Source organism: Lissotriton helveticus, chromosome 3_1 (genome assembly GCF_964261635.1).
Source record: "Lissotriton helveticus chromosome 3_1, aLisHel1.1, whole genome shotgun sequence".
NCBI lineage: Eukaryota > Metazoa > Chordata > Amphibia > Caudata > Salamandridae > Lissotriton > Lissotriton helveticus.
In genome coordinates, this window is record NC_136061.1 from 181503307 (window position 1) to 181575395 (window position 72089).

General features: G+C 46.2%; 1 protein-coding gene across 1 annotated transcript; it reads left to right on the forward strand.

Annotated features, from left to right (window-relative positions):
* The first annotated feature begins 37997 nt into the window (after positions 1-37997).
* Positions 37998-43573, forward strand: LOC144824466 (uncharacterized). Its single transcript, XM_078683559.1, has 2 exons — positions 37998-39188; positions 42658-43573. The coding sequence occupies exons 1-2, from the start codon at positions 38045-38047 to the stop codon at positions 43266-43268; spliced, it is 1755 nt and encodes a 584-aa protein (XP_078539685.1). The 5' UTR covers positions 37998-38044; the 3' UTR covers positions 43269-43573.
* Positions 43574-72089: the final 28516 nt, after the last annotated feature.

Consider the following 72089-nt stretch of genomic DNA (forward strand, 5'->3'; position numbering starts at 1 on the left):
GCAATACATTTTTATTTTATTTTCCGGAGGAAGCTCTTTACTTTCAAAAGTTTCAAGATAATTGATTAAATAATCCCTCCATTCCTCCCACCTCTGGCTAATAACTTCACAATCTCTAACCATGAACGCTTGAGGAGCTGGTAAATTAAAAATTTGCTAACATTCGTGCCAAGAATTTTCAATTCTATTAAGGACAGGAGGCGAGGATTACGCTTTCTCAATTTCTTTACTGAAAAACACAGCAGCCAATCAGTACGCAGTAAAGAAATAACAAACTACATTACCCATAAACCCTGGTTAACCATAGAGTACGTGAGAGTATATATAGGGTCATAGAGGTGAACACTTCCTCTTTCTTTGTCCATAGTCAATTAGTAAAAGATCAACGGAAAACTCTAACAATCCATCAATGGCGTCCCCCGGAGAGGTCAGCATCCGGCTGAAGAGGGGAAGGACCCTCCCAGAGCCACAGGAACAACAACAGACCAACCAGGAGAAGAAAGTCGCGGCACACTTCATTTAAGGTCGGAGCCTGGAAGAAGTGAAACAGAAGCCGTAAAAACTGTTCCCCAAAAGAGTTGAACACAGAATTCAGGACAGGGTGGGAAACATTTCATAAACAGTAAACAGTATGGTACAGCATAAATGCTGTAAGCATAATATAAATACAATAAATGAAAAAGGGTGGGATAATCCTCGCCTCCTGTCCTTAATAGAATTTAAAATTCTTGGCACGAATATTAGCAAATTTTTAATTCTATGGCAGGACGGAGGCTCCGATTATGCTTGTTTAAAGCTTAGCCACCACAACAGATGCAACATCTACAATTGGTTTAAAATAAAATGTTTTGAAAACAGACTCAGATGACCAATCCGCAGCCCTCATGATATCATGAAGACTAGCACCCATGGAAAAAGCCTTGGAAGCCATAGCTCCTCTCGCAGAATGGGCCCCAAAGAGGGAGATATCAATGCCCGCTTCCTGCATGAGCCAACGTAACCAACGTGCCAACGTAGCTGGAGAAACAGGTTTGAAAGGCTTCTGTAAAGCGATAAGCAATTGACCTTGTGAATCAGAACGAAAAGGTGCAGTGCTTACCTCATAATCCTTTAGACATTGGACTACACACAACTGAGGGTTGTGAGGAAAGCAAGGATAAGAAACCGCAGCTGTATTACATTTTGTTCGCTTTGAAATGATAAAAGAGACACCCTCAGGCGAGAAGGTATGACCAGCGAGATCCAAAGCCCGCACATCAGACACTCTTTTACAAGAGATCAAACACAGGAGCATAGTCAGCTTAGCTGAGTGTTGTTTGCGGGATAAGAGATTATTGGAAGGCCAATCAGACAGAAAACGCAAAACAATAGAAACATCCCAAAGGGCAACATATTTGGGGCAAGGAGGTTTTACCATCCGGATTCCCCGCAACAATTTCGAGATTAAGGGATGTTCTCCCGCTGGTTTACCATCCACAGGAATATGACCTGCAGAAATCGCAGAACGAAAGTTATTAACAGTTCTGTAAGCTAGCCCAGAGGATGCCATAGAAGCCAAAAAGTTAATGATCAAAGTGAGATCCGCTGAAACGGGATCCACCGACCGCTGTGAGCACCAATCACACCAACGCTTCCAACTTGATTTATAGCGCTTATGTGTGTTGGGGGCCCAAGCCTCATTGATGAATCTTGTAGCGTCTCCCGATAAGCCTTGGATTTTCCAGCGTTCCCCGAAATTCTCCACGCTACTAGCAGGAGCTGGCCCGACATTACTAGAGGATGTGGATCCCGTAGAGGGTCCAGCAACAGGTTCCATACCTGTGGAAGGAGGAGCGGCGTCGAGCAACTCATCTCCAGAAGAACTGGACACCACGCTTGAGCCCTCCAAAGAGGGGTTATTAGAATGAGCTCCGAAGAGAATAGACGGGCCCGGGCTAGAACTCGGGGAATCATGAGGAACGGCGGAAATGCATAGCATAGCAGAGGAGGCCAGACCTGTAGAAATGCATCCGTGGCTAGAGCTTCCGGATCTGGCCTCCAACTGTAGAAGTGGGGAACCTGGGTGTTGAGACGGGAGGCAAAAAGGTCCAGATGACAAACCCCCCAAAATTGGGACAACCTGCGAAATATCCGAGGATGAAGCCTCCAATCGCTGTAATCTCGCAGATGGCGAGAGTTCCAGTCCGCAATTAGATTGCGAGAGCCCGGCAGGTATTCGGCAATAACAGTGATCTTGCGGTCCGAGCAAAGGTGCCAGAAATCCTTCGCAATTTCTGAGAGTAGTCTGGATCTGGTACCCCCCCAGTTTGTTCACATAACGAACTGCCGAGACATTGTTCATTCTGAGAAGAATGCAACAATTCGTTTGGATAGGAGAGAGACATCGAATCGCGAAAGAGCCCGCCAGAAGCTCCAGGCAATTGATGTGAGAGACAATTCCTCCGGAGACCAACGACCCCCTGTTGACACTGAACTGCAGCGGGCTCCCCAACCCCAGAGGCTGGCATCTGACTCTATCACAACATAGGGAGTCCTCCCGAAGAGCGCACGGCCGTTCCAGGATTCCATGTGGTCCAGCCACCACATCATCTCTGTCCGGGCTTCCTCTGAAAGAGGGACATGATCTGAGTACCGAAGACCCTTCTGGAGATGACGGATTTTGAGGCGCTGAAGCACGCGATAATGTAATGGGCCCGGAAATATCGCTTGGATGGAGGATGATAGAAGACCCACAATCCGAGCCACTGAGCGCAAAGAGACTGTCTCTTGAGCAAGAGTAACCTCAAGTCCCTCTTGATGGATCTGATCTTCTGACCTGGCAGAAGTAACTGACATGAGATTGAATCTATTTGAAAGCCCAGAAAATCCATAGTTTGAGATGGAGAAAAATTTGACTTTAGGGGATTCACTAGAAAACCCAAAGACTGTAGAAGATCCATGGACCATTGCAAGTGTGATTGAAGAAGAACAGGATACTGAGCCAAGAGGAGAATGTCGTCTAGGTAGACAATTAACCGAACTCCGCGTGATCTCAAAGACTCCATCACAGGACGAAGGAGCTTCGTGAAGCACCACGGAGCGGAAGAAAGGCCGAAAGGAAGGACCTTGTACTCGTACCAACTGCCCATCCATTGGAACTGAAGGTAGCGACGATGAGGAGCATAAACTGGAACTGAGAGATAGGCATCCTTTAGATCCAGTCGAACCATCCAATCTGCCTCCTGAAGAAGGTCTCTGAGAAGATGGATGCCCTCCATCTTGAAATGACGATAGACTACGCCACCGTTGAAGTCTTTTAAGTTGAGTACCAAACGAGACCCTCCCCCTTTTTTCTCCACGAGAAAAACGTTGCTTACGAAACCCTGGGGATGAGGAGACGTCGGAACGATGGCCCCTTTGGCCAACAGGGAAGAGATTTCTGTGGAGATAACCTCCTGATCTGGTCGGGAAAAAACAAGAGGGCGTGGCCGGAGATGTTGGTGAGGGCGAGAGTAAAATTCTATCTTGTACCCTTGCACCGTCTCCAGCACCCAGGCATTGTTTGAGATCAAACGCCAATTGTGCAGAAAAAACTGAATCCTTCCCCCCAAAATCACATTGGAAGCGAGAATCAAGCTCACCTGATGCGGAAGAATCTGGACGTCCTCCTTGGTTACCGTTGTAACCGCCTTTGCCATACTGCCCTCGGCCTTTTCTAGAAGGGTAGAATGAAGATTTGTTGGAGGAGTAGCCTTGTCCTCCTCTGTGGGACTTATTCCCCCGTTGAGCGGGCTGGTCTGAACCACGGCCGGACGAACGTCCCCTTTGTCCGGCCCTGCTGAAAACCGGGCGGAAGGCCCGTCTCAGGTTCGCTTGAGCTTTATCGAGCCCGCTGAAGGTCGAAACAAACTTAGTAAGTTCTTTGAGAAAAGGAGCTCCGAAGAGCAAACCTTGAGCCTGGGGGGCAGATTCCGAAGTTGCTAAATCAGTGAGGCGTGGATCGAGCTTCATCAAAATGGAGCGACGTCGCTCCGCCGACAAGGCACAATTAGCATTGCCCAGAAAACAGACAGCCCGCTGGGACCAACCAATTAACTCATCTGGGTCAATCAGAGCGCCAGACTCCTTTGCCCTGTAACCCAAGTCCAGCACCTTTGTGAGTGGGCCCAACAAATCAAGAAGTTTGTCCTGGCACGAACGCCACGACCTATCTAAACCCTTAGTAGGGTCCTTAGAATACTTGCACATGTATGTGACCATGGTAGGGTCTACATCAGGCGTAGAAGCTAGCTTGTCTGTAAGGTCAGGGCGAGGGCATTCCAAGCGTAAACGAGCTCGCACATCCTTTTCAAAAGGGGTACGGATGTGGGACTGGACATATTCTGCCACCTCGGGGGATGGCAACCAAGCAGAAGAATTGGGATGAATTATGTCTGCAGGATTAAATGTCAATACCTTAGGTGAAGATGGCGCATCTACATAGCGCTCCTTCCGAGATTTCTTGGATGGGGGAGGCTTAGCAGGCTCAGAGGACGTGGTTGAAGAAGATGACCCATCATCTGTGTGGGACGGTGGGTCCGAACAAGCAGGAACAGCACGTTTCCTCGATGAAGAAGCAGAGAGGGTTTTGGCCAATTTAGCAAATTTGGATTTGTGAGGGTTCTTTGGCGATTTTTTGCTACGTCCAGAGGAAGGAGGCACTCAACCTTGTTGGGCTGCATAATCAGAAAGGTGCCTTTTCAGTGGCGCAATTGCCTGAAACAATGCCTGGCCCATATAGTCATCAAGGGACGCAGAAGGCTCATCCTCCTCATAATAATCCTCACCTTCCTCATCATAATAATCCGACATGGTAACAAAGACCACCAAATAATGCCCACAGGAAGGTAAAGAGACAAGTTTTTAGAAACAAGGCAAAGCCAAATTGGGGGAGAGGTACCCCTAGTGCAAGTCAAAAACGCAGGAAAAACCTGACCAAACAAAATTCAATATATAGTGGAGGGAGGACTCGCACTGAACAACAGAAAGATTCAGCCACTCTAGGCAGAGCCTATGCAACAATTTATACAACCCTCAGATAAAATTGAAAGAGGGCGTCAGGGAGCTCAAGCGGCAGCACTAACAGGGCAGGCTTCGATAGAAAGCACCAGATGTTCCCTCCGTCTGAGGCAAAGCTGACGGCTGAGGAAAACACACGCCTTCGTCGGGCGTGTAAACAAAGCTTTCACGCATGCGCAAAAGCTGCTGCCGAATAGGGAGAGACGCGCGAGGAAGCGCGTCTCAGCCAGCTCCAACTCCCGCTCCACACCGGCACAAAGACAACGCGGAACACGCGTTGAACAAATACAGGAGGTGACCCACCCTCCAGTAAGCGGCACAATAGGCAAACGAGGTCAGCGACCTCGAACAAACACGCCGAGCGGCGAGAGTAGAGCGCACACAGCGTGAAAACAAGTACAAGTCAGAGACAAGTAAGCGTTGGAAATATCAAGTATCACAATGCATGAACAGTAATGTAAGAAGATAAAGGCACTTAACTGGCTGCGAAGCAGCAAAGAAAGAGGAAGTGTTCACCTCTATGACCCTATATATACTCTCACGTACTCTATGGTTACCCAGGGTTTATGGGTAATGTAGTTTGTTATTTCTTTACTGCGTACTGATTGGCTGCTGTGTTTTTCAGTAAAGAAATTGAGAAAGAATAATCGGAGCTCCCGTCCTGCCATAGAATTCATAGTTGCCATAGCCATAATAATACTAGAACAGGGGGAGAATGAACAACAAAATGGAGAAGAGAAACAATGCTTATAATATCTTCAATAATAGAGAGTGAAGTATGGCACCTACGGTGTATATAACACATACTAAATTAGGCAGTGTTGATACAGGAGCATAAGAATGTACTGTATAATTAGTATTAATTAAATACTACCACGCTTTGAAATGTTGCCCTAAACTATATAAATAGTACTAATTAAATACTAACACGCTTTGAAATTTTGCTATTGTATTCTGAGACGCTGTGTGCGTGTCACAGTTGTTATTGCTGGTTTGTTCAATAATTTTTATGTGCTGCTGTATATGATTGTGGCATGCTGTGTGCGTGTCACAGTTGTGATGCACACTTGCCTTATAATTGATGAGCGGTGTGCGCATCACCGAAGAAACGTGGGGTACTTTAATAAATCCTTGTAAATATCGATTTGCTTTCTGCACCGAAAAAAACGTGGTATTTAAAAGAATCGTGTTAAATTGGTTATGAACTGCTGTTTCTTTCCTCGTCAGTTCCCTTCCTTTTTTTTCAGTTGATTGAAAAGAGCAATAAAATGGAGGCACACTGCGTAACCCTGCGTGAGTTCTAGTGTGATGACGTTCCTCGATGACAAGGCAATGACGTTCCACGATGACAAGGCAAAGATCACCGGCTGAGGTCGTTGGTGGTAACTTGCTGCCGCTCGAAAAATGCGGCAGATTACGGCAGAATTACTCACTAAAATTGTCAATCAAGAAGGTATATTTATGTCATTTCAAGCTTCACACACCTCTTAAATACTAATTCAGTCATGCAAAGATGTGAATAATGTGCCATTTACGCTCCTATTTCCACTAGGTTAGGCACAACGACAAATTCAGCAGTTCAAAACAAAACACATAAGTAAAGATAATTGTGACTTACATCAATTTTACTCGCGTTCCGTCTTCCTTTTAGATTGCCGATTGAAGCATTTTGAATGCACAATTAAATACGTAATTTCTTTAGTAAAATCTTTTTGAAAGAAATTCCTTTACACTCGTTGAGTAATTAATGTGGGTTCAAGTATAGTTCATCATCGCCATTGTTGTGAAGTAATAATCCATAGAAACATTGAGCAGGTTAGTTTCTTTTAATAAAACATGCAGCAAGGAAGAGCAGGAACGGATGCAGCCATCAGTACAGCCTCAGTCTTCAGTGTGTTCTCAATGCACCAACGCACCAGAACACAAAGACATACTTGAACATAAATACAGACCTGTACAGTAATAATCTCGAGCGCAGCGCAAACCAGCACAAGACACAACATGGTCCAACAATGGATGCCAGTGCCCATGGTATTAGGCTTACCGCATGCCAGACAGACCAGCGCCTGTCCTTACTGAAAAATACAGTGAGGGTCCATGGTAGATCCTCAGCACAGATTTTGGGTCCCTGTCCACTGGTCCCCACATGCTTGTGGTGTCAGACACCTATTACAAGTTCTCAGTTGTTGAGATACTCACTAGTAAAAATTATGTACAAACTCACAACCAACTAGAGAAGGTCCTTGCCACCTTCGGCATGCCAAAAACACTGAAAACTGACAATCGCCAACCGGTTAAAGGAGACAACTTAAGAGCATGCTTAGAGTCGAAAGGTGTTGCCTCTCCATACAATACACCTTGTTGGTCGTAAGGCAAATGAAGAGGTGTTGGGCTTTGGCCTTTTTGGCTACAGTTCCCTAAACGTTTTTTTTTGCTTTCCCCCTAGATCATTTTCCTGACATAGAATTGCCAATTTAGATGCTTTGGGTGCTTTGCCACTGCTGATCAGTGTCAAAGTACAAGTATTCCCTATGTAAAATGTAATGGTAATTAGTTGGCCATGATTGGTATGTTTGCCTTACTAGTAAGGTCCCTAGTGATGTGCACTGTGTGTGCCAGGGCTAGTAATGCAAAGGCACGAAGAGAAGTGAACTCAGGCCTGCAGTGTAAGGCCTGCGCGCAGAGTGCCAAATTAGCATGTTGTCCTGACAAGTGCAACTACTTGTAAGGCCTAACTTTCCCTTTTGCATACACATTGGGCAAACCTGTGGTAGGTCCCAGGTAATCTCTGGGCAGGGTGAAGTGTAGGTAAAAGGCAGGATATATACCGAGGTGTATGTCCTGACAGTGAAAAACACTCCATTTAGTTTTTCACTGCTGAAAGGCCATTCTGCCCATAGGACAGAATGGGGGAGGCTGGGTGTTGGGTTTGTTAGCCTAGTTTCCTGTAAGTTTATAATGGAGTGGTGAAGTTTAGTATGTATCAACTCACAGTGTCATAACACATCTTTCTGTGAAGGTGGTTTTGTCACTGTGTGTTCAGAAACCACTCTTTTAGAAAGTGGCTGAGTTTTGTGCTTTAGGCATTTCTGTGTGTCTCTGCTGAAATGTGGATTGTCTGTCTGCATCTGAAAGGTTAGAGGAGCTGGGAGAGGACTTGACCCAGGGAGGGATTGAGATGGCATCAGGCTGCCCTGCATCTGGAGAGTAGGGGGAAGAGAAGCCCAGGAGGTGAAAAGGCCTGGGCTGGTGCTATAAACCAATTGACCCATCTCCTGCTGAGTGATTAAGGATCCAGACCCCTAGTATCAAAGGGAGAGAGGTGACACTGGGAGTGAGACACCCAGAACTGATTTAGGGAGGGGTCCCTGAGCACAAATGAACTTCAAAGACAGTAAGGGGTATAACTATGAGAGCTGAAACCCCTAAACGTTGGAATGAAACAGAAATGGATTGAGACTGAAAAGGCTTGGACCCATTCTGTGGTCAAGAGGAACCTCTGCGGAAGAAGGCGCAACTGAAGAGACTGCTGTGGAAAGACCAATCCGTGCTTCGTGATCTGGGGCTAGTCTGCAGTTTGCTGTTCTAACCAAGAGAGAGGGTGTTGGGAATGTGCTTGGAGGCGCTGGGTCCCCCTACTTGAAGAAGACTGTGCTTTGTGCTGTGTCTTGTAACCCCAAGGGCCCGATGTTGAGCTGGCTCCCTGTTTGGAAATACAGGATCATAAACGTTTCTGGAGAAGTCCCAAGCAATGCGGTGTGCACATGCTTTTGCAGCTTGAGACCCTCAAAAGTTGTGCCTTATGATCGTGGGCACGCAGGAGTAAGCTGAGTCTTGGACGCACAGGGTGCGTGTTGTGGTGCAGCCAGGGCGTTGGTGAAGAGTGCCTGGACATCGTGTGCACCGAAAGAAGAAGTGAGTCTCAGACGCACAGAGTGTGTGTTGTGTTGCAGCCAGGGCGTTGGTGAGCAGCACCTGGTCATCGAGTGCACCGGGAGAAGACGTGAGACTCGGACTCGCAGAGTGCGTGTTGTGGTGCAGCCAGGGCGTTGGTGAAGAGCGCCGGGTCATCATGAGCACCAGAGAAGAGGCGAGTCTTGGACATGCAGTGTGTGTGTCAAGGTGCATCCTGAGGCGCTGGTGAGGAGTGCCTGGGTAGGGTGTGAACAGAATTAGAAGTAAAATCTCCACAGTGCTGAAGGTGAGTCTCGGTGTTCACTGAGACCGCCGTAAGGAGGGCCCTGTTATTGGGCCTTCGGAGTAAAACAGCAGCGCCCGGACCGGCAGCCCCGGAGGAGCTGAGCCGCCGGCCAAGCTCGCCGCACCCCTTGACGGAGTTCTGGATCAAGGCCCAAGTCGCTGAAGTCGGAGAGGAGAGTGGGGCCGCGCCCTCCCAGTTAACGTGGATCACCACCTGGGGTGGGGTGCGGGCCTGGAGGGACACTCTCTCGGCCTCTCGCTTCTGTCAGCTGCGCGAGCCTGTTGCTTCGGCTCGGATCTCGGCCTGTTCTGACCCAAGGAGGGGCAGTACTGGGGCCGGAGTGAGAAACAGTACTTTTGTGTCATCATTGATCCATATTAGGGGCACTGTTAACGGAGCACCTAAACTGTTGTATTACACTTTGCATTATTACTGCTAATGAACTATCGAACTGTCGTATGACGTCTGACCTCATTTGTGCCTGACAAACTACATGCTTGGTGCGCTACGCCCTGCATTATTTTTCCCTTGCAGATTACCTGATTGTAACGTGACGCATTGCACTATTTCTTCCTTGTACAGTATCTGATTATTATGTGGCGCAGTGCATTATTTCTTCATTGCACAGTACAGGATTGTAGCGTGACGCATTGCTTTCTTTCTTCTTGGTACACGGCATGCTGGTAGTGATAAGCACTGCATTATTCCTTTTATTGCAAAGTACATGACTGTGGCACTACGTATGGCCTTGTTTCTCTGCTGACAAAGTACAAGAGAATATCGTTACGCACCTGGCCCGCTCTCCCTGCTAGCCCCGCCCCCTGCACACAGGTCTTTAAAGAAACCCTATCTGGCTGCTGACCGGCGGGACTCTCACCGCGTTTGTGCCCTGGAAGCTTGCTGCATACCTGGACTATCCTGCTGGGCTGGTTGCTGTGTTCTTGGGTAACTGCTCGCGGAACCCGCTTCGCGGGTCCCGCTTCGTAGAGGAGGAAACAACTGCTGTCACAGGGGAGATCAGGGGCAGGGCAGGGCTGCGAGCGTGTGTGCGGGGACTCCATCTCCCAGGAGTCCCTGCTTGGCCGATTGGAACCGCCTGGCCCGCTCTCCCTGCTAGCCCCGCCCCCTGCACACAGGTCTTTAAAGAAACCCTATCTGGCTGCTGACCGGCGGGACTCTCACCGCATTTGTGCCCTGGAAGCTTGCTGCATACCTGGACTATCCTGCTGGGCTGGTTGCTGTGTTCTTGGGTAACTGCTCGCGGAACCCGCTTCGCGGGTCCCGCTTCGTAGAGGAGGAAACAACTGCTGCCACAGGGGAGATCAGGGGCAGGGCAGGGCTGCGAGCGTGTGTGCGGGGACTCCATCTCCCAGGAGTCCCTGCTTGGCCGATTGGAACCACCTGGCCCGCTCTCCCTGCTAGCCCCGCCCCCTGCACACAGGTCTTTAAAGAAACCCTATCTGGCTGCTGACCGGCGGGACTCTCACCGCGTTTGTGCCCTGGAAGCTTGCTGCATACCTGGACTATCCTGCTGGGCTGGTTGCTGTGTTCTTGGGTAACTGCTCGCGGAACCCGCTTCGCGGGTCCCATTTCGTAGAGGAGGAAACAACTGCTGCCACAGGGGATATCAGGGGCAGGGCAGGGCTGCGAGCGTGTGTGCGGGGACTCCATCTCCCAGGAGTCCCTGCTTGGCCGATTGGAACCACCTGGCACGCTCTCCCTGCTAGCCCCGCCCCCTGCATGGTCCCCACCTTACAAGAACCAGACTACTACCCGCGACGCGGGAGCGCGCCGGGAGAAGCCCGGGACAAGGGCGGGCCGTCTGTGGCCGTCAGGGGCTGCAGGAGGCTGGGCTGGGCCCACTCTTTGTCATCGTTTCTTGTCACACGGACATCATTTTAATAGGCGTGTCATTTTATCTTCTTGTTTTGTATAATCTACGGTCCGTTGTTATAGTCTGCTCCTGTGCCTCGAGAGGTCCTGCCCTGGTGTATATTGTTTTCATTCCCCTTTTAAGTATCATTGACTGCTAAGTATGTCCTCCCCCCAAATAGCCCTGTACAGAGTCCCCTTCAGCCCAAGGTAGGGCCACCAATCTTGGGTCCCCTAGATAAGTATTTTAGCCGGGCAACTCGAGATATTGACAAAGAGATTGATTTAGCTGAGAAACGTGCAGAGCGTAGGCAATCTATTGAACTTCTTAAACTTCCTTTGGAGAAACGGCCACTTTTGCCGGCATTGGTTCCCTCTTTACCATCTATAACCCTGCCAGTGATAGTAGAAAAGCCCCATGCCTCTTCCCAGTCACCTAGTTTGACTGGGGCGGAAGGCAAGCTAGGGTTAGACCCCCAGACCACTAACATTCCCTCGGTTGCTGTCTTGTCCACCTTGCCTCCCACTTCGCCTACTATTTCAATTGATTCTTCTATTGGTGAGGAAAATACTGCCCAATTGGGTGTGTCACCCCAAGTGGTTTTTAATAAACTTCGCACTAAAAGAAAAAGACACATCACCCTGAAGAAGAACTGTTTACCTAAGCATCCTAAGAAAATTAGGAAACTTGCAATAGGTTTGGGAACTCCTTGTAAGCCTAATGGGGTTGGTGGGGTTCAGGTTGTTAAGGACGGAGTCACCCCGGTTAATTCTGTATCTAACCTTAGTGATCCTCCGGTGACAGGATCGGCTGAGATTTCATCCTTAGATTTACCCTTGCTTCTACAGTTGGAGAAGTTGATGAAGTCTTTACTGACCCCCATCGAAGAACGAGTCAAAAGGTTAGCTGAACGATTAGATTGCTTTGAGCAGGCTACCCTAGATAACTTCTTTTCAACTAAATCCCTAATTAAAAACCACCCTAGGACGGGGGACAGCAATAATCCTACCAAAATTAGTGGGCCGGCAAGCAGTGTACCTGCTACTGAGCCTCCTCCCCCTGTTGTTATCACTACAAAATCGGGGCCCCGTCTTTCAGGACAAATCCCGAAGATTATTTCCCACCCACCAGATCATTCACAGGATAATACTTCCCAACCCAAAAAGCGCTCAGATACTGTGATCACGGGCACTAACGATAGATCTAAAACTGGAAACCCTGGATCCAAAAATCCCCACGCCTCACTTCAAATCCCAATGACTTGCCCTGCTGCTCTCGCCCCTAGTCTGGCTGACATAATTCCTACTAGAGTGCCCCGTAGGATACCACCCATGAATCTGCCTCCAGACTCCTATCCCTTTGTCACTATCCTCACCAACGTACCACCATTGTTGGCTGGGCAGAGAGAATCCTTCCAGATGCTGAAAAACAAGGCAATGCACTTGTTAAGGACCAATAGACCACTGCCCAGGGAAGTGGATGGGCTGATTATTGGTGTAAGAAGGACAGGTTGGGTAGGTTGTACCCCCAAGTGCTTGGAGGGGGATTGTATAGTTGTTAACTTTAAAGATCCCTGGGTAGCACATCTAATAACGAGGCAGAACTCGGGCACAAGCAGTGCTGGAATTGGTGTAGTCGACCTAACCTTTTTTCACCCGAGACCACCAGGTATTTATTTTGGTATAACCTCAGAGGTAGGTCGTTATCATAACTCCCCCTCTCTGGGATTTGACCCTTTCACTGTACCATACCAGCAGGGAAACCATTATAATGTACCAACTTTTAATCGTTTTGAAGTGATGGCAGATCCGGGGTGGGCTAATTGACAACATGGCAATAATATCCAGGGATTGGGCTATGAAGAACCCAACTTAGATTATACTATGACTAATCGGGAAAGTATGAATTTCGAGGCAATGTGTGGGGAGTCTGTACCAACTCTTGGGGTACTAGAAAATGAGGATCCAAATGAAACTAGTACTAACTGGGAAAGTATGAATCTAGAGGCAATGTGTGGGGAGTCTGTAACAACTCCTGGGGTACTGGAAAATGAGGATTTAAATGAAACTAGCATTGCTGGCATCCAGAAGGCTGTGTACAATAATGAGGACAAAAACCTAGATGAGGAGGGGAATGTAGGAATCCTAACTGGTTATTCTGGGGCGCCCCCTGTAGGACCAGCTCCCATAGATGGTTCTAGTTCAGGCAAGATGGTCTCATGGAATATTGCGGGATTAAGAAGCAAGCTGGCATCCCAAAATTGGATAGACTTCATCAACGGTTTTGATGTATGCCTATTCCAAGAGACATGGGCTTGCGATCCTATATTCCTTCCTGGCTACTAAAACTTCTCAACTCTGGCTAGTAAAGGCGACAAGGGTCGACCTATGGGGGGTCTAACAATTTGGATACGTCAAGGCCTACCCGTAACAATCAAAGTGGTGGAATCGGGTTGCAATGATATCCAAATGATAAGAATGGTATCAGACCATTGGGAAGGACTAGACATTTATAATGTCTATGTTAGGGGCAGTAATAGAGGGAAGTCACCTATCCTAGAGGCTTTGTCCTCTCTTTTGGAAAAGCAGTCCTTGGGCAACAAAGTTATAGTTGCTGGTGATCTAAACAGGACTTTTGAACCCCTGGATATTTCTGACGATCCTTTGGGGCGAGAGGAAGACACGCAATGGGGCGTCCCAACTTTAGATCTGGCCCCGGTTAGGCGGTGGACAAACGACATAATACGATTGAATGCCATCTGCCTGGAACAGGGACCGAGAGCCCTAAATGGGAGAACAAAGAGTGACAGGGGAGGCATCTGTACATTTGACAATGGTCGTAGCCAAAGCCGGATAGACTATGTCCTTTGTAGCCTGAACTTGTGGCACCTAGTTTGCGACATGGAAATAAAGGGTAGATTGGAGAGTGATCACAACCCTCTCTGCGTGGCCCATAACTGGTGGCCGGGCACAATAGGGAAGGTCCGCTGCCTGTTATGACTAATGACATGCGTAGATTGAACTGGCCAAGTGTACTGGCTAATGTGGAATCCATGGCATTTATAATCTCTGAGGTGGATATTGCAATCACCGCTATGGAGGATGCAACCCCAGTAATCCCAGGGTCCAGGGAAATAACTGATATTCATGATAGACTCTTCTCCCTTCTAAAACCGCACTTCCTGAGGCCCCGTAAGATAAATAGCAAACAACCACTTAGACTAGCCAAGTGGTATAATCATCAGTGTAGGGAAGCTAGGATAAGTTTGGGTAGAGCAATTCAGAGTAGGGATAGGGTAGTGATTAGTGGCGCTAGAAAGCATTATAAGGCCAGCCTATCCCTAGCTAAAAAGTTATGGGCCAGACAAACCCGGTAACAATGTTCCAGAGGGTGCCTGGGTAGATCATTTGAACCCCCAATATGCTGAGACTGCACAGTACAAGGATGTGGAAGCAATCTCAGCGGTATATTCTACTGGGAATCTATTCACCCTCAAAGAAACTGAAGATGCTGTATGCACTGTCCCCGGGGGAAGGGCCCCGGGTTTAGATGGCGTACCAGCTGATGTTTTCATTAATGATAAGGCGAGGTGGGCCAGATATATATTCCTTCTGGGAAATGCCATTGCGAAGGGATCGGCCGTCCCGGAATTATGGAGGGGAGCGATCATTATACCCATATATAAAAAAGGGGACCGGTCTCTTCCAGTTAACTACAGGCCGATAAGCTTGATTGCCACTGTTCAAAAAGTGGTAGGTAGGATGGTGGTCAATAAATTGATGGATTGGGTTGACGAGAACAATGTAAATGTAAATGTAAATGTAGATTGTGCTTATATAGCGCACGGCTACCCGCAGTGGGTGTCCCGGCGCTTGCTTAGGGAACCCGTCCTGATATTCCCCTGTGAGATAGCAGGGTATCCACAAGGTGAAAGTCAGGCATCCCGCCGCGAGGGGCCGTTGTGGAGATTAAGCAAGCTATTGCCCAGAGTCGCAGAGTGTGAACCCGTGAGTCGAGGAGGCACCGGGGCGAGAATTATCGAGTCCGTGGAATTTTTAGTCCAAGACCCGCCGTGGCGGGGAATTGAACCCTGGTCCAGGACCGATCTCAGCTTCCGGGTCTGCCGCCTCTAACCCCTGAGCCACACTTCTCCACTCCACAATGCTTTGTCCCCTTACCAGGCTGGTTTTCGGCGGGCCACCAGTACAGTTGATCAGGTGTTTCGTTTTGCTCTGCTACAGTGGGGGACGGTGGTGCTTGGCGAAGGCAGCCTGTATGTTGCTTTTGTCGACCTGCGGGCTGCCTTCGACCTGGTCCCAAGGAGAAAGTTCTGGGCAGTTATGAGCGAAATGGGTCTTCCGGTAGAGCTACTCACCCTGATAATGAGGTTGCATGAGAGCAACTTCGCTAAAATCCAATGGGGTATGAATGGTGAATCCTCTGTTGACTTCCCGGTTGATCGCGGAGTGCGCCTGGGGTGCGCAATGGCTCCCCTGCTTTTCTCATTATTCATAAATGGGAAAGTAGCTCGTATGTTGGACGCCAGTGTAGATGCGCCTTCGTTGGCGGGCCTCAGGGTTCCGATCCTGATGTTCGCCGACGATACGCTAATTCTATCCAAAACTCCAGGCGGTCTGCAGCGAGCCTTGAATATTTTTGACTCTTTTTGCGGGGAGCACGGCCTGGAAGTCAATGTGGGTAAGACCAAGCTGATGGCCTTTGCACCAAAACGTAGACCCAGACCAAAAATATTCTTGAACAACTGCCTGTTAGAGGTGGTTACTGTATTTACCTATCTTGGGATACAGATAACAAACGACTTGAGATGGTCCCAGCACATAGAAATGGCAGTCTTGAGGCACCAACAGATTTCGGGGGCACTTCGGGTGGAACACAAAAAATCCAAGTCTAAACCAATAAAACCTGCTTTGGCAGTATATGACGCCAAGGCTCTTGGGTCTGCCCTTTATGGGGCAGAGCTGTGGGGTTTTGGGAAGCTCCTCCCCTTGCAGATCTCTGAGAACTGGTTTCTAAGGGGAATCACAGGACTACCGCAGAGCACCCCACTGATTCCCCTTGGTCTTGACCTGGGGAGAAGAGCAGTTAGTGACCTAGCGAGGTTGCGCCCGATTCTCTATTGGAGACGCCTCTGGACTACCCCGGAGATCCGGCACTATGCAGAGGGGTTCTTGGCCATAATAAATGCTGATACCTTTCACAAGATAGTTTGGCTAAAAAATCTTAGGTCTGCTTTAGGCGATCTTGGTCTCTTAAATTTATGGGATAATCCAACCGGGGAACTCTTTCCAAGTAAAAAAGCGATTAAAGATCTATATTGGGATCGGGTTGCTGAAAGAGTTTGGAACAAAACTAAATCCGACTCCATGACAGGGCGCTTTGTGGTAGCTAAACTGTATCCAATCTTGGAACCCTATTGGGACAGCATAACTAACCCTGTGGACAGGAAGCTTTTCTTCCAGTTAAGATCAGGTGCTCTTCCATTGAGATCACTGACGGGTAGGTGGAGGAGTTCCTCCACCTTATACTGTCCAGCTTGTGGTGCATCATATGAAAGTATAGGCCACTTTTTATTCTCTTGTAAAGCTTATGCCACCCCGAGAAAAGTTTGGTTAGTCCCTGTTTGCAAAAATTTAGGGACATCCAGGGGTGTCGAGGCCTTACAAATCATTTGCACTTCCACCCATATGCCTGTAGTCCTAGCAACAGCTAAGTACCTGGGGTGGGCATGGTCTATCAGACGGAGGGCCCTTCTCTAGAGTACACTGATTGGGGTATCCTATCTGACATCTGTGCAACTATGTACCAAAGTCTTATATTGCTTCTTTGCTCCGATTAATTGTCTATGTCTGCATGATTTTCTTAAAAAAAAAATACTGTATTTAATGAGGAAATTTTTTTAATGATGTATTTTAAATGGATGTTTGTGCTTTTATGAGTCTAATCCTCGAATAAAGCTTTTGTAATAAAGTTACGCATTGCAGTATTTGTTTTCTTTTGTAACATGTGTGATTCTAGCAATACGACCTAACCTTTTGGAAATGGTTAGAAGTGAGCTTAACTGTTGGTTAGAGGCGGTGGTTGGGATTTGAACCTACCAACCCACCGGAAAGAATACTACCCATTCTAATAAGTTGGTTTTGTATCGTGTGGTCATTTCTTATAACTTCTTATATAAAGATAATACTCATTTTATAAAAACTTGTGTGGAGTCTATTGGTGGTGACATCATTGGGTTGCTGTGATCGTGGTTGCACATACTGTACACATGTGCCTTGGAGATAAGCCTGGTTGCTCGTGCCAAGCTACTAAGGGGGTGAGCAGGGTTATCTCAGACGGTGTTCTTACTTAGCCTCACGATGAAGTGAGGGGTCGGGGACTCCCGCCTCCAGCATTTGGTAGGCGCGGTAAGTGATAAGGACCCCCACATCCAACAAGAGGCAGTCAGCATAGAAGAGCAAGCAACAGCACTCAAGCCAGCTGAGCCTGCCACTCAAGGGATTCAGACATTGCAGTGGGAGATCATGTGCTGGTGCATAACTGACAAGATGGGGGTTTCCGGTTTCTCTCTTAAACTTGGTGTCTCTCCACCTGGCCATTGTGCCCGTGGGACCCCGCTCCACAGTAATGACTAGGATTGCAACTTCGAATCTTGTTATACATTATCTATACATTATCTATTGTTTAAAACATAAACTCTCCTTATATGTGCATTTATATTGTACAGACTTGGATCACTCACAAAGTTTATTAAGAAATACTAGCACCTGTTGGATGTTTAATTAGGACCAAACTATTCTGAACAAGATAGGGGCGGAGCTAACCCGGGCAGCAAAATGCCAACCGGTATAGGGGATTTGCCAGTTAAATGCAGAATCCTGCACGATCCTGCCAGGTTGTATGCCCGTTCAATGCCAAAACACAGGCCCAACAACCATTTTCTGCGTGGGACCTTTCCTGAAGTGAGGCGAGCTCCAACATCCGGCAAGTAGAGGCCTGGTCGCTTCTCCATGGGCCGCGAGTGAGGTGCGGAGCTGTGGTTGCCCTGCAGGACTGGAGCAGAAGCTGGAGTCCGGAGGATGCCCGAGTTAATGGTCGGCTGCAGCCCTGGGGTCATCGGGCAGGGTGGCTGACTGAAGCAGACTACGGCTCCCTGGTCCACCGCCAGGCGCACTTTGAACTTGATCCCTACTCAGGGAATATCATCGGACTGCGGTGGCTTGAAGGCGGCGCAGGCCTGGTGGGGGCCTGCGTGGCGAGTAGTCGGAGTGGCCAGGTGGACTGCTGTTGCACCCTGAGATCTCCTGGAAGCAGACCTGCAGCTGGGGGGCAAGTGGTGCCACTTGGCATGCACAGCCTCTGGATTCCATGAGTAAGGCGGCTGGGTCCCTGCTGTGGCCCACTGTCTGGTGGATTACGTGGTGCCGGCGGACTGGGGAAGCGAGCGTGTGGCACACCTGGGGCATCAAGCCATCTGGCCGTGGAGATAGGCCCTGATCTGCTCCCATAAACCTAGAACTGGCTCTGATAGCATGGTAGCAAAGCAGACTTTGGAGGAGGCAGATGTTGTGGAAGGTAGGAGTGGTCTGCGTGTGCTGCTGCTGTGCCCCTGCTGTCCTCTGGAGACCGTCTGAGGCTGGGGAGCCCCCAGGCTGCTGGATACACATGACCTTGTGGGTCCTGAGCGAGGGTGCCCCGGGCTCTCTGGGATCCACGGCCCTGACATCTTGCGCATACACTGAGAAGCAGTGCGGGCCAGTCAGGGGGCTCGACGGGCTGAGCAATAACAACATTCACCTGCGCACACACTGGGACCTCCCTTGCTCCATGTCTGGAGCCCATATGCTTCCATCATATTGCTTCCTCCTCTAAGTGGGAGGGAGGGGGTTGTGCAGCTTGAGCCCGTGCCTCGGAGGCTGATCCTTGGCACCCCTTTCAGGCAGTGTTTTAGGCACGTGGCCAAGAGAGCCTGATCTGCTTGTTGTGTTGCCTCTCCCTCCCCCCGGTGCACTGGACTCCTTGTCCCTTTGCTCCAGTGCCGCTGTGGACTGCTTGGGCCACGACGCGTGGAGCGGGTGGATGCTTTGGATAGTTGGGCAGTCGGGCAGCGGTGCCCGCTATATATTGGATCAGCCCTCCAGGCCCGGCATTTCCCTAATCCAGTGTGCCTTGACAAATCTACGACATCATGGACAAGTACGATGAGTGACAATCTAAACTGCCATTTGAGAGTAAATGGCAGACTCATCTAGTGGATCTAGAGGCGTCACAGGGGGCTGGAAGCGAGCCACAGCCACTGACGGCACCGACCATGATGACAACCTCAAGGCAATATTGTTCGATGTGAAGGCAAGCCTGCGAACAATTGATGCTAAACTGGATGTGATGGTCAGCTGTATGGACTGCATGAAGGAACATCGTGGACAAACACAAGGACCACCTGCATCACCTAGAGTCTTGAGTCTCGGATAATGACGATGCTTGTGCAAAGGCTAATAAACAGTTGCTTCGTACGGACGTTTTGGAGGTAATTAAAGCAAAAAAGAAGGATAGCGAGGCACGCTCTAGGTGCAACAACCTCCGTATTGTAGGCGTTCCAGAAACCACGGCCATGGACAGAATGGAGGACTTTGTCGAAACCATGTTGCGGGAGCTTTTTGGCAACGCTCTATCGCCAGTCTTCATAGTGGAGAAGGCCCGCCAGTCTTCATAGTGGAGAAGGCCCACCACTCACTGGCACCCCAGCTGCCTCCTGGCACTCCAGCACGTCCAATTATTTAAAGACTTTCAAACTACAAGAACTGGGAACTGCCATACCGCAACAGCTATATATCATTCTACCCCGATTTTACTGTTGCAGTTCAGGACACGAGGAGGGATTTCTTGCCCACAAAGAAACTTCAGCAAAAAGCAGGAATAAAACACGCTCTCTTATACCCCGCGAAACTGCGAGTTACATAGGAGGGGGCATCTCATCAGTTTTCGGACCCCTAAGCCGCCCTCAAATTTCCAAAACGTTTCACTGCCGGGGGCGTTCACCCCAGGGTTCCCAATCTGTGTACAAAGAAGTGGGCCGGATGATAATGAATGAAATTTACTCTGGTCAGCCACACATTCCTATGGCGGGGTCTTCCCTTGCTGCTGGTCAGATCTTGTCAGTAGGAACTGCGCTATACTATCCACACAAGTGGACTTGGATCAGCCCTCCGGGCCCGGCATTTCCCTAATCCAGTGTGCCTTGACAAATCTACGACATCATGGACAAGTACGATGAGTGACAATCTAAACTGCCATTTGAGAGTAAATGGCAGACTCATCTAGTGGATCTAGAGGCGTCACAGGGGGCTGGAAGCGAGCCACAGCCACTGACGGCACCGACCATGATGACAACCTCAAGGCAATATTGTTCGATGTGAAGGCAAGCCTGCGAACAATTGATGCTAAACTGGATGTGATGGTCAGCTGTATGGACTGCATGAAGGAACATCGTGGACAAACACAAGGACCACCTGCATCACCTAGAGTCTTGAGTCTCGGATAATGACGATGCTTGTGCAAAGGCTAATAAACAGTTGCTTCGTACGGACGTTTTGGAGGTAATTAAAGCAAAAAAGAAGGATAGCGAGGCACGCTCTAGGTGCAACAACCTCCATATTGCAGGCGTTCCAGAAACCACGGCCATGGACAGAATGGAGGACTTTGTCGAAACCATGTTGCGGGAGCTTTTTGGGAACGCTCTATCGCCAGTCTTCATAGTGGAGAAGGCCCGCCAGTCTTCATAGTGGAGAAGGCCCACCACTCACTGGCACCCCAGCTGCCTCCTGGCACTCCAGCACGTCCAATTATTTAAAGACTTTCAAACTACAAGAACTGGGAACTGCCATACCGCAACAGCTATATATATCATTCTACCCCGATTTTACTGTTGCAGTTCAGGACACGAGGAAGGATTTCTTGCCCACAAAGAAACTTCAGCAAAAAGCAGGAATAAAACACGCTCTCTTATACCCCGCGAAACTGCGAGTTACACAGGAGGGGGCATCTCATCAGTTTTCGGACCCCTAAGCCGCCCTCAAATTTCCAAAACGTTTCACTGCCGGGGGCGTTCACCCCAGGGTTCCCAATCTGTGTACAAAGAAGTGGGCCGGATGATAATGAATGAAATTTACTCTGGTCAGCCACACATTCCTATGGCGGGGTCTTCCCTTGCTGCTGGTCAGATCTTGTCAGTAGGAACTGCGCTATACTATCCACACAAGTGGACTTGGATCAGCCCTCCGGGCCCGGCATTTCCCTAATCCAGTGTGCCTTGACAAATCTACGACATCATGGACAAGTACGATGAGTGACAATCTAAACTGCCATTTGAGAGTAAATGGCAGACTCATCTAGTGGATCTAGAGGCGTCACAGGGGGCTGGAAGCGAGCCACAGCCACTGACGGCACCGACCATGATGACAACCTGAAGGCAATATTGTTCGATGTGAAGGCAAGCCTGCGAACAATTGATGCTAAACTGGATGTGATGGTCAGCTGTATGGACTGCATGAAGGAACATCGTGGACAAACACAAGGACCACCTGCATCACCTAGAGTCTTGAGTCTCGGATAATGACGATGCTTGTGCAAAGGCTAATAAACAGTTGCTTCGTACGGACGTTTTGGAGGTAATTAAAGCAAAAAAGAAGGATAGCGAGGCACACTCTAGGTGCAACAACCTCTGTATTGTAGGCGTTCCAGAAACCACGGCCATGGACAGAATGGAGGACTTTGTCGAAACCATGTTGCGGGAGCTTTTTGGGAACGCTCTATCGCCAGTCTTCATAGTGGAGAAGGCCCGCCAGTCTTCATAGTGGAGAAGGCCCACCACTCACTGGCACCCCAGCTGCCTCCTGGCACTCCAGCACGTCCAATTATTTAAAGACTTTCAAACTACAAGAACTGGGAACTGCCATACCGCAACAGCTATATATATCATTCTACCTCGATTTTACTTTTGCAGTTCAGGACACGAGGAGGGATTTCTTGCCCACAAAGAAACTTCAGCAAAAAGCAGGAATAAAACACGCTCTCTTATACCCCGCAAAACTGCGAGTTACACAGGAGGGGGCATCTCATCAGTTTTCGGACCCCTAAGCCGCCCTCAAATTTCCGAAACGTTTCACTGCCGGGGGCGTTCACCCCAGGGTTCCCAATCTGTGTACAAAGAAGTGGGCCGGATGATAATGAATGAAATTTACTCTGGTCAGCCACACATTCCTATGGCGGGGTCTTCCCTTGCTGCTGGTCAGATCTTGTCAGTAGGAACTGCGCTATACTATCCACACAAGTGGACTTATTTCACTATATTCCTTAGTGCAGTGACTGTGCTGTGTGTGGTAGGGGCTGAGACCACTGGCGTACATCTCGGGTGATATTCACCACTTCAGCCAACCAGTCGCCCTTGACTAGGGGAGTTTGACCGGCTCTCTGTTGCCTCCAGGGATGTTTCCCACCAGTACTGTTGCATTTTGGGATCAACCACAGTGTGGATGGCGGGTTCTATTGCATCAAACTTTTGCTAGGGTGGTGTGATAGGGGGTAGATTTGGGTTATTTTGCATGTTCTGGATGTTGTATTGGTTGTTCTTCAGCAGACTCGTACATGGCTCAGTCCTCACGGTCCTTGCAATTACTGCTATGGATGGATAAAGAAAAACTTGGAACGATGGCCCCCTTCTACTAACAGCACCTGATCTCCAATCCCCCCTAAACAGATATAGATCTCCCTCAAATTACAGTAGGGATTTGTGTGCACACTGTCTGGCACCCACCGTTACTGTGCCTATTCCCTAAGGAACTTGATATCGTTAAACAACCACAAAGGTGCACCACACAATCGTTTTAAGTACAGTTTTAGTTAATAAAACAAGCGAAGATGATGTCTTTTCTTGTGTTTTCAATCTTTATTTTCCAACATAAGCAGCAAACAGCCGACGCGTTTCGTCACTAAGGGACTTCTTCAGGGCTTATAAGTTGAAAACTGATCCTTCCTATTAGTGTCTTCACTGTTGGACATCCGAATGGCACCTTTCCAAAGGCGATAACCCCAGAGGAGATAAGTGCATGTGTTTGTTATTGTCTAGGCTGGATTTTCTTATTTTATATGTTTAGAAGCAGAGTTTTGAAGAATTTTGAAGATTTCCACATGTTAGGAACCAATGTCTATTACGGATTTTTTACTAATTCCTGGCGATATGCGGTCTGCGGACCCCACGGAATTTTATGTGGGCACTGTAAAAACAGCAGGTCGATCGTGATAAGTCGACCTGCGCACATCCACATGGAATTCGTCTCCACCGCGATCCGAGAATCGAGCAGCCCGATGATAATGAATGAAATTTACTCTGGTCAGCCACACATTCCTATGGCAGGGTCTTCCCTTGCTGCTGGTCAGATCTTGTCAGTAGGAACTGCGCTATACTATCCACACAAGTGGACTTATTTCACTATATTCCTTAGTGCAGGGACTGTGCTGTGTGTGGCAGGGGCTGAGACCACTGGCGTACATCTCGGGTGATATTCACCACTTCAGCCAACCAGTCGCCCTTGACTAGGGGAGTTTGACCGGCTCTCTGTTGCCTCCAGGGATGTTTCCCACCAGTACTGTTGCATTTTGGGATCAACCACAGTGTGGATGGTGGGTTCTATTGCATCAAAATTTTGCTAGGGTGGTGTGATAGGGGGTAGATTTGGGTTCTTTTGCATGTTCTGGATGTTGTATTGGTTGTTCTTCAGCAGATTCGTACATGGCTCAGTCCTCACGGTCCTTGCAATTACTGCTATGGATGGACTGTACACATATCTCCTATTTCCTCCTCAAGCACCAGATGTTGCCTATTAGCATCCTTTCTACTACGTCACACACTACAGTTTCCTCTCATGGTCACTATTCAGGTCCCCAAGTTCCCCCAAATATAGAGTAAAATGACAAAGACTAAATTTCTGACCTGGAACATACATGGTCTGAGCGATAGATGCAAGACTAGATTAATACACACGTGTCTGGCCCGGCATCACATCGATATTTGTTTTTTACAAGACCTTCATCTCACTCAAAACTCTGCACCACGCCTTTGTGCGCATTGGTGCTCCAAAGTACATGCATCCTTTTCTTCCAACTATGCTAGTGGGACTGCCATACTTATCCGGAACGGCACACCTTGGCATCACTCTCAGGCCACATGTGACATGCAGGGAAGATACGTTTTGCTGGTGGGAACCCTGTGTAGGCACCCAGTCATACTGATATCAGTCTACGGTCCAAATACCGACTCCCCAGAGTTTTTCTGGTGACAGACTGTTAGTCTGGGGCCGGGCATTGTTATACGGGGAGGTGATTTTAAGGTGGCATAAGACCCCATGCTAAATCGTGTAGGTACCTCTCGCCGCCCCCACTCCAATTCGGCCGCACTACTGCATACACTGCTCAGTGATCACTGCCTAGTAGATATATGGTGTAATCTGAACTGCAATCTTAAGGAGGGCACATGCCCTACATCGGCACGTATTGCCTGGTCGAGATTTGACTACTGGCTGCTCTCGTGTGACGTGTGCAAGTGGTCAGAGGGTGTGTCCCATCTCCCCTATACATTACCTGACATTCCCCAGTCCTTCTGAAACTCTCCCTCCACTCTCTCCCTCGCACACATTCAGTTAGCACCTGGTGTGCATCGCGATCAAGTGTGCTGGAGTTCTGGAGTGCCATAGTATACTATTTTGCTTTTATGAAAGCTTTAGCTCCTCCTCACAAACTCTGTGGGAGGCCTTTAAAGTGACTATTTACAGTGTGTACACCACCAAAGAAGCTTGTGTTCTCAAATTAATAAGATCTCGCCTTGCTGAGATCGAGCGTGAAATGTCTATGCTCGAACGTGATTATTACAATTCCGAAAACCCTGCCTTGTAGGCTGACATTCTGGGAAAAATCACAGTGTTAAATGAGGAAACAGATCACAAACTGAGCTTCTTGTCTCGTGAGACTACGAAGGCGACAGGCCTGGCCGGACACTTGCCAATATGCTGAAGCGACCCGAGCTGGTTGTAGAACTTCTAAATGGAAACCTTGAGCGCCATTTACCCCGATTGGCCTTCTCCACACAATGACGTCCTTCTACTCCCACTTATACCAGTTGCAGATATTACCAACCACCGAGCAATTCGAAGCATATTTGGACACAATCCACTTGGAGGTGGCAATGTTGAGGGGGCGTCAGGACCTACCACAAGCAAACAAGCGTCCAATTCCAGCTCTGCTTTACGCGGACGACGCCGTGATATTGGCGCGTACTCCTCGCGAATTGCAGAAGGCCTTGGACAGGTACGCAGATTTTATGGGGAATTTAGAACTACACATTAACATAAAAAAGACCTATGCAATGATAGCAGGCACGGGTAAAAAGGGGTTAAAGATATATTTCTTGGGAAAGGAAAATTAGAAACTACGGCCCAGTACCCCTATTTAGGTATTTTAATTGATGACAAACTTAACTGGAAAGCCGCAGTTGAAGCTATTGTAGCACTCATAAATTTTTCCCAGAAGTTAGGTAAAAGGCCCCCAGTTGAATTGATAAAAATCTACAAAGCAAAATGTCAGGCAATAGCCTTGTATGGGGCGGGTGTGTGGGGGCATGCGAACATCCACACCTTGCAAGTGGCAGAGAATATATTTTTAAGATTTTTATTAGCGGCCCCTAAAAGTGTCTCCACGTTTGCATGCCATACCGAGTTGGGGATTCCTTACCTGGTGGATCTTGCAAAAATTCAACCGCTTTTATTATGGCGACGAATTTGGCTATCAGAAAAAAATCAGTTAACGAAGCAAATCATGACAGACTGTATGTCACTAGACCATTCACTCAAAAATAAATGGCTTTTGTACGTGAGAAATTTTTTATTCGATCTAGGGCTAGGATCCTATTATAAAAGACCTGAGTCAATTGGAGAAATCTTGAAGAAAGACCTGAAAAACAGGGCATTGGGCCACTTAGAAGAACTTCGGATTACAAGCGAAGCAACGAAGGCTTCTGTTCGACATGCAATAGCGGTCCAGACTACCCTGTTAATCCAGCCATAATCAACACATGATTTTAAAGTATTTGAGCGGCTTCTTTTAACGAGATTTAGGCTAAATATTTTCCATCGACTTGTCGCTTTTCCAGTGGAAAATACCTGGGATCCTATTCTCACACTTTGCCCTTGTGATGGAATTTCAGAACAGACAACTATACATACCGTCCTGTTTTGTAAGTTCTATCATGGCCATCGTAAGATCTGGTTGATTCCGTTGTTAAAACTGGGGCATAAGTCGCTGTCGCCCAGCTATGTTGAGACTGCAGTTTTTAGAGTCTGAATGTGTTTCTAACCACATGGTAATTTTTTTTAAATGTATTTTTAAACACAGAAGAAACTTGTGATGACCTCTTCCAATGTAGACAAAATTTGATAGAAGCCTTCTTAATCTTGATATTGATGATTTCCCTTTTATGTAGTAATTAAGACGATTATGGATCCCCAATGATTTTATGGATAATGGTGTGCAAAATGAAATGATTTGAAATTGTATCTGCATTTTAATGTCACTTTTATGGTTTTTCTATTTTGTAAAACCGAATAAAGAAGAATTCATTCATTCACAATCCAGTTCCTATGGCTAAACCACGTGCACCAACAGTTTCTTGATGCAGCCTTTACGGATATTGAGGTGCTGCAGGTGATTCAGGGCCTCCTCAATGACAAGGCGCTTGGCCTTGACGGGCTTACGGCCTCAATTTATAAGGCGTTTGCTCCTTTATTAATTCCACATCTCTTGGCAATGTATGAGGCGTCTCTTGAGAATTACCACCTTCAATACATGAGGCAGTGATTGTCACTATCCTTAAAGATGACAAGTATGCAGACAGATGCGACTCGTAATGACCGCTGTCAATGATCAATACAGACAAAATACTAGCTAAGTTCATCGCCTGCTGGCGTTGCTGCCAAACATTGTGCACTCAGACCAATCTGAGTTTGTTCCCGGCTGCTCCATGGCGTACAACCTTCATATGCTTTTCGCTATCCTGCATAGCGTTGAGCCCAGTCTGGTGGTGTTAGCTGTATTACTTGATGCGACAAAAGCATTCGACCTATTAAAATGGCTGCTTTTATTTACCTTAATCACTGTATCAGTTTGAGATCGAAGGTTGTCTGTCTTGTTAAACACCTATACACACAACTAACGGCTCGATGGGATGATACCTGACCCGTTTCCTGTTTCCCTGCGTACCAGGCAGGGGTGCCCATTACCTCAAAATACTGTGCGATGGGCATGGGACGGCCTGCGTCAGTGAGCGCGGCTACACAGCCTCTATGCCGATCCGTTCCTCTGGCCCATAATCCAATGCTACCTGCACTGCACGATGAGAGCATGAAGGCGCGAGCACACAAGGGGAGACTATTCACGTACGGAGCCCTATACCCGGGACGGTGCTTTCTCCCCCATTCCCCACGGAGGGAACCCCACGTCCCACTTTGTTAGATACACTCCTTTACCATCAGATTCAGGCTACCTGCTGTGCGCAACAAGTAACATTTCCCGAACCCCACCTGCACTACATGCTCTCAAACACAGACTAATACTTCCCCCCGCAAGCTGGTCACACGTCTATATGCCACTATGCAAGACAAGGCACCTGCCCACCGGCCTACTGCTCTGATGCGCTGGGCTGAGGACTTAGCCCCCCCCCCCGACTACGGAGGAGCAGTGGACCTTCTGATGCAAACAAATTGGGGCCTTATCACTAAGCTACAGACTCTGACTTATACATTTTAAAGTTCATACATACAATATACCGCACACCAATACAGCTAAATCGTATAGGTCTTAGGACGGATGTGTGCTGCAAGCGATGTTTGATACCCCAGGCCTCCTTTCTCCATTTGTCCTGGGAATATCCCTCATTAGCGAACTTCTGGGATGAGGTACACCGCATCATACACCCAATTACAGGTCACCCAATTGTATTGACACCATTAACATGTCTGATGTGGTATGTAAGGGCTATTCGTCCTGAGTGTCGGCATCCCACAGCAATGCTCTTGCTTCTGACCAAGCACCAAATAGCCATGCATTGGGGTGGGACACTCACTTCAAAGGGCGAAGCATGGCTGCGGGACGCCAAATACTGCCAGGCACAACTGGCTAATTATTGGGACTTAATGCCACCCACTTCACGCCCTGTGGACATCTGGGAGCCTCTTCTAACTTACTTACGATCTTGAGACCGCTCTGCTCCTCATTAGCTCAGTGTAATAGCCGTACCTGGTAGTGCCACATCCCGGACCGCAGCCGCTAGTGTTTCTGCTATCCTATATGTCTCTCCCGGTAACTGCATGCTCCCTTGCTCATCTGGTATCCGCTTGGTGCAACAATATTACATGTCACAGCTATCATGATGAATATCGTCATGGTGATGTTGTATATACTTTGCATTTACTCTCTTCTATATCTGGCATTACATGTATGGTAAGGCCCACAGTGGTGACACAATGCATGTCTATCTGGACTGGTGTCTGCGAGTTTGTTGTTCTATAAACGTAATAAAGGGGGGGGGGGTTGGGAGGAGGACTATCTAGAACAAGTAGATTCACTTCTTACTGAGAAATGTATGCACATATTGGAAAGGGATTGAGAAAAAACAAGGACCCCCTGGGTATCGATAATACACAGATTCCTCGGGCAGGGTAAAGACCAATGTGGGTAGAACAACCTAGGCTATCTGTAAAGTAACTGACCAACACGTCTAGGACCAGTGGATAAGGAAATGTCAAGAAATAATGTGTATGTTAAAACATATATATATTTAATTCCACGTCAATAAAACACATATAGAGACTTAAACACATAAGTCAAACTATATGAGACAATAAAAAAGTGACATAAACCAATCATAAAGTAAAGAAAAATTTATCTCAATCAATTAAAAACAAATGCATCATAATAACATCATAAATTATATACAGTTGTGATTAGTTGTACATACAGAATAAAAATTGACATATACAAGTGTTACAAATTCATAAGGACTCGACGCGCGTTTCGGCAGTGAACAAAAACCGCCTTCCTCAGGAGTCATAGGTGAAATTCTGAAAAATCATTATAGGAAAAAATACCCCAGGCCTCCTTTCTCCATTTGTCCTGGGAATATCCCTCATTAGCGAACTTCTGGGATGAGGTACACCGCATCATACACCCAATTACAGGTCACCCACTTGTATTGACACCATTAACATGTCTGATGTGGTATGTAAGGGCTATTCGTCCTGAGTGTCGGCGTCCCACAGCAATGCTCTTGCTTCTGGCCAAGCACCAAATAGCCATGCATTGGGGTGGGACACTCACTTCAAAGGGCGAAGCATGGCTGCGGGACGCCAAATACTGCCAGGCACAACTGGCTAATTATTGGGACTTAATGCCACCCACTTCACGCCCTGTGGACATCTGGGAGCCTCTTCTAACTTACTTACGATCTTGAGACCGCTCTGCTCCTCATTAGCTCAGTGTAATAGCCGTACCTGGTAGTGCCACATCCCGGACCGCAGCCGCTAGTGTTTCTGCTATCCTATATGTCTCTCCCGGTAACTGCATGCTCCCTTGCTCATCTGGTATCCGCTTGGTGCAACAATATTACATGTCACAGCTATCATGATGAATATCGTCATGGTGATGTTGTATATACTTTGCATTTACTCTCTTCTATATCTGGCATTACATGTATGGTAAGGCCCACAGTGGTGACACAATGCATTTCTATCTGGACTGGTGTCTGCGAGTTTGTTGTTCTATAAACGTAATAAAGGGGGGGGGGGTTGGGAGGAGGACTATCTAGAACAAGTAGATTCACTTCTTACTGAGAAATGTATGCACATATTGGAAAGGGATTGAGAAAAAACAAGGACCCCCTGGGTATCGATAATACACAGATTCCTAGGGCAGGGTAAAGACCAATGTGGGTAGAACAACCTAGGCTATCTGTAAAGTAACTGACCAACACGTCTAGGACCAGTGGATAAGGAAATGTCAAGAAATAATGTGTATGTTAAAACATATATATATTTAATTCCACGTCAATAAAACACATATAGAGACTTAAACACATAAGTCAAACTATATGAGACAATAAAAAAGTGACATAAACCAATCATAAAGTAAAGAAAAATTTATCTCAATCAATTAAAAACAAATGCATCATAATAACATCATAAATTATATACAGTTGTGATTAGTTGTACATACAGAATAAAAATTGACATATACAAGTGTTACAAATTCATAAGGACTCGACGCGCGTTTCGGCAGTGAACAAAAACCGCCTTCCTCAGGAGTCATAGGTGAAATTCTGAAAAAACATTATAGGAAAAAATATTATACATCACAATACATTTATTGTTCCTCATGGTTAATATATATTTTTCCAACAGCTAACCTAATAATATCTATTGTCTATTACAGAATTTAAAACGCACTATTTCCACTTAATGAGTCCTAGACATAAAATTTGGTCACTTAATGTCATATGATAAACAGGTACATAAATAGTGTCCGTACAGTACTTAGCTAGACATGGGATTGGTAATAAAACAATCATTTGGGGTGTGTTCTTTTTAATGTATCCGTCATACTTTGATAATAGACATACATTTGAAGATATCTTTACGGAGATTTCTCAGTGTAGGACAGTTACACACCGATGTATTACATTATACCTTAACGACCTCATGATATTCAACAATCCACTTACATTTGCACTGTTGTCTATCAGTCCATAAAAAAGGATTCAATGATAACTTCTTATTTTATTAACCCAGTCATTGACAGAGACATATGTGGAGCCACTTTGATAAAGGCTAGTACCTAGTCAAAAAAGGATATATAACACACTTAACTACATTTCTTACAGAAGGTAAAAACATTTTAAAAAAATATACTGGGCTATCTGATATGTAGGACGCTATGATCAAATCTGTTTATCGAATGAATTCCTAGAACTGGGCCATGTAGTACTGATTCATAAAAATAGCAAGATCTCAGACTACGTATTAATACTAGTTGTTTGCACCTAATTTATGCAGTTCTTAATCTGCAGGTAACGAGATGTGATAGAGAACGGGTGGCAGGATTTGCCTAACAGAGAACCGGTATTGTTTAAACGCGTCTCTGTTATCCGTCACTGTAACTAAATCAGGCATGCAGAACAAATAAGGGGAATGCTAATGGTAACAAAGAATGTCATGGAGACATTATGTGTATATTAACGTTGGTACTCTTCCCTCTTTATTGGGTCGACTAATTGCATATAATTTAAACGGAAATTACCTAATAGTTTTCTGGCATGTATTCTCAAGCTCACAACATATCACGGATATTTCGTCTCGTGTGCGTGTCCAGATATTTAAACGTTCTTATTACTGCAGGAAAAATAAGAAAAATATTTAAACAAAATTGCAAGCCTCTATTAGTGTTGGTGACTCGTGTTTTAAATATGGAGCTTCATAAATTCGGAGAATACCTTGATATGTGCAGCAGATAATCTCTTCAATCATATATCTGTATTTTTGTTTATTGTGAACATTAGTCCAGTTGCGAAGATGATATAAAAAGCTGGAAATAATCACAAAACAGTACAGTATTTAGAGGCAGGTTAGGCCAGGGCCGTGTGTGTATAAGCCCGTAGTGATTCTATGGCGTGACAGGGGATGTCGTAAATGTAGGGCGCCGGACAGCTGCTTGATATTTACTATTAACTGCTTGGCACTTCGAAAGAGATTTAAATGGTACGTAATTACCTTTACCAGAGCAATTATAAGCCGACAGCAAGGAGGTGCTGCTCCCCCGATTAAGGTTGCTTTAAAAGATCATGAAAACATTCCAGTACGGCTATTCCTGATTTTCAATAGTGACTGGAAACAAAGAAAAGAACAGCGATTCAGTAAATGCCTATATTTAACGTTACAGTCTAATGGTTATCGACTGTTACGAGAGGGCTGTTTTACCTGGGTATTTCAAGATTTCGTGGACTGCAGGATAGTGCAGTTCCAAGGGCTGTAGCGTAGCGATTCTGCCTCACCGGTCAGCTGGGGTCCGGCGCCATAGTGGTGACTGCTTATTTAAGGAATAGGCAGATGGCGGGAGAGAAAGTCATTTCCGGTGGTTGCATTACGAGAAAGGGAAGACGGGCTATCGTGTCAGATCCCTAATTCGGGGAAACCTATTCAAAGATGGCGCTGGGAGACAATGATTTTGACGGAATATAATATGCATTTATAGCTTACATGAAAGAAGTACGCCAATGATAGATAGATGTTTTACATTATTAGACGACGTATTTCGCAGTGCATAATGTGCCGCTTATAGATGTATCAATCTGTGAAAACATAATATCTAATTGGAAACCCAGACTCATAAAGGTGATACATACCATAGATCTTATTATTTGGATAGAGCATGTACAGTCCTACTTTTCATATTAGGTATAGCCTAGTTTAATGGTACTTGACATATGGAGGTCGATCTAACGCCTTTGCAAATATATCTATTTCTGAAATAAATGTCAGTTTCAGAAATATTCATACAGAACATATGGTCTAGAAAACTGAACCCATTATTAGACAGAGTTACGTAATAGCGTTTTCCCATGGGATCTCGGCATTTAATCCTTTTCTGAAAGTTCCCAAAGAAAAAATCCAAAAGACTTCTCTTTTCTTTCTTACTTTGTCACCACCTTTGCTATCTGGAAGTCTAATTTTTTCCAGAATACACCATTTGAAATCTTCTGGGCCATGTTGGTTTTCTATAAAGTGTTTGACAAGAGGTGCCACAATCTTGTTCGTACGGATCGCTGAGCGATGTTCAGTAAGTCTGGTCTGTATTGGTCTGGAAGTCTCGCCCACATACCCAAGTTGGCAGGGGCAAAGGATCAGATATATACAGTTGGCAGTTTTACAATTCCACATATCAGTGGCTTTGAAAAGACAGCCATTGTGTGTAAAGGATTCTCCTGGAATGATGTTATTACATGATTTGCAGGTAGAACACCTGACAGTCCCCTTCACTGGGAAGTTGTTATCAATCGATCTTTGCACAAATCCTGTACTAAGATCTTTGGAAGTAAAACGAGAATGCACAATGAGATCTTTAAGATTCTTATTCCTTTTATGTGCAAATATTGGTTTTTCCAGTTTGTCATTAGTTGGGTTGGAATTTAGAATATGCCAGTTTGAATTCACAATGTGGCGGACGGTTCTATCTAGCGTAGAGTGCTTGGTAACGCAGACCAATTTTTTATTCTCTCGTGGTGGCTTAGATTGCAGAAGTGAGTCTCGGTCATAGTATCTCGCTCGCTTATATGAGTCTCTGACCAGTCTATGTGGGTAACCTCTACTCAGAAATTTTTGGCGCATGATATTCGCTTGGAGATCATAGTCTGCTAGATTGGAGCAGTTCCTTCTAACTCGAAGGAACTGAGAAAAAGGAATACTTTCTCTTTGGCATCGGGGATGAAAGCTCTTAAAATGTAAGAGGATGTTCCTCGCAGTAGGCTTGACAAAAAGATCTACAGCTAGTTTGTTGTCCTGATTCTTTATAATTATATCTAAAAATTCTACTTGATTGTTGTTGGATTGGGCTGTGAATTTTAGGTTTTCATCTACTAGATTGATCCACTCCAAAAATTCCGACAGTGAGTCTTCCCCATTGGTCCAGATAAAAAAGATATCATCAATATATCTGGACCAATGGGAAATGGATTCGAAGAATGGAGCTATTTCGTTGTAGATGGCTTTAGTTTCGAAAGCCGCCATATATATATTGGCAATCGATGGGGCAACAGAGGCCCCCATACTCACGCCCTTGATTTGACGATATAATGCATTTCCAAATTCTACAATGTTTTCTGACAGTACAATATCCAGAAGGTCCAAAAGAAATTCTTTAGGGCAAGGAATATTAAAACTGTCAATGAACCACCTAGTGGCTGACAAGGCCTTCTGTTGGGGAATACTACTATACAATGCCTCAATGTCCATAGTGACTAACAGATCTGAACGTGGGTCAAAGGATATATTTTCTATTTTGGATATCATCGAACCTGTGTCCTTGATATATGAGGTGATTTTTGGTATATGAGGACGTAAAAATGAGTCAATAAATTTTGAAAGGGGTTCTTTGTTTGTACCTATCGTAGATACGATCGGTCTGTATGGTGGGTCTAGAGTGTTCTTATGGATTTTAGGCATGCCATAAATGCATGCTGTTTTATGTTGATGGTTATTTAAAAAATCAAATTCCTTTTGACTGATGTCGCCTGCAGTAAGTGCTGTAGTAGTAAGATTCCGGATCTTTTTGGTGATAGAAATAAGAGGGTTACTTCTTATTTTTTCCTATAATGTTTTTTCAGAATTTCACCTATGACTCCTGAGGAAGGCGGTTTTTGTTCACTGCCGAAACGCGCGTCGAGTCCTTATGAATTTGTAACACTTGTATATGTCAATTTTTATTCTGTATGTACAACTAATCACAACTGTATATAATTTATGATGTTATTATGATGCATTTGTTTTTAATTGATTGAGATAAATTTTTCTTTACTTTATGATTGGTTTATGTCACTTTTTTATTGTCTCATATAGTTTGACTTATGTGTTTAAGTCTCTATATGTGTTTTATTGACGTGGAATTAAATATATATATGTTTTAACATACACATTATTTCTTGACATTTCCTTATCCACTGGTCCTAGACGTGTTGGTCAGTTACTTTACAGATAGCCTAGGTTGTTCTACCCATATTGGAAAGGGTACATTCAGCATATTTTGAAAGCTTATATGAGATTTTGATACAGACATGGCACTGCTACCACTCTAATAATACACTAAAATGGTAAGGATTTACCCGCATTAATTGTTTTTGTCATCCTACTCACCAAAGCTTGATGTTAGAATGAGGGCTGTGCTCTTCCTTATGTATTTTCCAATTTTTTGTGTGGAATGCACTGTAGAGTCATGCCATCTTGAGGGCTGCAGGGGTGTATCTTTTAAGGATCCCACTTTTGGAGGTTGCAATGATTTGGTTCAATGATGTGGACACTGATCTTGCTGTCCGTGTGTTACTGTCGCCATAAGTGCAACATTTTCGATGCGGACCAGAAGTGATGCCCCGCATCTTGACACCTTTGAGCTGATCAGGCCCTGTTGCGTGCTTCAACAAGTGCAGTTACACCGCCAGTCTCTCAGTGAAGCCACTGAGCAAGAGCAGCTAGCACTGTCCAGCAGTACTACGTGGCCTCTTAAGCACTGCTGACCAGGTGAGCGGTAGGCGAAGAACGCAGTTAGACTGCGGGAAGCTGTGGAGGTGGTTACAGCAGGGAGTACAGGGATGCCGACCTGACATGTGGGTTGAGAACTGCTACTTGGCTGCCACCAGAGTGCGTTAAAAGGAAATTAATTCACAGCACTGTCCTCAACACGTGGAGGCCCTTGCATATGTGGTCCCCATGCAGCATTCACACCAGCTGGAAGTGAGAGGGCGGACATGTACTGTGGCACCAGAAATATCAAAGATATTTAAGGAAATGGTGTTTGGGGATGTTGGTCGGGGGACTACCACGTACACTGTGACATACCGAGGAACAAACTGTCAACTTACAGGCCACCCCAAAGACAAGACACTGCCATCAGAACCACCCAAGGTAGAGACTAACTCCTGGAAACTGCCAATATTGGAGCCCACCAGACTTTAAGGCTGCGAGCCTGAAATCCACATCTACACAGGTGAGAGGAAAGATATGCCCAACTCCATGGCCTCCTTGAAGTCCTACGGGCATCCCTTAGAAACATATTTAATGTTGCAGCACATCTCATTCAAGTCCTAAAGGAATATGATCAAATCAACCCCATCCACATTGAACTCCATTGACTCCCCTTATCAATCCACACCATCTTCAAAACAAGCATTGGTAAAGGCAATAGGTTTCACCTATGTGATCAATAATACTTTATCTAATTTTTAATTTTGTGAGCAGTTGTGCAATATAAGTTACAGAAACTCTGTAAAAGTGTTCTGACTTGTTTACACAGAAAGGCAATATATTGTGCCGTAACTAGTGGTAATATAAAGGGGGTGGGTAAAACAAAGAGCACGGAGGAGTACGTGGTGGGATAAAAGCGTAGCGGGAAGGTGGGTTAACTTGCTGTGCCTGTAACTTGCAAATACCTGTAAAGGCAAAAAACCATCCACCTCCAAAAGAAAGAAAACCCAGCAATGGAGGGGCCTCTGCAACAGGACTAGAGGAGGTCCCCCAAGACACCCAGGTATAAACGCTGTGTCCCATCACCAGAGGAAATGCCATAGCATAGAAAGGTTCAATGCCTATATAACGACCATGAACACCCAGCCTCAGAAGTGCTTAGACACCCCAGTGACGCATTTTTAATTTGCGGGACAAGCCTGGCCGGACCACAGTGAAGCATCAAATGGGAGAATCAGCACATAACAAGGGGGGCTTGGGGGGGGGCAGCCGACCGCAGGCAGGTCCCCACCCCCGGGCTGATTGGGAGGGGCTAGTGGGGGGGGGTTGCATCAGGGCACCGGCCTTGGGCTGGTTTTGGGCTGGTTTTGGGCTCCCTCGGTTCCTACTGGGGGAGCCCAGCTATATATCCCTCTGGCCCCTCCTCCCGGCCACCATTTTAGGTTGAATGACCTGGTGGCCGGGAGCTCATTAGTTATATTTGAAATTTTGAAATTTTGTTATCTAAAATATTTGAATTTTGTGTTTCCTTGTCATGTCTGGCGAGGATTACCGTGTTCTTGAGGCGATCCGCCTTCTTAGTGAGGCTGGACGCCTGGACCTTGTGCTAGGTGACGTGCCTGGAGCGGCGCGTCCTCGGCGGCAGGCCTCGGCGCGTGTGGCGGCGGCGGTCGCGGCTTGCGCGTCGCCGAAGAAATCTCGCCGGGAGGGGGTAAGTGAGAGGGGCCGCCCGCGCTCTAGAAGAGCGGCCCCTGGTACCGTGACGCATGCGGGGGGGAAACAGATGCGCCGCGCGAGGCAGGATTGGAGGAGGGTGTGGTGCCGGCTCCCCTGGTGTCTGTGGGGCTGCCAGTGCGGTCGCTTTCGGTCCCCGCTGCCAGAGGCAAGCGGGCCGGTAAGCGCGGAGGCAGGAAGCGCTCGGCTTCTGCCTCCGTGTTTCCTGACACAGAGCAGTTGAGTGTCGGGCTGGCGGTTGGTGCGCATGCGCACGTTGACGTTTTCGCGCCTCGCGCTGACAGTGAAGTTGTGTTGCCGGCTTCTAGGCTGGATGGCCCGTTTATTGATGTAATGGAATTCGGGGCTTGTAAGTCTGCTGGACAGGTGGCACTTCAAGTTGGGAGTGAAGGGACTGGCGGTGCACGTTTTTCGACGCCGGCCCGTGCTGGTGGGGGTTTTGTACCTGCTGATGATGTTGCATGTGGTGCAGTGCAGTCTGGGCAAATGGTGTATGGGCCTGCTTTTGTGCCTTATAGCCCCCTGTTGTTTTCCCCCCCTGTCTCAACCCGGGGGGAGGTACTGTCGGTGCTCAGTGGTTCTGTGGGGGAGGGGGAGTGGGCGCAGGTTGAGAAGAGGGCGGGGGCAGGTTTCCTGGGGCAGGGGGCTGATCGTGTTTTGTTGTGTGCTCCGCAGGACGTTTCTGGGTCAGGTGGGGGGTTCATTGAGCCTTCTATGGGTGGTTCTGTTAATTTACCTTTGCAGGAGAGTGGCGATAGGCAGGTGGGTGCTAGATCCTGGGAGGGTTTGGATGTTTTTCCCTCATGGGCAGAAGGGGTCCGTGATGCGGGCAGGGCTACACCCATCCAAGGGACTGATATGCTGAGTGGTTTTGGGGGCACTTTGAGTTTTCCAGGTTTGCCTGTTGGGGGCAGATCGCTGGGGATGAGGGAGCAGCCCCGCTCTGATATCCAGCAGAAAGGGCAGGGTGGACTGGCATCGGGACCTGCGTCTCAAAAGGTTCAGGAGTTGTTGAACTGGAGTAGTGGTGGTGAGGACGTGGAGCCTTCCCCTCCTCGGGGGGGGTTGACGGTTCGATCTACGGGGTCTGTTTCTCTGAAGGCTGGTCCAGTGCAGTTTAAGGATTCTAGTTTTTGTATGGCTAGTGGTGTTGATCAATTTGGCCGTTCTGGTAGTAGGGGTCCCGGCACATCAGTTCAGCCTTTTTCTTTGCAGGTCAGAGAGCGTCGTGGAGAGGCAGACTTGGTAGGGTGGAGTGCGGCCCAGTTACACCGAGGAGAAGGGAGGGTGGAGCCTGGCGCGGCATACCCCGTACCGGCGAGGGACCCCGGCGCGGTCAACGTAAGCAGGTCAGGCGCGACCTCGTTGGCCCCAACGTCTTCCTTTCAGGATCTCGGCGCGGTCGGCAGAAGCAGGTCAGGCGCGTCCTCGCTGGCCCCAACTTCTCTTTCTACAGGTATCGGCGGGGTCGGCAGAAGCGGACCCGGCGCGTCCTCGCTGGCCCCATTGTCAGGTCCTCTGGATATCAGCGGGGTTGGCAGAAGCAGGACCGGCGCGTCCTCGCTGGCCCCACATGTTTCTTCTCATCCACAAAGGGATTCATCGTTGGTTAAGCTGTACAAATCTGGTCAACGTTTGGGGGAGTACAGACGGGTCCAGTCGGCTCCCCCGCCTACAATGTCAGTACGGGCTGGTAAGGCCCGGGTTGGTTTCAGAAGTCCGGCAAAGGTGTTGGATACTCCTCGGTTGGAGGAATCTTTGGTTTTAGATTATGATGAGGAGAGCCCTGAGGAGGGCGAGATACGTGCTGAGGGTACAAGGGGGGGGCTTTTTCACGCTTCTGATGATGTTTTACAGGCACCGGTGGTGGTGCGTCCGAGAGCTACAGTTTCCAGACCAACTCGAGAGAGCGGCCCCGTGGTGAGGGTTCCTCGGTCAGGCGTTGATGTTGAACAGATGACATGGAGAGAGAGGCCGGCCCAACTGCCTTTATTGAATCCAGGTGAGCTTGCTGGGCCGCGGGACAAGCCATTGATGGTTTCTGTTGGAACGGGGGGGGATCCTCCTTCAGAGGGTGTGGATCTTAAGCTCCACAAGGGTCGTTATGTTAAGGATCAAGGAGTGGGTACGAGTGACGGGGGCGTGGGTTCTAAGGTGGATTCCGGGACTGTTACGGAGCCCATGGAGGTAGGTAAGGACCCCCCACACAGCAAGGAGCTTAAAATAAAGAAATTGCCTTACATGGGCGTCACAAAACCTTTGGGCGCTCATTTAATGCTGTCTACTAAGGAAAGGATTTGGAAAGGGGAGTACGTTGAATTATTGAAGCTTTTACATAGGGAGGTTAGGTCTAAGGAGGGGTCTAAGGAGGAAGAGTATGAGTTGGCCAAGCGCCCAAAGGTTCCTTTGACCATAGAAAACTGGACAGCGGCCTTTCTCATATACGCTAGTGTGTATTGTGAGAAATTCCCTGAGCGCTGTGTGGCACTTTTTAAGTATATGGATGTGATCAGGAAAGCGCAGATTACTGGCAGTGGTTATGCCTGGTCACAGTATGATGAGGAATTCCGGGCTCGGATGGCTTGGGATCCTGAAGCGAAATGGGGGGAGTTGGATAATGACTTGTGGCAACACACTATGGGAGCCTCGGCAGGTGGTAAGACGATTTTCACAGCTAGTGGGTATCCATTACCTTCACGGCCCTTTCAGGGTAGGCCCACTCGGGGAGGGGTGGGTGCAGCTGCGTCAGTCCAATCTGCCAATGGGACATGTTGGGATTTTAACAGAGGATATTGCCCAAGAGAGTATTGCAAATTTCGTCACGAATGCTCCCAATGTGGTAAACCGCACCCACTGTCCAAGTGTTGGGGGCCTCGGGTTACAGGGGGTAGACAGTGGTCACAACAGACAGCCAATGCCCCTGCTCCTGCACAGCAGCCTCAACCTTACAGGGGGGGGAAGAACACTTCTGGAACTGGGCCCAAAGGCTCATACGCCAGTTAATCCTTTTCACTTGGCTGTGGCTCTGAGGGGCTACGGGAATGTCGAGGCTGCTAAGTTATTGTTGGATGGTTTTCAGGAAGGTTTTCGTTTGGGTTACACAGGGCCGCGGTTGCGGCGGTGGTCAAAGAATCTATTGTCGGCCAATGAACATCCAGAGGTGGTGCAAGACAAATTGGATAAGGAAGTGCGGGAGGGAAGGATGGCGGGTCCTTTTGATGATTGACCCTTGGAAAATCTTATTGTCTCCCCAATTGGTGTGGTGCCTAAGAAAGAGCCTGGGCAATTTCGTTTGATTCAACATTTGTCATGGCCGGAGGGCTCATCAGTTAACGATTTCATTGATGGTGAGGCTGCTTCAGTGTCTTATTCTTCAGTGGATGTGGCCATGGCCCTGGTTGTATCTGCCGGCACTGGTGCGGCAATGGCAAAATGTGACATCAAATCGGCATTCCGTTTATTGCCTGTACATCCTGGGGATTGGGATCTTTTGGGGATTCAATTTCAGGGGAAGTGGTATGTGGATAAGGCTCTACCAATGGGTTGTTCCATATCCTGTGCGTTATTTGAGACCTTTAGCACATTTCTCCAATGGTTTTTCACCGACACGTCAGGACATCAGCTTGTGACTCACTACCTGGATGATTTCTTTTTTGTAGGTGCTCCCAATTCCTCAGCATGCCAGAATGCTTTGCGAACATTCCAAACTCTGATGGAATTTTTAGGTGTGCCGTTGGCACCGGAAAAGACAATGGGCCCCTGCGCGACCATGTCTTTTTTGGGAATCGAGATTGATTCTACTGTTATGGAGGCACGTTTACCAGTGGATATAAAAGAAAAAATGTTGGACCTCTTACATGTTATGTTGAACAAGGCAAAGGTGACAGTGAAGGAAGTTCAGGTGCTGCTGGGCCATCTTAACTTTGCTTGTAGGGTGGTCAGGGCAGGTAGAACTTTTTGCAGGCGTTTGGGTAGAGCTCTGTCTGGTCAGTTTTTACCTCACCATCACGTTCGCTTGTCAGCAGGTGTTAGGGAGGATCTGCGGATGTGGGTAGCCTTTCTGCACTCTTTCAATGGCATTCCTCTGTACAGAGAAGAGAATTGGATTTGGGACGTCCAAATTTTTTCAGATGCTGCAGGCAGTGATGGTTTCGGTCTTTACTGGCAGGGCAGATGGTGTGCTGAACAGTGGCCTGCTGCGTGGAAGAACGGAGGCAGGAGTATTGCCTTCCTGGAGCTTTTCCCTGTGGTGGTGGCATTGACTTTGTGGGGTCAGGAGCTTTCTCACAAAAAAGTGCTGTTTCGAATTGATAACAAGGCTGTAGTGGACATTATCAATCGGCAGTCGGCCAGGGATGCTCACATCTTGAAGCTCTTGCGAGTCTTTGTGTTGGGGTGCTTGACGTATGACATCAGTTTTAAGGCCTTACACATTCCTGGGGTGGACAATGACATTGCGGATGCTTTGTCTCGTTCACAGTGGGAGAGATTCCATGGGCTAGCCTCAGAGGCGGACAGGACGCCGACCCGCATGCCGGAACATCTGTGGACTGTAGGCGAGACAGGGTTTTGCAGCTGGTGGTAGGTTCGCTTGCAGTTTCCACTAGGACAGCGTATGAATTGGCCTGGAAAGAGTTTTTAGAATCTGGGGCCGGCTGGCGCGCTCCGGGCTGGAGACGATCTGAAGATGTGGTACAGTTCATTCTTCACTTGATAGACAGGGGGCTGACACGTGTGACGATTGCTGGAAAATTGGCTGGTATTGCGTTCATGGGCAAATTGCTGTGGGGCTATTCTCCTTCGGCAGGGGAGGTGGGTAAGCGCATGCTAGAAGGTTGGTCTAGGGAGAGGGGTAGGGAACATATGGTTCGCCGACCTTTGTCTTGGCAGACGTTAGCCCGAGTTTTGCAGGTTTTGCCCTCGGTTTGTCTGAATGGGTTTGAGGTTTGTCTGTTTTCTACTCTTATGGTTTGGATGTTTTTTGGTGCTTTCAGAGTTTCTGAGTTACTGGGGTCGAAAGTTACTTTTGGGGTGGGGTGGGAGAATGTTCGATTTTTGGAAGCGGGGTTGCACGTTTGGTTGGCTCGGGCAAAAACTGATCAACACAGCAAAGGGAGGGGCATCTGGCTGTCCTTTGAGGTGGGCCAGGCGTTTGCGGGACTGTTCGGGGGCCGCCTTTGAGGGCCCTGTTTTTCGACATGTGGATGGTTCCAGGGTGACGGAGTACCAACTGCGCATGGTTTTGCGTAAAGCGCTGCGCTTCCTGGGCTTGGATGAGACACAGTATGGTACGCATTCTTTCAGGATTGGGGCAGCTACAGAAGCTCATAACAGGGGTTGGTCGCAGCAAGACATTATGTCTTTAGGGCGTTGGTCCTCCAACTGTTTTAGGCGCTATGTGCGTACTGATCCTGTTATGGCGCCTGCGGATGATAGTTTTTCTTGAGTTTGATGCTGCTTTTCTTTTTCAGGTTCAGTGGCCGGCCCCCGTTCGACTGTCATGACAATCTGGATAGTGGGACATTCCTTCATTAGGCGCGCGGAAGATCAAGCTATAAGAAGCTATTTTGGTTCCACACTTGGTTTTAATTCTCGTCTTTTTAATGTTGTATGGAAGGGGAAGGGAGGTATGATCTGGAGGGAGCTTATCCCGGCCTTGAATTCTTGGTTGGTGGGAGGTATTTGTCCTGACGTGCTGCTCTTACACCTTGGGGAGAATGACCTTTGTGGGGTGAAAGGGGTGGTTTTATTGAGAGCGATGAAGAAGGATCTTTCTCTTATTCGTCAACAATGGGCGGGTTGCCATGTTTTATGGACAGAATTGGTCCCTAGAAGAACCTGGAGGGGTGCGATCAAGCCTAGGGCGGTTGATAAGGCGCGAAGGAAGTTGAATCTGGAGGTTTCCCGTTTTTGTAGAGATCTGGGTTTTGGGCGGGTGTCCCATAAGGACATCCGTTATGACAATGTGGAATTCTTTCGCGGCGATGGTGTTCACTTATCTCGTATAGGGATGGATTTATATCTCTTGGAATTGCGAGAGGTGCTCTCCAGGTGTTTGAAGATTCAACATTTCTTGGGTTGAGGTTCTGGTTCCTTGGTTGGTCGGTTTTGGGGGGCAGAAAGAGAGGAGGGTAATTCCTTCCCCCTCTTTTCTGGGTGGCGGGAATTGGGCGTTCTTGGTCAGCAGGGACATGAAGCTTGTTGGGTTTTTGCTAAAGTTGGGCTAGGGCTGGAAAAGTTTAAATAGTTGTTTCGTGGGGTGGTTACAAGGTTTTGGGTAATGTAAGTTGTTGGTGGGTAAGTTTTGCAATGTGATGTTTTGCCGTGGGTTGGGATGATATTTAAATGATTATCAGGTTTTGGTATTGTTTGAATTGTAATTATGTTGTGCTGGGTGGGGGCGGGGTTTGTGACGTGGTAGGGGCGGGCCTGACGTTTGGGGTTGTAAGGTAACATCTTATTTAGTGAGGACTAGTTTTGTGAGGCGGTTGCCAGGTTGGTATTGTTGTAAATATGCACCTGTTTCAATAAAAGCGGCCTTTTGCACACTTTCAATTTGTCTGGTGTCTGCTCACCCCCCCTCACCCCTCCCTCCCAAGGGGGGGTTGGGGGGGGGCAGCCGACCGCAGGGAGGTCCCCACCCCCGGGCTGATTGGGAGGGGCTAGTGGGGGGGGGTTGCATCAGGGCACCGGCCTTGGGCTGGTTTTGGGCTGGTTTTGGGCTCCCTCGGTTCCTACTGGGGGAGCCCAGCTATATATCCCTCTGGCCCCTCCTCCCGGCCACCATTTTAGGTTGAATGACCTGGTGGCCGGGAGCTCATTAGTTATATTTGAAATTTTCCCTCCCTCCCTCCCTATTCTCAGTTAGGTTTTTTCTCTTCTTTTCCCCGGGTCTTTTATTTATTCATTTATTTATTTATTTTCATTATTTATTTGTTTTATCTTCCATAATTTTAGGGTCTTTTGTCGGAACAGGTGGATATGGGGTAACAAAACATGTTGTTCACTGTCGCTTGGAACAGGTGCCGTGCGGGAATTGGGCGTTCTTGGTCAGCAGGGACATGAAGCTTGTTGGGTTTTTGCTAAAGTTGGGCTAGGGCTGGAAAAGTTTAAATAGTTGTTTCGTGGGGTGGTTACAAGGTTTTGGGTAATGTAAGTTGTTGGTGGGTAAGTTTTGCAATGTGATGTTTTGCCGTGGGTTGGGATGATATTTAAATGATTATCAGGTTTTGGTATTGTTTGAATTATAATTATGTTGTGCTGGGTGGGGGCGGGGTTTGTGACGTGGTAGGGGCGGGCCTGACGTTTGGGGTTGTAAGGTAACATCTTATTTAGTGAGGACTAGTTTTGTGAGGCGGTTGCCAGGTTGGTATTGTTGTAAATATGCACCTGTTTCAATAAAAGCGGCCTTTTGCACACTTTCAATTTGTCTGGTGTCTGCTCACCCCCCCTCACCCCTCCCTCCCAATGTTCCCCTGACAAGAGAGCATGCAGAGGCAAGACGGCTAGCACTCAACACACTCACGCACTATAATGTTCAGGGATCCTCGCACAGTTTAAGGGTGAATAAAGCAGCACCCATTCAAAACGTGGAGCCTTTGCAGCTGCTCCACGAAAGAACACTATGCAAATGTGGAGCCCCCGCTTACGCACTGTAATTAAACAGCGATTAAAGGATTACTTGATCAAATAACAATATGGGTTGAGGGTTGGCAATTAACCGACTTGGGAGGAATGCGGAAAGATCACGGATGGCACAGGGGGAGGAGTGGTGAAGGCGAGGGAAAAGTAAACACGTGCTGTGCAGACGTACAATAATCAAGCATTGGCACGTCTGCAGGGCGGTCCGCGGGGCGTCCACATAGTGTGGTGGATTAGTGCACTGGCTGAGACTGGATATTGTGTTCCTTGAAGGTAAAAATAAATGCCATGCGATACATATTCATGAAAATAATCACCACCATTATTACAATTGGAGCGGTATGGTACTCAAGGGGAGGATGATAAAAATACACTCGGAGGACGATGCCTTCACACGAGTGAGATCACCCAACAAAAGATAAAAAGTATAAATTGCAAAACAGAGAAGGTGTCAAAGTCCGTAACGGTATGCATGAATCCAGCAGTGCACACATGCAATCCGTCAAGGCAACCAGGGGGTTAGTCATAAACCAATACACTGGGGCACCGAAATAAAAAGTGCCTAATCTAAATGAGCATAGCCCCATCTGAGAATTTTGGCCATACCTTTGGTGTCGAGGTCGGCTTCCAGAAGAATTTAAAGCCACAGAACGCAAAAAGCGTGTGGAATATGGAACATGTAAGTTGTAAACAAAAATGATGGAAATGGAAATAGGACACTATTTTTAAATGTAACAATAAAATTAACCAATGAGCATCGCCATGATGGAATATATTGAAGATCGTAGGTACCACTAAAAGAAAGGAGAGTAACCCCTAAGTTAAGCAAATACACATATGATACTGAAAAATAAATAATGTAAATTCGCCCTCAATAATCATTTGTACGTTTAAATAAGTGTCCACAGAAGCAGGAGTACAATGAAAGAGGATCTATATAGCAAGCAGCACTAATATTCAAGTGCTGCTATAATGTGAAGAACACACAGTATTGGAAAGAGGACACAGCATGCGGCCCCATATTAAAAAATGTTTTAAGTGCTACTATTAACAGTACAGACGTCAGTCACTCTGTGCAGGCTAATGCACAAGCCACCTCCTGCCTAGCCCCAGGTGCCTCTAGCTCTTACCATGCATTTGAAGTGAGCTGCCACTGCGTCTTCGGAGTTCTTCTACAGCAGGCCGCTGTCCAGGGTGTGCTCGCGGTGGTGGCAATTTGCTTAAAAAAGAAACACAAAATCGTACAAAAAACGCCCCTAATGGAAAGGGTGCTGAAACAACAAGCTGCTGTGTAGGAAATGAAAATGAGTACTTGGCAAAGCAGATAGAAACGGTACTTGGCCCCTGGGAAACTGATAAAAAGGAGCACACGAGGAAGAATAGGCAACAGTATGTATGCTACTGCCAATAGAAAAAGGAAAAGTAAGTAGCTTGCACAGGAGCAGATGAAGGAAAGCAAGGGGACCCCTTTTAAGATTTATATTAAATACATTAGATTTCACAAGCACAGTGCAGGCGCTGTGCAGGCAAACTCTAAACTGCTGCATTATTTACAAAGCTTTCACAACCTCCTTCACCCTTATCTTGCAGACAAGCTCCCAATTTCTGGTGGATCTTGGTACCTCCCGCAGCTAGAGCACCATCAGACTACAGACTAAGAAGTGTATAAAAGAAATAACAAGACTGGACTTTTCTATTGTGCACCCACAGTCTGGACCAACTTCCCAGTATAAATCAGGACGTCCCCAGTGCCGCTCCAATTTAGGAAAGAGTTGAAGACTCATCCCTTAACACATCCGAAGACATTAACCATCGGCATCTTAGCTTCCTCTCCTCTTACTCGCTAACTTTACAATAGTCGTTGACCATGTAGATTACTCTGCTGGCTTTTGGCTAGGTTTGTGCTATAGAAATACCATATATACATGCATAGATGCACACATACATACATCCATACAGAGGCACCACTGAAGCAGAACAGGTTTATCTTCTGTTATCTGCCCCCATTGGGACCTGAATTGCACCAGAACAATAGGGATAACTTTTGGTAAAGCAGAAAGTAAGAAACTGAAAAACAAGCTTCCTAGAACAAGACATGCCTCTCTCTGGCCTGTACCCACCATCTGAATTTTAGATCCAGTGAAGAAACAAAGCAGGGGACCTACCTTCCAACCTAGGCCTAGGGTAGATAGAACTCAGTAACTTAAAGGGATTGTTTATTTTCATAACTGGGGAATTTATACCATGGGCCCACAGTGAGGTAGTGTCTGGCATAGTTGTTGCCCACAGCCCAACTAACCCACACTTCACTCTGTCACAACAGGACTACACATATATGGCGTATGTACAACTTAATATAAATGAGTGCAGTTGTGTTGTTTGTGTTTACCAAGCTATGTTATGCCAACCAGTCTAGAACATAAAACTTATGCAGAATACCCCACAACGCGACGATATTAAGAAGAAAAGTGCAGGTAAGCCATTCAAAGTATTTCTTTTAAAGTGAAGATTAATATGCTACTCCTTCTTACTGTAAGGAAAATAATTTGAGTAAAGGTCTGGGCTACTTGGAAGGATACAAGTTAGACTTAATGATTTGCTAAGGGGATAGTATAAGGATTAATACTATATTTAAGGTAAAAGTTAAGGAAACAGGATTAATGTTTGTATTAAGGGTAGACTTAAAGCTAGATTTAGGGCTAGGGAAAAAAATTCTAGCATAGAAGTTAACTGGCTACATTCATTGTAATCAATGTAAAGTAGATTGATTAAAATCTGATTTAGTGCTAGAGTAAAGGTTACTAATGTCATAATCAGAGGGGAATTAATCACTAATGTCTTCCAACCAGTCTCAAGGGAATTGTATCTGAGACCCTCAACCGCACAGTCACAGTATGAGGTGTAAATTTTCTACGCTCATGTGGTCTGGTGGATAGTTGCATCATTGCGTCATTCCCACTCAAGTGTTCAGGTTTCGGAGTGGTAAATCGTTCTCCACCTGGAGGGAGACTGTCTGGATAGTGGCTGTTGTAATAAGTGACTTAAAATGCCTCTTATCCTAGCTTCAATGACCAGGAATATGGTTGAAATACGGTAGTGCCACACTCTGCGGGTTACATAGATAAAGATTTGCCCCCCTCATAGCATCTCTGAATGTGGCGGCTAGGCTTATCACTGGCTCCTAGAAATCCAACCACATTTTTCTCCTGACCTGAAACCTCTTAACTGGCTTCCGTTTGAGGCAAAGATTCAATTAAAACTTGCATGTATGACTCATAAAGAACAGCATTTCAACACCCCTTTGTACGTGGCAAATAAGCTGCCCATGTAGTGTCCTCGTTTTATTTCAGAACTTACCTCACTGTTCCTAGGCTACAGAAACTGGAATGTGGAATGTTATATGACTGTAGAATGTAAGCAGCTGGTCAGTTGACAGTTGCAGGGCTTGCATGCTGGATGGGGTTGTTACTGCTGTACTCAATAAACCCACATTGAGTCAACTCTATGCTGCTGTTAACTTTCTCTTCAATCGCCACCCCAATCTTACATTTGGCACCTACTGGAACAACTCACGCGTCCACCATCGACCTCAACACATTGAGCCTACCAATTCACCCTCAGGAGATGGAGAAACATGTATTCTTCACTTTTACGTCTTCCGAGGGCAGTGTTTTGCTTGTGACTTCTTCAGCCATGTTTTGGGAACAGCGCTGTACCCCTCCTCGTTATCCCACACCAGACGTGGCTTCTTCTGACGTAAGGAGGGCTGGGCACGCTACCATGCGTGTGCTGGTGTTAGTACTTTCTCCATGTTGCTTGGCTATGTCAGATGCACGCAAGCGTTTGTTGCGAGGAGGGCTGGCACGCTGATGTGAGTACTGTTTCCATAGTACTTCCCCATGTCAGGCACACCCAAGCTTCCTGTCCGACGTTCATCTCTCACGCTCTTACGTAATTCGGAGGACGCTTGGCAGCCATTTTGGTTTGGTTTTTCTCAGCGAATGTGGACAGTTTTGGGCACATTCTTGCTCCAGTTCAACGCGCACTACCGTTGATGCGCACAGCTGACAGCACATTCTGGCTGCGCCCCAATGCGCACTATAACGCACACAGTTGTGTCAATCACCTTGTTACGCTTTTGTGGCTACCCGCTGATGCGCACAGCTTTTCTTCTACCACGTGTTGTACATCTCGGTGGCAGGGGCGCACCGCTCTTTGATCAGTGGCACGTTCATCTTAGCAACGTCATCGTTGTGACTTCCAACAAGTCAGTTTTCCTTCATTTATATGTAGTTAAAATGATTATACTATCACGTCATTTTCGACTCTACATCGTTCATTTGACAGTTTGCCTTTTACCATAACACATATTAGATTTGTTTTACTTTGTTGCATTAATTTGATAATCATGCAGAACGTTCCTGCCCCAACTTTCTTTTTATGGGCCCCTGGTAAGCCTAGTATACCGTGGTTGAAATGGAAAAAAGTGTTCAACCACTATGCTCGTGTTTGCGGGACATGTCTTAGAGCTGAAAGGAAGATTTCCTTAATAATGCACTGTTCGGGAGCTGAGGGACAAGAAGCATTTGCGCATCTTCCTGACCGGTCTGACAGTGATTCGTCAGGTCTTAATGAGTTTGAGATTGCCACAAAAATACTGGATTTACACTATTTACGGAAGGCGACCACTGTTCTAGAAAGGTATCACTTTGGCAGGCAAATGCAGAAACGTGAGAAGTCCGTTGTTCAGTACATCACTGAACTGCGAAAGTTGGCTTTGACGTGTAATTTTGGTGCATCCTTAGAAGAGCGTCTCAGGGATCAGATGATGTTAGGATGTAGTATTGATAAGGCAAGAGACAGCTTGTGACAAAAGGATAATCCCTCTTTGCAGGAGGTAGTCACTATTGCCAAAACTTATGAACATTCGAAAGTATGTTTGGAAACTATTCAGAAAAATACTCCTCTTGATAAAGGTCAGGGTTCTGTCTTGAAAGTAGATAAAAAAATAAATAAATATGAAGGTGTAAGGAGCAAAATATTATATAAGGCTGAGACTCAACCAGGCTGAGAATTTCCAGGGTAAGTGTTTCAGATGTCGAAACTCAGGCGACATGGCAAACTTCAAGGACTGTCCTGGTTGGAAAGCTTTGTGCAACACGTGTGGTCATAAAGGTCATTTTACAAGATGTTGTAGGTCAAGAAGAGATCAAAAGAAAGTTAGAGAAGTGAATCTATTCTAGTAGGATATTGAAGAAGTTAACATTTGTCAAATCAAGGGATCTGGTAGTAAGGATCCCATATTAATCGTCGTATTAATCAATGATGCACCGGAGAAAATGTTATTCGATTCTGGTGCCAAGGTAACGTTAATTCCTAAAAAGTTCTTTGACCAGTACCTGTTAAAAAAGGTCACCCTAATGAAGCCAGACATAAGATCAAGACGGTATTTTGGTGAAATCATTGATCTCCTCGGGTGGTTTTGGGCGACAATTGATTATAAAGGCAGAATCTTTCCCGGAAAGGTGTACATTACTATGAAGGGTGATTCTTTAGTAAGCTGATTTCACCAATGCGATTTACATGTCTTCTTGGATCCCAACGAGAGCTCCTCTGTGTGTTTGAAAGATATTCCTTCTGTTAGCCAAGTGGGTAAAGCATGCAATACCTGGGTAAGTGAGTTCCCTGAGGTGTTTGATAGCAAATTGGGGTGTCTTAAGAACTACATGCATCATATCAAGTATAAACCTAGTTCCCTTCCCAAGGTAGAAAAAGTTTGGAGTGTTACCCTTATGGTGAAAGAGAGTATGAGAGTTGAGGTTGACAAACTGCAGGCCAATGGGATCATAGAGGAAGCTAAAGCAAATGAATGGCTCTCTCCGATAGTTATGGCCCGTAAGGCCAATGGGGAGGCCAGGCTTTGTGTGGACCTAAGAGAACTCAACAAGGTGGTGGTTGTGGATCACTACCCATTGCCAACGTTAGTGAGATTTTGTGCCCTCTTGGGGGGGGGAGGCATTTTTCATCTCTTGACCTAACTTTGTCCTACAATCAGATCAGATTACACCCCTCTTCTCAAAATTTCATAGCCTTTTTCACGCCCTATCCCACCTTTATATTTTTGAGAATGCCTTTTGGCTTGATCTCTGCAGCCTCCTTGTTCAAGAGGGTCATGGAACACATTCTGAAGGGTGTTGAAGGTGTCAAAATATATCAGGATGATGTTCTGGTGTTTGGGGAGGACTCTGAAGAACACAATGGCAGGTTGAGATTGGTCTTGAGAAAATTGAGTGATTCTGGATTGACTTTACAAGCTGACAAGTGTAAATTTGATGTGACTTAGATCAAATATTTGGGCCACCAAATCTCTGCCAACGGAATTAAGCCCAAGGCCGCTTTGGTTGACACTATTTGCAAACTCAGAGCTCCTCTAAACAAAGATAAACTTGTGAAATTCTTGGGTATGGCAACATTTTACCACAAGTTTGTGCCCAATTTTGCAGGGGTCACTCGACATTTAAGAGATCTTTTGAAAAAGGGGTGTGAGTTTGTATGGTTGAGTGTTTGCAAAGAGGAATTCCTACACCTCAAGTGTCTTTGGGAGGTGCAAGATCTAGGTAGTTTTGATCCCAAGAAAGATTCCTATTTAATGGCAGATGCCAGCTCCAAGGGTTTGGGTATTGTCTTGTTTCAAAAATCCGAGGGTGTAGAAAAAGTTTTGTTCATGTCCTGACCCTTGAGCGGTGCAGAGTGCAACTATTCTGTTGTGGAAAGGGAGGCCCTTGCTATTTATTGAGCTATCCACAAGTTGAGCAAATTTCTTTGGGGAAGCAAGCTTGAATACTAACAGATCATAAACCATTGAAAGAAGTTTTTGCAAAAAAATGAATTGATTTTGTTTCTCATCGGATACGGAAGTGGGTTGTTGCTCTACAGGAGTTAAACTTTGTTGTCTCCTATTTACCAGGTGCCTGCAACAATCTTGCTGATTGTTTATCTAGTTTGGGCAATGAACATGAGGAATCAGTAGAGACAGAGTGATGATTTTGGGGGTGAGGAAATTGAAGAAGAGATTGATCTTTGTTTGATTAGCGACAGTATTGTTTCTGAAGGTGATTGGAGTGAGTCAGTAGCGAAGGATGAACTTTTGCAAAAGCTGGTGACCATGATATTGGAGGGGTGGTGTGAGAAGAAAGATTGTGATCAGGAGTTGTGGATTGTCTTCTTTTGAGGGGTAGCGGATTGATTACCTCTCATATTTCATGGGATAGGTTATTGAAGAGCGCCAATGCCAGTCACATGGGAATTGTCAAGACCAAGAAGAGGTTGAGAGAAGAATATTGGTGGCCTGCCATGGACGTCTGGATTTAAAGGGAGGTTAGGAATTGCTCTGAATGAGCATGCAGCAACAAGGTTTTGAAGTGTAGAACACAACCCATGGTGTTGAGAGAACAGTCTGATGGGCCTTGGTTGGATGTTGCGATTGCTATTTTGGGGCCTGTCAAAATTAAGTCTTGTGATCAGTATGTCCTTGTGTGTATGGATATGTATTCTCGCTGGCCAGAAGTTAAGGTGGTGAGCTCTAGAAACTTCTGTGGTGAATGACTTTTTGGATAGTCTTTTTGAAAGGGAAGGTTTTTCTCTTTCTTTGATTTCCGACAATGATGTGCAATTTACCGCATCTGTGGTCGAAGAGTTCTTGTCCTCTAGGGGCATCCAACACAAGAAAGCAGCTATCATCTGGAAAGCAATGGGGTTGTTGAGAGATTTATGAAAGTGTGGAAGGAAACGCTGCAGCAAGCTGTAGCAACTGGAGTTGACTGGGAGGTAGGCATGAGGAAGAAAGTGAGGGAGTATAGATTTACTCCACACTCTTCTACAGACCTATCTCCTTTCCGATTATTGAAGACGAGGGTGGCGAACACAGATGTTTGTCCCTGTTGGGTCTTCTCTAAGAGATTATTGGTTAATGAGTATTCTGATTGCGTGGAAGGTTGGAGAGAAAGGGAAGAATCGGTACAATGATAGAAGAGCGGTCAAGCACACAGTTGTTTCTATGGGTGATTGGGTAAAAATAAGATCTCCTCGCTTAGGCAAAACTGGTTCAAAATTCAGGGTACCTATTAAAGTGATAAAAGTATTCAAAAAGGCTAAGACTAGTTACCATAAGGTATGGAATTTAAACAGAGTGGCTAAATGTCAACCTACGGATGTCTGCTGGTTCTGATGTTGTTCCACAAAGTAAGGTCGTCGGACCTCGCAGGGTCATTCAACGCCCTACTAGACTTCAAGATTATTATTATTTTTTTTTTCCAAGATTATGTCTAGACATTTTGTACTTCATTTTCATTTTGTGTCTTTAATGTTTACTTCTTTTTCACTTAAATTTTCCTAAGTTCTTCTTGTTCTCGTTGAGGTGATGTAGTGTCCTCGTTCTGCTTCAGAACTTACCTCAATGTTCCTAGGCTACAGGAACTGGAATGTGAAATGACTGTAGAATGTAAGCAGCAGGTCAGTTGACAGTTGCAGGGCTTATATGCTGGATGGGGTCGTTACTGCTGTACTCAATAAACCTACATTGGGTCAACTCTACGCTGATGTTGCTTTTCTCTTCAATCGCCACCCTAATCTCCAGCACCTTGCTCCTCAAGCCGAAGAAATTAAAAAAAATGAAAATCTACAATCGTACATACTCAGGTATTGCCCCGAGAATCTGGAACTCTCTTCCTCCAGAAACTAGACTCAATACTTCTACCCTTGCCTTCAAAAGAAAAGTAAAAACTTTACTGATGAACACTGTGCTGAGCTAGAAACTCGTGCCCTTTTGTGTCCTATCATCTACCGCTGATTATGGCCTACTTTGCAATTGTATTACGCCATTGCCTGCCACATTTATGCCTTTTTTATGTCATTTTTTACCGCTGCTATGGCTTTATATGATTGCTTTATATCATTATATTGGTGGTTATCATTTTATATCATTGCTTTATGGGTTCCTCAACTTTTATGTAAAGCGCTCTGATACCCACTAGGTTAATGTTCGTGCTATATAAATATTTTAAATAAATAAATAAAAAGGAAAGAGGTATGACTAAAAATTGTGGTATTGTGGTGGCGCTTTGGTGGATTAGCTACTGATCCACTGCACCTGGTAAAAAGGTTAACATGTTTCAGTTGTAGGTGCTTTTTTGAGTCAAGCGGCCTTTGTCAGGACCATGAGGTGTGTAACAGGTATTATTTATCTTGAATATATTCAACATTTGTGAGGATAAGTGAGTTCACTCACCCTTTTTGTCAGTTAGCGCGACAGCTGCTGGACTGACCCTGTCATAGGTGCAGCCTTAATCCTATGACTAGAAAGAGAAAAAGGAAATACAAAGAAAAAAATTCGCGACATTATACTAAGTGAATTGTGTGGATTCTTTTCTTCCTCAAAAAAATGCAGAATATGATGCCTCAGTTTAATTCTTTAAAGACTGGGAGAAACTATATTTTCTTAGATAAAGATAGTAAAGACATTTAGACAATTGAAAGCAGGGTTGTATGGAGAAAGTGATTTGTCTCTCATATCTGCCATGCAAAAGTATGTAAAAGTGACAAGACAGAGACTGCATGAATCGGTTCGCCCTTTAGTTTCAGGAATGAACTGTAAATGACAATTGAGGAACATCATACATTTTAGAAGTGAATTGATTTCAAAATAGGTTATGGGTATTTGAAAAGACAGTGAGAGTTGAGCAAACATGTGCTGTGAAAGTAAAACTAAACCCTGGGGTGCTCAAATAGGGTGCGTATATCTGTATTTATTCATTCAAACTATTTACAGGGCAAAAACGGCAATATCTTATTGGGAGGTGCTGAATCCTCCTTGGGAAACAGGGGAGGTTGTGGTTCTGCAATGGTATTGAGAGACTGTTTACCACATATGTGAATAAGAGACTGGTCATTCGTTTGACGCTTTGCATTGTTGAAAGCCTTTATGCTGGAGTTCTCTCCCTTGTGTCACTTATGCAATAACATAACATTTTTTGGTGGTTTTTTTTTTGGCTCCGATGTGGAATTTATTTCTCTTATACAGGGGTGCCTCTGGGTTGCTTCATGAGGGGCTCCCAGGATATAGCGGCATAAAAGTGCAAATTTTGCGGCACAAAAAATGTAAATTTAGCGGCACAAAAATGTAAATTTAGCGGCATTATAGCGGCACTTCATTTTACTCGTAATCATTCTTTTTCAGCCCTAAATCAATGGAACCTGTTTTAGCATAGTATTACTCTTTGAAATAGGCATGTGTAAAGTTTCTGCAGCTCTACGGAAGCACAGCTCCAATCTACTAACCTACTAACCTTGTGGGAGGGGGCGTATTTCTCCCTGGGATTTTCTAGCGCCCATGAGTGCACCTCTGCCGGGGCACCACTTTCACCGCTTCCTGGGTGCAGTCGCACAGCTCCCCTTTGCTCCATGGGTGCAGTCACACAGCCCCCATTTGCTCCCTGGGTGCAGTCATACAGACCCCCCCATTGCTCCCTGGGTGCAGAGGTACAGCCTCCTCTTGTGTTGCGTGCACTGACTCCCTTTTATGGGTAGTGTTGACAGGGCAGACATCTCGCAATAATCATCCTTCACAACCAGGTTCCAAATTCAGTAGCTCTGACCATGGTGTCACATCCTCTCCCCCACTAAACACCATACTGCCCACTGAGAGAAACTCGCACTGCCTCAACTATAACCCAATTGTGCCCGCTATAAACACCTGGATGCGGCTCAATTTAAATTACGTACTAGACAAGAGCAATATGCTGCCTACAAAAAAAAGTAACATCATCCTGGAAAAAGCAAATACTCATAGTGAATACAAAATTAAGTAAAGCATGTGAAATGTAAGCAGGAAAAACATGGTTACTTTAACACTTTTACACTAACTGTTCAGAAATCAGTGAGTGCTTTTGCCTACATGACTACAGGGCACGGAATGGACCCATTTCAATGTCCATTGCATATATCCTTACAGAATGTAAGCAGTATAGTAAAAATACCAATTCCCTGAACACAGAGACGCAGTACACATTTTGTTTTCCAATCCACGTGTTGCAGTGCCTCCAGCACTTGTGCACTAGTTCCCCACCCGGGGGGTAACAACGTTATTCAAAGAAAGACAAGTAAATAAATGTAGAGCTTCACTGGCAAACTCTGTAGAGTGGCGCAAATGTGTTTGGTTATGAATAAAATCAATCTGCCCACTTTGCTATCACTCTGTTTGGCTTTATTTAGTTATTTTTCATGTGTTGGAACCTTTTATTCCCACAGCTACACTTTAGAACATTGCTTTCATTGGGCCGGTACTGTCCAGTACGAAGTGCCCGGCACTTTTTTATAGAGAGAGGGTGCCGGCACTTCTCAGAAACAAGCAGGTACTCTGTTACAGAGTACCTGCACTTCTATTTATCCATTTCAAGCACTGCTTTGGAATGGTAAAATATCACAAAAAGACGTCAATTACAATGTTTTCCTTTTTTGGATCCATTTCACAAGGGCACAAATCACCAAACGAAGAAAAGAGAGGGGGAGAACCGTTTCTGAAATCAGGGTTTTCAGTCAGAGAGAAGGTGCTAGACAATTAAAGGGAAGAAAAGGGAGGAAGAAAGAAAGTGGGGAGGGCAGTTGAAGCGGCAGAGCAGACACACACAGTGTTTTGTAATGTAATGTAATGTAAAATTACATTTATACCGCGCTACTATCACTCCAAGGAGCATCTTGGCGCCTACACATGGACCAGAATGGATCTAAAGTCTGGTCTGGCTGCTAACCGTAGTGATACCAGGGCCCTCATACTAGTGCAAGAGCGCAGGTGTCAGGGAGACTAAAAATCCAGGGCTTTAATGCCTTTCTGAACTCAGATTCCTGTTCCAAAGCACGGAGATGTGGAGGGAGTTTGTTCCATGCTTTGGACCCAAGGACTGGCAAAGATTTGCCACCCCTTGAGCTGAGTTTAAACGCCGGAATGGCCAGCAGATTGGCATTAGAGGACCTCAAGGTGCGTGATGGATGGATGGTATCCGGAGAACCTCTTTTGTATATATTTTGGTCCTTGCGAGTGGAAGGCCCTAAAGGTGATTATCAGGACTTTAAATAGCACCCATTTGGCCACAGGTAGCCAGTGAAGAGTGTTTAATGCAGCAGATGCTGAAGATCTCTTTAGCCATTTCAGAACCAGCCTGGCGGCTGCATGCTGCACTATTTGCAACCTGTGAGTGACCATCTTGCTGGTTCCCGCATATAGACTATTACAACAGTCGAGTCTTGATGTCACCAGGGCCACCGCTACCATTTTCCTTGCTGAAAGTGGGAGTAAGTCAAAGAATTTTCTTAGCCCTTTAATGACATTGAAACAGGTGCCAGCTACTGACAGCGCCTGCTGTTTGAACGATAGAGCGGTATCAAACTTGATGCCTAGGTTACGCGCGGCGTTGGTCGTACTAGGCGGTGCCTCCACATTCTCAGGCCACCATAGTTTGGGAATTGTTTTGTGTGCCCAGTGGTAGAATTTCCGTTTTTCCTGTGTTGCACTTCAGATGGTTCTTACCCATCCACTCAAATGTGGCCGTCAGAGAGTGTTTGAGATTCTCTTCCCAGTCCTTAGTGTCTTTATCAAGGATTAGGATGACTTGCGTATCGTCCGCATACGCGATAACATCTATCCTAAAGGACGATATCAGTACGATCAGAGGGGTGGTATAAACATTAAAGAGCTTCAGGCTCAGGCTAGATCCCTGAGGCACTCCTGATGTAAGAGTTTTTTCCTTTGAGCAGAATTCACCAGGGGTGACCACTTGCCTTCTGTCACTCAAAAAATTCTTTATCCACTCCAACACGACTCCTGTTATGCCTGATGTTATTATCCGGTCAATCAACATGGTATGTGAGACCGTGTCGAAGGCTGCCAATAGATCTAATAGTATCAGGACAGCCTTCTTACCCTGATCCATTGCCGTTCGTATAGTATCAGTGGTAAACAGGAGCGCGGATTCAGTGGAGTGTTGGGCTCTGAAACCTGATTGATTGGGGTGCCAGGCGTTGTTTTCCTCCAGGAACGTTGTGACTTGTTTGTTCACAAAGGATTCTGTGAGTTTACCTAGCACCGGAAGCAACGAAATAGGCCGAAGATTAGACAGAATGGTAGGGTCAGCAAGTTGTTTTTTCTGCAGAGGCTTAACTGCCGCAATTTTCCATTCAGAGGGGAGAGTTGCGGTGGCCAATGATGCATTAACAATGTTATTAATCACAGGGTTAATGGTGTCTACAAGCGCTTGTAGGACCGTGGGTCAAACGGCGATCCTGACTTGATCTTGTGTGCGCAAGAAAGCAAAAGATATTCCTTTTGCTTATCTGCGCGCCCCTCGCGTCCCGGGGCCGGAATCCAAATTTTTTATTTACATTATTTCCAGTCGAGTCTGCAGCTGGAGAGAAGAGAAGCGCTACTTTGCTTTTCTCGCTCCTCTTTCATAATTATTGTAAATAATCGAGGAAGCAGGCAGCTAATACGGCTGTAAAGCGCCGTTTGACGGGGTGATGTATGGGCGCAGAGCCAATAAAATGGCATCATTTTTTCATGCCTACCGGGAGAGTGTTTTTTCGCGGGCAGTTTGGTAAATATCGCGACCCCCGTGCTTGCCAGCTGATTTCGCGATTTTTTCGTGAATCGCGAAATGCTGGAGGGTCGGTTTGTTGTGTAAATTATTCAATCTGATATTTATCGAAAGATAGCCAAGGGATGTTGTTGTTCAGCTCCTGTCGAGGCGGCTCCTACAGGAAGGTAGGCCGAAATATTTCCAGCTCGCATCAAGGCGGTCCACTCACTCATTTCGAGCATCGCCTACAGAAAATCCATCCCGAACATGGTGTATTTTTTTTGTTACATGGCAAGAATATTAACCGCATGCATCTCACCGCTCCCTCAACCGAGCAGTGCCGACATAAAATACGTCCCGTGTACGGTGTCTGGTTTTATTCCATTGCAGGACCACAACCTCGCCAGTTTCCCACAGAGAATTCAGCACCTCCCAACAAAGTACTGCCCTTTTTGCTCTGTAAATAATCAGAATTATTAAATACAAATGTAAGCACTCTATTTGCGCCCCCCAGCACTTAGTGTTGCTTTCACTTCATATTTTAACCACACCCCTAGCCTACCCTACAAGATAAGAGGCATTTTTAAATCACTGGTCATGACTGACACTATCCAGACACTATCCAGATAGTCTCCCTCCGGGTGGAGGACGATTTACGACTTGGAGAACTGAACACTCGAATGATAATTACCAGATGATGCAACTATCCACATGACCACATTAGTGGGGAAAATATATACTGCGTACTGTGACTCTGTGGTTGAGGGTCTCAGATACAATTCTCTTGAGACTATGGTTGGGAGACATTACTAATTAATTTCCCTCTGATTGTGATAGTTACTATGGAAGCTGAATTAATCTCTGCTTCTCTCTCCCTCATATGATATTTGGAGTACTCTAGTAAATGACCACCGTTTGTGTAGTGGTTCCCTACATTTTTGCCCTCTTTTGCTGAACACGTTTTTGCTGCCATTTGGCTCTGCACACTTCACTCCTGCTAACTAGTGGCAAAGTGCTTATGCTCTCTTCCCTAAACATGGAGGAAATGGGAACTCAATGTGCCACTCTATTAAATTATCCCTATAAAACAGGTCTCGAGGCCTGCCAGTCTGGGTGTGCAGTTTTTAACTACCATAACAACCTGGCAAAGCAAACCATTTAGAAAACACACAGATGAGGCAAGTCTAAACCTTACTTTTCAACACTTATAAGTTACCTCTAAAGTAAGCCCTACATGCCTATTTGGTGGTGTGCATGGTGTCTAAAAAAGTAGGACATGTATATTTAATGTTTTACATGCCCAAGCAGTAAAAACCTCCAAGGTGTTGATTTTATCCACTGTGGAAACGCTAGCTCTTCCATATGAAAACCGTGGAATACATTTTAACAACTTCTAGTGCTTACTTTCAGTTCGGGATACTCTTAAAGTAAAAGTTACTTACCTTTGGTAACGTAAAATCTGGTAGAGACACAGCCTAGCCGTAGATCATTAACTTTTGAATTCTCCCCAGGCACCAGTCTGGATTTAAAAAAAATTCAGCAGTACCTCTATGCGCCAACATCGTACGGCTCAGCGGTGAAGTTGTCTCCGGTCATGACGTCATTGGAGCCATATAAGTTCCCTTCGGCTCGAGGACGTCCGCTTCTTCTGTGAATCCTTCAGTTTCAGAATGCGGAGCCACTATAGAAACTGGTTGTGGAAACAGTGGGCCAAAAAAACTCTAAAAGAAGAAACAACAAATGGTTTGTTAATACCAGACATGGATTTTAAAGAAAACCCAAACAAAACACATGGCTACTTGAAACCCTGCACCCTGGTGAATAGTCCTCAAGTAAGAGAAGAAACCATACACTCTACAGTCGATTCATCAATGGTAATAGATGGCTTGGCAATAGCAAAACAAAACCTATCAAAAACAACACAAGCTGTTTGTTTAAACACACCATTACATGACATATTGATAGTGCCAATACAAGGTATGATGATAACAGCAAAAGTCACTGGTGACTAATCCAGTATGAAAGAGAAAACACACCCCACCCTACCGACCACACACATTTGGAAAAGGATGGTATGGCAACATCAAAACAAAAGCTCTCTGGCCAGGCCAAATGGTGTGTTGAGTCCCCACATAAGTTGAGATAATAATACTGGTATATAAAACTAGTACTAAGTAAGCGTATAACCCTTAACTCATGGGTCGTTCGCAAGCAGGGAGGATGGACAGAGAGTTAATGAATCTGTGGCTAGATAGGGTCTCCCCCAGATATTATGTTACCGAAGGTAAGTAACTTTTACATCTGATAGAGGCATCTAGCAGGATAAATACCATAGCTATACCCCTCTGAAGGAGGGTCTGCAAACTTATCCCACAAAAGGTCTCAAAGAGAACCCACCGGTCAAAACCAACAACCGACCAAATGTACGTATGAATAGCAAAACAAGAGCCTGACTTTTCATAGAATCCATCATTGTCACAGAACATATAATTAAAAACAACGTTACAGGTCCGAGAGAATTGGCCCTTGAGGGAAAAGGGGAAAAACCCCATTAGAACCATCCATCAGATAACAGATATTAACCCCTATCCCCAAAGGGGAAAGAAAACTCAATGGCCAAAAAGAGTCAAATGCTTGACAAAGCCATGTAATCTGCATTGTTCATGAAAATAAAGAAAATCAGAAAACAAATTGTCCTGATAAAATCTCAAAGAAAGATTTTCAGAACCCATTTCCCCAAAGGAGAGATGAACAACAACACCTCATTGGTATAAATAATTTAGTTAGGACAAAATGAGCATTCCTATTCGTCAAATGTGCCAATTGCATAACATCTTGCACAATAAGTATATATGTACATAAATATATATACAAACATAAATGTGTCACTAGATACTCCAACTGGTTTGGCAATTCACAGAATTTCACTGGCCAAAAACTACTGCCAGACCGCAAATGCATATAAAGCATGCCCCCGTACTGACTTCAGTGCCATAGTCTGAAAGACTGAACACAACTTTGAGCTGTAGAACAGCTTGAAACACCAAGGCAAGCGAGAAAAAGAGAATCAACCACATATTTGATTAAACCCTCTTCCTTTTCCTTTTTTTTGGGGGGAGGGGGGGGGGGAATAAATATGTATAAAACATATGACACAGTTATGTAAATTCTAAATACCTAATAACTAATTAGCCAAGCCCCAACCCCACTTCCAGGACAGCAGGGATCATATATGAGGAAATTTCAAGTGGAAGGAGCCATTTTTTCCACCATCTAGCCTGGGACTCACACCCACTACTCCCATCATCACCAAGCAAGCCAGTCTGCTAAGTGTCAGGAGATGCAATAGCAGCAGCTTTGCCCTTGCCTAGAGTGCCAAAGCTCCCTGGAGGCAATGGCCGATACAATCTGCAGCAAAACACACAGCTTAGGCTAACTATGCTCAAACTTAAGTCCAAAGTTGAGGAGAGATGTAGGCACTATGCCATAATGTAGCATGGCTGCATATACTCAGAATTTGGGTGTGACTGACAGAGAGAATAAAAGGGACTTAGAGGAGCTTGTGACTCAATCCAGCACACATTACAGCACCTGGGGACCTATTAAAAAGTGAACACTGGCGGCCACGGTTTTGTTCTGACTGGTGTCTTATATGGTTGAAGAGCTGGAGCTGGCTATTTAAATGTCTTAGAAAGTAGTAAAATGTTGTTTACTAGAACTGTGAAGGTATGTGCTGATTTTGGCTGGAAATATAGTAGTGTTTGTTGACATACGTAATATAAACAAAACACCATACAATAACAACACAAAAGTTGGTGGCGAGTAGGCTTTCTGCCCCACTCCTCCCACAGAAAGAGATGGTGCCCTTGTGGGGGTGATGGTGTTCAAAGGCTGGGCAGGCTGCTCCCTCATCCCGAAAATAAAGCACTAGTGTGTAATGGTGGTGTCAAAGCAACCAGGGCATGGGATCCCTTTGGTTCTGGCACCGGAGGGATTACCTTTTTTCTAATTTCAGGTCGGGCTGCTGAGGCCACCCAAGGCTGATGCGCTGACATCATTAACTACAAACTAACAGTGAAATTAGCTAATCTCATTTCACTTTCATTGGTGCACGGGGCCATATCTAAGCCCCTTCAAGTACCAATTTCAGTAGGAGAAATATTGTTGGGAACGTGGGGATCTCCCCTTTCCAATGGTATATGTCGCTAGTGAATCCCTCCCTGGGGATCGTTCACAGGAGATCACCATACAGGGATCCCTCCTAGGCCTAGGGGAATGGCTCAGCCAAAATCAATCTTTCTGCCCAATGGGAAAAGTATATTCCCTTTCCAATGGTATAACTCCTTAACCCCTTCGCTGCTAGGCCTTTTCCCCTCCTGTGCTAAGCCTTTTTTTGGCATTTTGGAGTAGTGCGCGCTTAGGCCCTTGTAACTTTTTGACCACATAAGGTATCCGTGCCAAATTTGCGTCCTTTTCTTCCAACATCATGGGGATTCTAAAGGCGCCCAGGGTTTGTGGATTCCCTTGGAGGGGTCCCAGAAATTAACCAAAATATAGTGATTTTTTTGTTTTTTTCAGAAAAATGGGAAAAACGGGCTGCAAATGAAAGCCTCTGGGTTTTTCCCTGAAAATGCTATCACAAAAGGGTTTGTGGGGCTGAAATCTCCATTTTCTCAGCTTTCAGGGAATGACAGTCTTTTGTCAGAGAACCGAAATTATGTACTCAGTTTTGGCATTTTTCCGGTACATAGCCTATTTTTGCTATTTTTAGAGTTTTCCACCTCCTTCCAGTTAATGGTAGAAATGAGTTTGAAAGCAATAATGGATCCTGGAAAGCTTTACATTTTAGAAAAGTAGACAAAATTCTGAATTCAGAAAGGGGTCATTTGTCTAAATCCATGAAGGTTTCGTTACAGAAACTAACAGTTAGATATTGGAATATTTGAAATTTTGTTGAAAAAAACAGCCTTTTGTCTCAACGTTTTCACCTATAACTTTTTCTAATTTTGACAACTCTTGAAAAGCAATATACCGTTACATCCGTTAGACCTTCCTGGTTGTGGGGATATATAGGACTTGTAGTTTCACCAAGAACCCGACGAACCCAGATCCAAAAACTGAGCAGCAACTTGCAATGGTATTTTTTCATTTACTGGGTATAGTGCACTTTGTCCTGGAAAATGTATACATGGAATAATCTGTATGAAAGACACCTATTTATTTCTGAATTGGGTACAAATTATAGAGTTCAGAAACAGTATATAATTGCACATTTTCAAAGTTGGGAATACTCATACTAGCATAAGAATTATTGGTCATTTTTCATAAAGATTTTTTTTTTACACAATGTCTTTCATTGAAAGGGAGAAATGCATAAAAAGGTCAATTGGTAATAACAGTTGATTTACAAATCTGAATTACCCCAAGTGTCCCGATAAAAACGGTACCTCACTTGTGTGGGTCGGCCTTGTGCCTGCGACAGGAAACGGCGCAAAATGCAACGTGGTCACACCTAAATTTTGCAGTTACAAATTGACCCTTATTTGACAAAGTGCCTACCTGTAGTTTTTGCACCCTAGCTCTGCCGGCACCTAGGAAAACCTAGCAAACCTATACATTTGTGAAAAGTAGACACCCAGGGAAATTTAGGATGGGGTGACTCGACTGCCTACCACCAGGTTTTGTTACCCAGAATCCCTTGCAAAGCTAAGATTTTGAGAAAATAAACACATTTTCCTCACATTTCTGTGGTGGAAAGTTCTGGAATCTGCGTGGATCAACAAATTTCCACACACCCAGCGTTCCCCCAGGTCTCCCGATAAAAACGGTACCTCACTTGCGTGGGTCGGCCTTGTGCCTACGACAGGAAACGGCACAAAATGCAACGTGGTCGCACCTCAATTTCCCAGTGAAATTTTACGGTCTTTGGACAAAGAGACTACCTTTTGTTTTTGAGCCGTAGCTCAGCCAGCACCTAGGGAAAACTAGCAAACCTATACATTTTTGAAAACTAGACACCCAGGGGAATTCGGGATGGGGTGACTCGTCTGCCTACCCCCAGGTTTTGTTACCCAGAATCCCTTGCAAACATAAAAATTTGACCAAAAAAACACATTTTCCTCACATTTCTGTTGTGGAAAGTTCTGGAATCTGCGTGGATCAACAAATTTCCACCCACCCAGCGTGCCCCCAGGTCTCCCGAAAAAAATGGTACCTCACTTGCGAGGGTAGGCATAGTGGCTGCGACATGAAACAGCGCAAAGCGCAGCATGGTCGCACCTCAATTTCCCAGTGAAATTTAGCACGATTCGGACAAAAAGACTACCTTTTGTTTTTGCGCCGTAGCTCTGCCAGCACCTAGGGAAATCTAGCAACCCTATACATTTTTGAAAACTAGACACCCAGGGCAATTCAGGATGGGGTGACTCGTCTGCCTACCCCCAGGTTTTGTTACCCAGAATCCCTTGCAAACATAAAAATTTGACCAAAAAAACACATTTTCCTCACATTTCTGTGGTGGAAAGTTCTGGAATCTGCGTGGATCAACAAATTTCCACCCACCCAGCGTGCCCCCAGGTCTCCCGAAAAAAATGGTACCTCACTTGCGTGGGTAGGCATAGTGGCTGCGACATGAAACAGCGCAAAACGCAGCATGGTCTCACCTCAATTTCCCAGTGAAATTTAGCACGATTCGGACAAAAAGACTACCTTTTGTTTTTGCGCCGTAGCTCTGCCAGCACCTAGGGAAATCTAGCAACCCTATACATTTTTGAAAACTAGACACCCAGGGCAATTCAGGATGGGGTGACTCATCTGCCTACCCCCAGGTTTTGTTACCCAGAATCCCTTGCAAACATACAAATTTGACCAAAAAAACAAATTTTCCTCACATTTCTGTGGTGGAAAGTTCTGGAATCTGCGTGGATCAACAAATTTCCACCCACCCAGCGTGCCCCCAGGTCTCCCGAAAAAAATGGTACCTCACTTGCGTGGGTAGGCATAGTGGCTGCGACATGAAACAGCGCAAAACGCAGCATGGTCGCACCTCAAATTCCCGGTGAAATTTAGCACGATTCGGACAAAAAGACTACCTTTTGTTTTTGCACCGTAGCTCTGCCAGCACCTAAGGAAATCTAGCAACCCTATACATTTTTGAAAACTAGACACCCAGGGCAATTTAGGATGGGGTGACTCGTCTGCCTACCCCCAGGTTTTGTTACCCAGAATCCCTTGCAAACATAAAAATTTGACCAAAAAAACACATTTTCCTCACATTTCTGTGGTGGAAAGTTCTGGAATCTGCGTGGATCAACAAATTTCCACGCACCCAGCGTGCCCCCAGGTCTCCCGAAAATAATGGTACCTCACTTGCGTGGGTAGGCATAGTGGCTGCGACATGAAACAGCGCAAAACGCAGCATGGTCGCACCTCAAATTCCCAGTGAAATTTAGCACGATTCGGACAAAAAGACTACCTTTTGTTTTTGCGCCGTAGCTCTGCCAGCACCTAGGGAAATCTAGCAACCCTATACATTTTTGAAAACTAGACACCCAGGGCAATTCAGGATGGGGTGACTCGTCTGCCTACCCCCAGGTTTTGTTACCCAGAATCCCTTGCAAACATAAAAATTTGACCAAAAAAACACATTTTCCTCACATTTCTGTGGTGGAAAGTTCTGTAATCTGCGTGGATCAACAAATTTTCACCCACCCAGCGTGCCCCCAGGTCTCCCGAAAAAAATGGTACCTCACTTGCGTGGGTAGGCATAGTGGCTGCGACATGAAACAGCGCAAAACGCAGCATGGTCGCACCTCAAATTCCCAGTGAAATTTAGCACGATTCGGACAAAAAGACTACCTTTTGTTTTTGCGCCGTAGCTCTGCCAGCACTTAGGGAAATCTAGCAACCCTATACATTTTTGAAAACTAGACACCCAGGGCAATTCAGGATGGGGTGACTCATCTGCCTACCCCCAGGTTTTGTTACCCAGAATCCCTTGCAAACATAAAAATTTGACCAAAAAAACCAAATTTCCTCACATTTCTGTGGTGGAAAGTTCTGGAATCTGCGTGGATCAACAAATTTCCACCCACCCAGCGTGCCCCCAGGTCTCCCGAAAAAAATGGTACCTCACTTGCGTGGGTAGGCATAGTGGCTGCGACATGAAACAGCGCAAAACGCAGCATGGTCGCACCTCAAATTCCCAGTGAAATTTAGCACGATTCGGACAAAAAGACTACCTTTTGTTTTTGCGCCGTAGCTCTGCCAGCACCTAGGGAAATCTAGCAACCCTATACATTTTTGAAAACTAGACACCCAGGGCAATTCAGGATGGGGTGACTCGTCTGCCTACCCCCAGGTTTTGTTACCCAGAATCCCTTGCAAACATAACAATTGGACCAAAAAAACACATTTTTCTCACATTTCTGTGGTGGAAAGTTCTGGAATCTGCGTGGATCAACAAATTTCCACCCACCCAGTGTGCCCCCAGGTCTCCCGAAAAAAATGGTACCTCACTTGCGTGGATAGACATAGTGGCTGCAACAGCAAACGGTTCAAATCGTACGGTGGTGAATTTACATTACCTCATTGCAAAACTACCTTGATTTTGGGGGGGGCATCTGAGTTTGTGGCCAGGGGCTCGGTGGTATTCTTTGCAAAGTAGCAAACCCAAACAGTTCTGAAAACTAGACACCCGGGGGAGTCCAGGGAGGTATGGCATGCATGGGTCCCCCAATGTTTTCCTACCCAGAACTCCTTGCAAACCTTAAAATTAGGTAAAAATAGCACTTTTCCAAACTTTTTGGCGTGGGATCGCCGTGCCGGCAAAAATGTCCTACCACCCTGCGTTCCCCTTGTTCTCCCGAGTAAAAGGATACCTCACTTGTGTGGGTGCCCCAAAGCAGAACACGCCAAAAATGAATTTTGAAAAAAGTAGTTTTTAGTCATATTTAAGTTTTACAAATTAAGCACCCCAGCCTGAGTCACATGCCTTTGGCCCACCCGGTCCAAAAGCTCAGGTGACCCCCTCAAAAAATAAGATTATTTGGCTAAAGGTAATGTTTTGGTCTCCACAGTATGATTTGGGCCTTTTCCTAAAGCAGCCGCTATGCCTACCCACGCTAGTGAGATACTATTTTTATCGGGAGACCTTGGGGAACGCTGGGTGGGAGGTAATTTGTGTGAGCCCAGTGATGCCACGCTTTCCCACACTAAAACGTGTGAAAAAACTGATTTTTTCCAAGCAAAAGATGAGGTTTGCAAGGGATTCTGGGTAAAGGAACGTTGGAGGATCCACGCAAGCCATACCTCCTTGGAAGCCCCCGGGTGTCTACTTTTCAGAAATGTGTGGGATTGGTAGGTTTCCCTAGATGGCTGTCTCGCACGGGGCCAAAAACCCAGGTAACCCCTCTTGCAAAAGCTGGTGGACTTAACATTTTCACCATTGTTAAATTCACCAGCTTTTGCAAGAGGGGTTACCTGGGTTTCTGGCCCCGTGCGAGGCAGCCATCTATGGAAACCTACCAAACCTACACATTTCTGAAAAGTAGACACCCGGGGGCTTCCAAGGAGGTATGGCTTGCGTGGATCCTCCAACGTTCCTTTACCCAGAATCCCTTGCAAACCTCAATTTTGGCAGAAAAAAATCAATTTTTTCACACGTTGTAGTCTGGGAAAGCGTGGCATCACTGGTCTCATACAAATTACCTCCCACCCAGCGTTCCCCCAGGTCTCCCGATAAAAACGGTACCCCACTTGCGTGGGTAGCCATAGTGGCTGCAACAGGAAAAGGTCCAAATCGTACGGTTATGTTATGTTATGTTTCTTTTGTATAGCGCGCGGCGACTCAAAAAGAGTATCCCGCCGCTTTCACAGCGAGACCTACTGGAGAGTAACACAACACAACGATAAAAACAGAGAGGAGATAAAATAAAAGGAGAAAAGAAAGGCCTATAAAGTAAACAACCAAGTCTTAAGACCTTTTCTAAAAGCCAACAGGCTCGAAGCGCCCCGAAGTGTCAGCGGCAAGGCGTTCCACAGCTGGGGGGCACGCAACCCAAAGGAGCGACCCCCGATGCGGGCTCTTTGGACGCGCGGCACCACAGCCAAAAACTGTGACTCCGATCTGAGCGACCGGGCCGGATGGTAAAAGGACAGTCTCCTTTGGAGGTACTTTGCGCCTCCAGAGTGCAGGGCCTTATAGGCCAAAGTCAAGGTCTTAAAAATAATACGCTTGCGGATAGGCAGCCAGTGTAGGGCCTTCAAGAGGCCCGCCACCCTTGCTCGCCTATTTAAGCCATAAATGGCTCTTGCCGCAGTGTTCTGCGTCACCTGGAGACGCTGTAGCAGATACTCCGGCAGGCCCAGGTAGAGGACGTTGGCGTAGTCCAACCTGGACCCGATCAGAGCCTGCACAGTCAGTTTCCGGTGTTCTTCCGACAACAGGGGTAGAAACTTTCTTAGTACCTTCAGGAGACCGAAACAGGTGCCCGTCACTCCCAGAATCTGGGCTCTCATCGACAAGCCCTTGTCCATCTTCACCCCCAGATTCTTAGCAACTAGGGATGAGGAGGAAGGTGGAAACATGTCGGTCGGCCACCAGTCGTGCCAGTCAGGATCCGACGCACACCCAAAGAAGAGCACCTCGGACTTCTCGGGATTGCACTTGAGGCCACTCAAATGAAACCATCTGAAGACAGCCCCAAGGCAATCCCGGATGCTCTCCCCATTAAAATCTCCTCCCCTCTCACAGGAGAAGAGGAGCTGAGTGTCGTCTGCATAGGACACGATCCGGGCTCCGAAAGACTCCGCCAGTGCCGCCAAAGGGGTCATGAAGATGTTAAAGAGGGTCGTGAATATAAAATAACCTGAAGCAATATAACTTTGATTTTGGGGGGGGGCACCTGAGTTTTTGGCCCGGGGCTGGGTGGTATTCTTTGGAAAGTAGCAAACCCAAACAGTTCTGAAAACTAGACACCCGGGAGAGTCCAGGGAGGTATGGCATGTGTGGGTCTCCCAATGTTTTCCTACCCAGAACTCCTTGCAAACCTTAAAATTAGGTATAAATAGCACTTTTCCAAACTTTTTGGCGTGGGATCGCCGTGCCGGCAAAAATGTCCTACCACCCTGCGTTCCCCTTGTTCTCCCGAGTAAAAGGATACCTCACTTGTGTGGGTGCCCCAAAGCAGAACACGCCAAAAATGAATTTTGAAAAAAGTAGTTTTTAGTCATATTTAAGTTTTACAAATTAAGCACCCCAGCCTGAGTCACATGCCTTTGGCCCACCCACACAAGTGAGGTATCATTTTACTCGGGAGAACAAGGAAAACGCTGGGTGGTAGGACATTTGTTCCGGCAGCGAGATCCCACCCAAAAAAGTATGGAAAAGTGGGTTTTTTGACCAAAATTTCAGGTTTGCAGGGGTTTCTGGGAGGAAAACATTGGGGGACCCACGCATGCCATACCTCCCTGGACTCCCCCGGGTGTCTAGTTCTCAGAACTGTTTGGGTTTGGTAGTTTACAAAGATGCCTGCCAAGCCCCGGGCCAAAAGCTCAGGTGACCCCCTCAAAAAATAAGATTATTTGGCTAAAGGTAATGTTTTGGTCTCCACAATATGATTTGGGCGTTTTCCTAAAGCAGCCGCTATGCCTACCCACGCAAGTGAGGTACCATTTTTATCGGGAGACCTTGGGGAACGCTGGGTGGGAGGTAATTTGTGTGAGCCCAGTGATGCCACGCTTTCCCACACTAAAACGTGTGAAAAAACTGATTTTTTCCAAGCAAAAAATGAGGTTTGCAAGGGATTCTGGGTAAAGGAACGTTGGAGGATCCACGCAAGCCATACCTCCTTGGAAGCCCCCGGGTGTCTACTTTTCAGAAATGTGTGGGAGTGGTAGGTTTCCCTAGATGGCTGTCTCGCACGGGGCCAAAAACCCAGGTAACCCCTCTTGCAAAAGCTGGTGGACTTAACATTTTCACCATTGTTAAATTCACCAGCTTTTGCAAGAGGGGTTACCTGGGTTTCTGGCCCCGTGCGAGACAGCCATCTATGGAAACCTACCAAACCTACACATTTCTGAAAAGTAGACACCCGGGGGCTTCCAAGGAGGTATGGCTTGCGTGGATCCTCCAACGTTCCTTTACCCAGAATCCCTTGCAAACCTCAATTTTGGCAGAAAAAAATCAATTTTTTCACACGTTGTAGTCTGGGAAAGCGTGGCATCACTGGTCTCACACAAATTACCTCCCACCCAGCGTTCCCCCAGGTCTCCCGATAAAAACGGTACCCCACTTGCGTGGGTAGCCATAGTGGCTGCAACAGGAAAAGGTCCAAATCGTACGGTGGTGAATATAAAATAACCTGAAGCAATATAACTTTGATTTTGGGGGGGGGGGGCACCTGAGTTTTTGGCCCGGGGCTGGGTGGTATTCTTTGGAAAGTAGCAAACCCAAACAGTTCTGAAAACTAGACACCCGGGAGAGTCCAGGGAGGTATGGCATGTGTGGGTCCCCCAATGTTTTCCTACCCAGAACTCCTTGCAAACCTTAAAAATAGGTAAAAATAGCAATTTTCCAAACTTTTTGGCGTGGGATCGCCGTGCCGGCAAAAAAGTCCTACCACCCTGCGTTCCCCTTGTTCTCCCGAGTAAAAGGGTACCACACCTTAACAGAGTTACTCAAAAGTCAAACATTCAAGCACGGCTATCTATTCCTCAAAGACACACACATACAGGTTGGATTTGGCACGAGGGCGAGTGACGGTTCAGTACATAAAATTGTATTAACAAGATATTTCAAAAAAATGAAATGCTCTGTCAATAAATAAATGCATAAAAACTGAACCAGTGACTCGCACCTCGTGAGCTGTAAAGCCACGACAAGGCACCAACCGTTTTACAGGCCATTCACGCACCTTTCATACCTGATACAAACCAGACCATTGACACCATCCGAATGGAAAAGCAACACATAACAACAATCACAATAAGGGGCAAGGTACACCCTACTGCAGAAAGAGAAAAAAAACAATTATTACTGCACACCCATCTAATCCGCAAGCACACACACATACTGCTTGGATTTGGCACGAGGGTGAGTGATGATTCAGTACATACAATTGTATACGCAAGTAATTTCACAAAAATGAAATACACTGTATAATTGAAAGTATGATAAACTGACTCACAGCTCGTGGGCTGTAAAGCCACGTCAAGGCACCAACCTCTTTACAGGCCATTCATACACCTTTCGTACGCGTGACACATACAAAACATTCACACCGCCAGCCGCGGACCCATCACATTCCAACACTCACACCAGCAAACAGTGCCATTCAAGGGCCCATTACTTTCACACGCCCACATTTCAGACACTGCAACTACACAAAATGATGGACTGTGTGGAGTGTCACTCAACTAGCAGTGTGTGTAGTGACCAACAGAAAGTAACTACTCACACACCGCCTGCCGAGCGCCAGTCCACCCACACCACCATCCAAGCACCAGACCATGCACACCGCCAGCCAAACACCACTCAGCGCACACCGACAGCCAAGTACCACTCCACACACACCACCAGCCAAGCATCACTCCACGCACACCACCAGCCAAGCGCCACTCCACACACACCGCCAGCC

What these genes read in the sequence shown, in the direction of transcription:
- LOC144824466 (XM_078683559.1), top strand. Translation starts at nt 38,045, where the DNA reads ATGCTGAGTGGTTTTGGGGGCACTTTGAGTTTTCCAGGTTTGCCTGTT. An exon ending in ACTGCCTTTATTGAATCCAG is followed by an intron (nt 39,189 to 42,657) that starts GTGAGCTTGCTG and finishes TTTCTTTTTCAG; the next exon opens with GTTCAGTGGCCGGCCCCCGT.